At 45.6% G+C, this 72,089-nt stretch overlaps 1 long non-coding RNA gene and 1 pseudogene across 1 annotated transcript; both read right to left on the bottom strand.

Annotated features, from left to right (window-relative positions):
• Positions 1-23: 23 nt before the first annotated feature.
• Positions 24-12,969, bottom strand: LOC146194225 (uncharacterized). The gene is made up of 3 exons (XR_014705841.1): positions 12,899-12,969; positions 9,049-9,182; positions 24-341 (listed from the first exon to the last, which is right to left on the bottom strand). It is a non-coding gene; the product is annotated as an uncharacterized LOC146194225 (long non-coding RNA).
• Positions 12,970-30,008: 17,039 nt separating this feature from the next.
• Positions 30,009-35,315, bottom strand: LOC146194226 (uncharacterized; annotated as a pseudogene).
• Between the last annotated feature and the right edge of the window lie 36,774 nt (positions 35,316-72,089).

Consider the following 72,089-nt stretch of genomic DNA (forward strand, 5'->3'; position numbering starts at 1 on the left):
GCTTTGAGCCTTCATGCTTTTAACCCTGCAAAACTGTTAGCCAGGCAAGAGCTATTGTGTGACCTTTTTTTGTGGGCGTGGGTTTCGCAGACCTCCCTTTGAAAAAGATTGGTCTACAGGCCCTATGGTTAAGAAAGCCACACCTCGGCTTCAAGGTCGGAGACCTCAAAACAAAGGTGCAGGAAGCACAGAAGCAGCAGCGTCAACAGTAAAAAATTTTTTTTTACTTGGCCCTCATTTCTTAACTTTCAACATGTCTGCGAGACAGCGGTTGACAGAGCTGCGCCGCTTCGAATTTGGTGTGCTCTCCAGGAACTTCAGGGTGTGCTGCTCAACTGCATCTGAAAAAAAAAAAAAAAGAAGCTTTTGATTTCAAGTGCAAAGTGTTTTCAGGCAATCAGAGTTCAAATGACATCTTTCAAGCTATGCAGAGCTGAACAGTATTTGCACTACCCTAAGTACTAACGCAGTGAAGCTTGGCTTATTCTATGGTTGTCAAATGTTGCAAAAGATAGCTTAAAAAAGAAATGAGCTTATGCCTCTTCTCATATGCTCAATTTGTGGCAACAATCAACTTTCTGCTCAGCAGTGTGTATAAGGTCTGCTCTGCAGCAATGTCTTTTACGCTGCTATGTGCAAGTCACGAGCGGCTGGTTCTTAACTCTAACATCACAGCCTTACAATATATAGTACCATACCATATCTGTGACCTTAGCCGTCTGGTATGTGGCTCTTGTGTCAGGCCAATTTAAGCACCTGCTCTATTTTCCTTACCTAAAGCTTCACGGCAGCTGGGAAAAAGCTGTTGTGTACCGCTAGATCTAGCCGAAGGCATCAAATTCTCAGATCTCTCTTGTGTCAGCCATCTGCTTTTGCTTAGTTCAAGCATAAAGAATGCTGCGCCATCTGGTTACACTGATGCTCGTCTCAAGTTGTTTCACAAAATGGCCCTTGCCATAAAAGCCATACTGCCCATTGAAAGGGCATACATAGTTATTCCCTTGCACTGCTGGTGAATTCAAATTCCAGTGGCCTACTTGTTATTTCCACGTTAACGCCTGTATTCACCTTTAGACCTCCCTATTGTGCCTCCACATACACACCACCTATATGACAAGACAGCAGTATTTTCGAACTAAGTAGGCTGTACAACACACAGATCCAGCACTAATGTTAACATCTACATACCTGCCAACCTTCTGATATCAAAAATTTGAAGATTTTTTTTTACTTGCACGAGAGGGAGGGGGCATGTTCAATGTTCCGACTTTCAGAGGAGGAGGAAGGGGGGTGGGGTGGAGTGAGGAGCACTTTGACACAGTGTGAATGAGTCCTAGAATAAACATACACACATACAGCGACAGAAAGCATGAAATGAGTCCTAGAGGTGCGTGCCAAGACATCTGCAAGTCGTCGCCAAGTGTTCTAGCTATGCCTCCACAGCCAACGCAAACTAATCGCGTGGCACTACCACCATTTTCCCTCGGCGCCATCGGTTTGCCATCGCAGTCCTTTAATGCAAGATCATTAATAGCCCTTTTACATGCAATTTCTTCTGGCTTTACTTATTCAGAGACCCAAGCCAAAACTTCTATATTTACTGTGGCAGCATGAACTGTGCACAGCCGCTGCCTACAAGAAAAAGACCACCACACCACTATTGCTCGCAATCTGCAAAGAGTTTTCTTTATGCTGATGCGATCGGTTTCGGGGGCCAAGGCTTCTGGGTAGTGTGATCAGCAGACAAGACATCAGACGGGGTGCAGCAGGTAGATTTGGCAAAGAAGAAGTCTTATATACACTATTTACATGTCAAAACAGGAAGAGGAACTCGGACGAGAAGAGCGGAGCTGAACTCCTTAGCTACCGAGCTACTTAGCTACCGTGGATACAGTTCCGCGCATTAATAAAGCGTCTGGAATCCCCAGTTCCCTAGGTGGAGAAATGAAGTTCAATTGGGCCAGTCCAATCAGTGGGCACGTGCGGTCAACAGAGGCCCGGCCCACTGCCAGAGGCATCACTGGAACCTCCTCGCAGCTTTTCAGAGGAGTGGTGAGGGTCAGCACTGCTGGTGGCAATGTCGATGTTGTGCCTGGTTATTGGTGCAAGTTCGGCACCCGCAGAAAACGCCCTCGGCTGAGGTGTCACGCCCCATGCTCTCGGGAATGTCAAAGCTCTTGACCGGTCATTCCGCTACTGGGGCTAAGCAGCGTGCATCTCCCGTTCCAGGAATCGGCTTCGTTCTTTTCTCGGCTCCCTCTATCAAGAAGGTTGGTTGACGCTCGTCAAGCAGATATGAACGCCTCACAAGAGTCATCTTCCTATGGGAGAATAAAGGCATGACGAGGGTCGCTTCACCCGTTCCGGCCCGGCAGGGTAACTGACCGCCCAGCATGTGGGAATGGAATGCCTGTTGTCGTCGCCGTCCTTGATGGCCGCTGCTCACAGGCAACCCCTTTGATTCTGCCTCGATCTGCTGGAAGCGCGCCACATGAACTTCGGCTGAGATCCCAGTCGTAACAGCTTGTCCACCGCCAAGAAGACGCCACGAAGAGGTCGCAGCTGATTGATTCACCACAAATGGGTGTCACAGTTGCAGTCTGGCTCATAGTCAAACCCTGATGACCTGTATAGCTTGCGAGTCCTCAGTGGAGCATTAGCGATCAGGTCCTAGCCCCCACCTCCGCCAAGGCAGTACATGTCCAACCAAAGAACACCACCTGGCTTTTAAGTTGAGCAACAAGAGTGCAATTTTGGGTGTGACATAGCCCTTGCTTATAGCACGAATCTGGAAACCTGCTCAACCGGAACTGGCCGATTTTTTTTTTCAGCAAAAGGTGCTATTCTGAATATTAAGAAAAGACTACTTCTCATTAGAGCAATGAGGCACATCTCAACATAGACACAAAGAAAGAAAATAACTTTTTTCAAGCACTGTGATCATTTCACGCAAGGTTATAAAATGAAGCTGCTGTAGTCAATGCAAGGTCTCAGGTCCTTGCCCGGTACCTGCACTAGCATAAGCAGAGACATGTATTCCTCTCTGAAGGAACAATCATCCCCAGCTCCAGCATTTGGCTTATTTCAGAAGCTAAAAATCCCTTCTGCTGCGGAGAGACTCTATGGGCACCGTGCAGAAGTAACTCGTGGTGCGGCGCGACGCGTGCGCCCCTCGCGGTGGGAATAACAGTTTCGTAGTGACCCGTGCGCTGGCCGTGCAACGGAGATGCGTAGGATCTGCTGTGTGCGAGGCGCATTAGCCGTTCTTTTGATTCGCGGCATTCTATGGTCACAAATGAATTTCTAGGGTGCAGTCCCTGGGTTGCTGCTGCTGCACACATTTATCACAGGCCTGATAAAATATTTTTCACATTCTCGAATAAGCTTTATGAAGCGAAGCTAAGTTTGGATCGCTGCCGTACAATGAGCAGTGAGCTCGCAATCATGCCAGTTTGCCGCGTCCAGATTTTCCGCGAAGCATTTTTCCCGAAAGAGGACACACTACCTGCCCCTGCATTAGCATCCTTTCTCAACCCGTAAAAAAAAAAAAATGTTTAAAGAAATTGGGCGACTCATAGGCATTAGCGCTATCTGCATGGTGCCAATTAGCATGCCCGATAAATGGAATGAACGTCTACTGGGACCGCCGTGCGCGCCCAGCGGCCCGCGCTCGTGGGTGCAGTCGTTCATTGCATAATTTTTATTTAAGCTGTCCTGTGGTCTATATTTCAGTCTACGATAGCTTGCATAAGCACCAGTACAATGCAGAGCAATCAACGGGAATGAAGTGTTTTAATTGCGCATTTACAATGTTTTGAGCTTAGTTTCGTGAATTTGGCTTGGCAAATTTATTTTTTTGCTTGCTTGCTTTCAGTATTTTTTTCTGCCTCTCAGCTCGTTCCTTTTTTTTTTCCTTCCACACCCTTTCCTTTCACGCTTATGCCGCTACTTTCCTTCTCTTGGGCGGTTTCTTTTGTCTATCCCCCAGCCTCACGAAAGGGCTCTAAAGAATGTGAGAATAACGAACTGTTAGGAAAAGAAGTTAAAATAAGCTGAAATGAAACTTAATTTCATGAAGACATGTTACGCAACATACTAAACACGGGAAGCTGCCGAAAGCCTTGACAACCTACATTAGACGATTGGCCGATGTGTGACCCGCTTTAATCATTTACTCAAGTATTCGCTAAAACTTTCAGCTATGTAGATGAACCCCTTGTCTTCCTGGAATGTAATGCAAACCAAACGAAAGTATCTAAAAAAACTTCCCTATCTGACATTGAAGTGAAGTACTAGCTCTCCGCTTCGCCCTCCTCTGTAGATGTGATTCATAAAGCCCCTGTCTGATTCCGTATGCTTTATTCCTTTAGTTGTGTTAATGACATTTCAATCTCTACTGAAATTTTGAACCTCGAATGATGAGCTGTTTATCATGCCATACTGCTCAATCGAGACTATAGTAAAAGGTAAGTAAAAAAAAAAAACAACAACAAACGTTAGTTTTTTTTTTTTACTTATTTGTAGATGCTTTGAGCAATCTTTTATTTATTTATTTATTTATTTGAAAATACTGCAGTCTCAGAAGACCAAGCAGGTGGGAATATACAGAAACAAAGCAGGTCAGCTTTAAAAAAAAAAAAACATACTTGAAATGGGCGCTTGATTTAACAGAAGAAAAAATAAAGGGATCACACAGCAGCAAATCCAGACCAGTAAATGAATGCCGTACAAGAGCACAAAATATAACACTACACAACAATAGGACATGTAAATAAGGGTAAAAACAGCAGAAAAGTAAAAAAAACATCACAACTGTAATGCGTTTGTTACACCATAATCAAAACTTTCCAAAGAAAAAATGGCTGCAGGCAGTTTGTTCCACTCTATTATTGTTCGTGGAAAAATGGAGTATTCAAACAAATTAGTGCGCGCAGTATAAGGGAGCAAATTATGGGCATGCCTGTGTCTTGATGAGCGCTATAAAAATGGCTGAATATAATTTTGTGAGTTGATGTTCAGATACTTTTTGTAAATTGGAAATAAAAATTTAAGTCGTGCAATGTTCCGCCTAGTTTCCAGTGTTGGGATGTTATTATCTGACAGAACCTTTGATATAGAATCAGTAGCTCTATATTTATTAAATATGAAGCGAACTGCACATCTTTGGACCAATTCCAGCTTTTGTTTGTCTTTTACGTAGAAGGGATCCCAAACCACTGAAGCATACTAGAGTTTCGGCAAGATAAATGCTTTGTAGGCTTGAAGTTTTAGGTTGGAAGGTGCCTGTTTTAGCTTGTGTCTTAAAAAGCCGAGTTTACGTGTAGCAGATGCGCAAATGTTTGTTATATGTTTAAACCACGAAAGAGTGTTAGTAGTTGTAATTCCCAGGTATTTGTATTCATCTACTTGCTTTAAAGGGTGACCATCGATAACATAAGAAAATACACAGGGATGCTTTTTATTTGTGACGCAGAGCAGTACTGTTTTTTGGGAGTTCAGTGTCATGCCAGATACCGTACACCATCGCTGATATTCGTTAGACTGTCAAGTAAATTTCTTTGGTCTTGTTCACATGTTATTTGTTTATAGAGAAGGCAATCATCTGCAAAGAGGCGGATGTTAATATCGGGATGAATGTGAGTAATTATGTCGTTAACGTAGATTAGGAAAAGTATAGGCCCTAAAACGCTTCCCTGTGGAAATCCCGATGAAACTGGTAAAGTATTGGAACAATGCCCTCTGATGTCAACAAACTGGGTACGATTTGAGAGGTACGCATTGATCCAATTTATTATGAAGGAAGGAATACCGAAATGTTTAAGTTTAGTCAAAAGTTTTCTATTAGGAACCTGATCAAAAGCCTTGCTAAAGTCAAGAAAAATGAGATCGACTTGGCCAGCTGAGTCAAGAACTTTAGCAATGTGATGGACTGTTGTTACTAGTTGGAAACACGTAGATAATACTTTACGAAATCCATGTTGGAATGGAGGCAGCAAATGGTTACTTTCTAGAAAATTTGTAAGAAAATGAGACACCATATGCTCTAATAATTTACAGCACGTGGAGATTAAGGATATAGGACGGTAGTTTTCCATTAAGAGACGATCACCTTTCTTGTGAACCGCGATAACGCGAGCAATACGCCAGTCATCCGGTAAAATAGCAGTGCGTAACGAGAGGCTAAAAATGGACACTAATATATGCGACACTGGTTCAGCATAGCGGCGAAGGAAGGAATTGGGAATATTATCTAGACCTGAAGCCAATTTTTCTTTCAGGTTTAGTACGAGTGACAAGACTCCTTCAAACGTAATAAAGTCTGGGTCTGAAGTGGATGGCAATAATATGTTACCTGTCTCATCTCTGGGAGAGAACACAGAGTGGAAATAATTGTTCATAATATCAGCAACTTTGCTTGGGTCCATAATGGTTTCAGAATTTTTTAATATTCGACCAATTCCAACACTTTCAGTGCCAAGGTAGCATTCATTATACCCGCCATCCTGCTCCAAGCAAGTTGTCGAGCGGCTGGCTGCCACCTGTTACCTCCCGTCAAAACTTAATTTCAATTTTGTGACAGAGGACTTGAAAGTACTGTTAAAGAGGCAAATAAGGATCGTTAAAAAAAACGAAAGAAAACTAGCATTCAAGTCGGAATTTGAGGCAGGACGTTCTTTCAACGAAAGAGAAAATTAGACTTGCTACAATTCTGACAAGTGGCAGAGTCAGACATGCATGTGTATTAGAAACTCTAGATCGCTTGCTGTGCCGTGCTGTAAGGTAGTTTTCATTCTCATAGCTGTGTCACTGTATCAGCGACAGCGTGCCATCTGTCATCCTTTCCTTTATCGTCGAGAAAAGTGGCAACCGCCTCACCAAAAAACAACTTAAGCTCTTCAAAAGCCATCTGCTTAATATCAGTGCCTGCAGCATTTTCAGGCCCCGGTAATCTCGTTCTCTAGTTTCCAGGCTTGTCGCTTTTTTTGGGGGGTGGGGGGGGGGGGTGGGGGGGGGGCTTTTTTATCTTCTTCGACTCCAGTTTCATTAATTCCTATTCTTCTTCCATACTCGTTCCATCCTTCTCGGCCGCTCAATTCCCCGCAGCTTTCTTTTATTTTTTTCTGCAGCCACACTAGCTTGGGAGGATGTTCGCCACAAATGTTTTTTGTATTTATCTTCATTTCTACCATGTCTTTTACGGCTCGGCTGCTATCATCTATCAACTTTTGCCAGAGCTAACAAGGGTTCCACGCGTGGCTGCACTACAATAGACGCTATCTCCCTTGATTCATCCGGGGACATAGTGCCCGATTCCCTGCCTTCAAAGTCCTCTCTGTCGCTGACCTGAGCCACTCCGCCAGAATCTGACGCTACCTTGCTTTGCCACTGCCTGGCCCATCGCGCGAGAAAGCTCATTCTTCTTTCGGCTTAGTTCAGCTGCAATTTCGCGGGCTTTCAATCAAGTGAGCGCTTGGACGGCTCGGTCACTGAAGCTACGACCTTTCTCCTGCAGCATCTGCTCTGACCTGTTCGAAAAGAGGTACGGAAACTGCTCCGGCCGGTTCCGTGATACTGCTGCCTCTATTTCCAGAATGCTAAATGGGCCTATTCTGGCACGTGCGACCGGCAGACATGCGTTATTCTTTATGGCAACCTGTTTAATACACGCACAATCCCTCATTAAGTCAGCTGCCTTCACGTATGTGGAGTGGATTACGTTCATGGTGGCCGCGGAATCTCTAAGAACCCGACAATGCTTCCCATTAACCTGCATCTCTTTTAGGTATGGTTCTAGCAGGCGCATGTTTTTTTCATCTGAATCCGCCAAAGAGAAAAAAACCTTCAACTTCCTGCATGTGTTGGCAAAGTAGCCGGGCTCGTTGCATCGGAAACAGACCGATTTTTATCTCGGTTTCCTTCCTGTTGTCGGCTGTCACTTTAGGGTAGTTACTCGACTCTGCCCTGTGGCTTTCGTCTTGCTCCAAGGTGCCGCTTGCTAGGTTTGCAGTCTGGGTTCGCGGAACTTTTCGTTTGCTTTAGGGTTTCCCCGAGAACGCGATCACTCTGTTTCGCACCTAGCATGAATTTCTTCGGCCAGCTCTGCTGCACGTTCTAAGCTTTTATTTCTCGGCCTGTCTTGCACCCACACACGCGTTTCTGCTCCTAGACAGCTATAAAATTGTTCCAGGCAGATCACTTCTATTACTTTGTCATCAGTTCCGAAAGCCTGTTCTCCTCTTTTACCATTCTGTCAGGTCTGCCTTCAGATTGTAAGCGAAATGCGGAAACAACTGATTACGTTGTTACCTGGTTTCCCTGAAACGGCGGCAAAACGCATCTGAGGGATAGGCGGTACTTTTTGAGAAGTGCTGCCTTTGCTTTAGTATAGTCGGCCGCTTCTTCTTTTGTCAGCCGAGCAAGCACTTGGGCTGCCTCACATGGGAGGACGGTCAGCAGTTTCTGGGGCCAAAACTCAGACGATAACTCAACATTTTCACATGCCCACTCGAACTTTACGAGAAAAAGCCTTATATCTTCTCCTAGTTTGTATGGTAGCAAGAGGTTTTTTATTTTAACACTTGATGCTTCCTGACTCACAACGAAGTTTGGTGTGTGTCTCCCAGTGTGTTCTGCCTGTGCTAACTGCAGATCGAGCCGTTTTTTTCTTGATCCCCCTTTAATTCTATTCGCCTTCAAGATCCTTTTTGAGCTTCTCCTGTTCCTCAGCCTTCTTTAACTCTTCTTGAATAAGCTCCCAACATTCCGCTATCCCCTCCGCGTCCGCACCGATGTCCTCAATTGCCCTAATCAGTTCTGGTTTTCTGCGGATGGGCCCACAGTCAATGCCCAATTCCCCAAAGATTAAAACCAGCTCCGGTTTGTGCAACTTTTTTCAGTCCATGACTACTGCAGCAATGGCAAGTCCCTGCACTATGTGGTTAGAGAAAACCAATCTGCCTCTAAAACCACCCTTCATTTGCCGAAGTTTACAAATATCTACAAGTTGTAAAACCTGGCAATGTTCCAAGAGAAGGACCGTGTACTTACCGTACCAGCGTCAGGACTGGGGGCGCAGACCATTACACCGCAGCCATCCACTTGATGCGATCAGGTTCGGGGCCAAGGCTTCTGGGTAGCGTGATCAGGCGGACAAGACATCGGACGGGGAGCAGCAGGTAGAGCTGGCAAAGAAGTTTTATATACATTATTTACATGTCAAAACAGGAAGAGAAACTCAGACGAGGAGAGCAGAGCCGAGCTGAACTCCTTAGCTACCGAACTGCTACTTAGCTACCGTGGATAGCTCCACACATTAATAAAGCGTCCGCAATCCAGTTCCCTAGCTGGGGAAATGAAGGTCAATTGGGCCAGTCAGGGGGAGTAAAATTATGCTATATCTAGCTTTTAACACTAAACAGCATGACGTACGGTAAACAGTGATGAATGGTTTTGTAACGTATCGCGTGTAGAAAAAAAAAAAAAGTCACAGCTCAGCGGTGCGCTACTACACTGCGATGCAAGCAATGACTTCCTCTTGCTCCTTTAGAAAATTAATATCTAGCCACACTAGCATTTTTATTTTCCTTTACTACCCTCCCTACCAAGCTTTTACTGAATTGTCTCGATGCGCTCATATATGCATGGATCAGACGAAGTGAGTGTCTGCAGGTTCTTCGCTAAAATCGGACTAGGAAAACCAACTTCGCTCACGAAAAAAAAAAAAAAAAAGAACCAGGACGGAAATTGAGTAGCCCAAAGCCTTCTGCGATTGGCTGCCTAGCGAGCTGCTTCTGGGTGATACGTGAAATTTTCTACAAACCCAGAACCTGAGCGCGACAGCGCCGAGCGGAATGCTTTGGCGGCCCTCGGCCTGTCACGTCCGTCAACGCTCCACTGCACTAAGGGAGCTTTTGTGATAAACGGAAAAGAATTCTCAGGAAAAACTCAACTTTATAATTTTTGAAGGAAGAACTGGGTAATGCTTGCCCGCTTCGCGTTGGCATTCGGCCCGACAAAAGCGTCCTCTAGCTGCTAAACGCATCGCATAAGCCGTTGGTCGCCGCCGCTGCATTCAACTATTTTGCGAACACCACATACACAACAAAAATCAGTCAATGCTTCGTGAATAATGGCGCGACAAAACAGAACCATACAATCACTAAATTGCTCTTGCCGGTATGCACGTGCAGAGGGCAGCTGACTGAACCACGCCCAATAAGATCCATCAGCCCTCGCATGCGATCGGTGCTCACGTGACTGCTCCCAAGGTGAAAAACGACTGCGTCTCCGGGAATTTTGTAATCGCTCAGCACTGCATTCAGCACTTAATATAAGAACAAAGCGCTCGCTTGGAGCCCCTATCACTTTTCGGTAATGACCTTTGCCTTCGATCTTTGTGGTCAAAATTTCGACATATCCGCATTATGCCCGAAAAATGCTTCGAGATAAACGGGAGTTAATACATAGTACCTATGGGAGGTGAAAGCGCGACATAGAAAATTTTCAGCTTAACCGATTTTTCGAGATATGCGAGTTCGTGTTAACGAGAGTTTACTGTATTTTTTTTACTCACATACCTCACAGGCTCCAACTGGAGTATTATGCGAGGTGGGTTACATAAAAACCTGGGGTGCGAAAAGAAGCAAATAGAACACAGTTACTTGAACATTGTTATACAAATAGTTAACAACCAACCAGAAAGTTGAATGCAGTTAGAAAAACTTCAGATCAAGAGCTGAGCACCCCACCAATCAGCCACTCAAATGACACACTAAGCAATGCATTTTTAGCAAATAGAATCACTAGCCGCTATTTACAACAATGAATTAAGAAGTGAAGCTCTCATTTCCTATTTCTGCCGATTCATTTGGCCGTGCAATGCAAAAGAAAATACTCTTGGTAATGATATTTTTACTTCCATGACCACAAGCTATATAAACAGGTAATAAAAGAAAGTGAAGGAAAAGCCCTATGCTTATGTGTAGCAGACTGCGCACAAAATATCATGCAGTGGAATGTTTACTTCATGTGCCTACACTATGTACAAAGATACTGTCCATGTCTACCTTCTGGCTTCTTAAGTGTTATGGACAAAAGGCTGCCATCAAGGACAAAATTTACTGGACCACTCCACAGCAGCATATCATGCACACTCATGGTAACACACCAGGTGACGAGACTGGCTCTAGGACAATGCATGTCGTTCGTTACCAACAAGCATGCTATTTTTCTGTCACTAAGTGCTGCTTATTGATTGCCAGGGGCGTGCTGCAAGGCACTGTTGCAGCAGTGGCATTCTGCTGACTCACCAGCGCGAGCAGGTGCCTCTTGTTCCCTTGCACATCATTGTGATAATGTACATCTTCGGTACTGTGTATTAGCATAAATACACTGCCGCATGCAACGCATTCATTACAAAAAGTTCCAGTCTGCACGTCGCTGCTTCTTTATATTTGCACAGGCAGACAAATGTTGCAAACTTGAGCATGCACTGGGGAGCACCTATACACAATACCAATGAATCAGGGTAATATTGTAGGTAAAAACAAAATATAAAAAACTAGCTGTGTGGGTATTGCTCATACTTGCTCAAGGTATCAATTGCATCTGTCCATGAGTTATCACTTATGCAAACACCTGGTGCCGAATTCTCTAAGGTGCTGTATGTTTGGTAACGACCCCTTAACTGATGCAATAAAAGTACCAACCATTTTCCTTGTTGGTAGATCATTTAATATGTAGCTCTATTGCAAACTCTCTATTGAGCTCTATTTAGAACTGTGGCAGTGTCCATTCATATTGATACGCATGGAGTGTGGTGGCTCATAGAGGCACAACTGCTTTTTGCGACATTTGAATCAAATTAGCAGATAAGGCAGCTTGGGCAAGTTGGTGACAGTATTCTTGGTACCAGTGGCATAGCCAGAAATATTTTTCGGTGGTGTTATACAACAGAATACAACAGACAAAACAGACCAACCGGAAGGGGAGAGCACGGAAAGAAATGTGGGTGCAATGTTCAGAGAATTTCTCTATTTTCCTCAACGTTACACCAACTTATGGTTTCTGCTTGTATATAGATCCCAAGTACTATATCGAGACCACAGTTCTTACCTGGCCCTTCAAATGTAAGGAGACAGTAAATTACCATTTTAGAAATGTGCTGTTTACAGCACTGCATTTGTTGTTTTATTTTCCTAATATGGCCGTTTATTAAAATGCGTTTAAAAGTGCTGAAGGCAAGCATAATCATAATTGCATAAAAGCTCCGGGGTAAGTGCATGAGACGCGCCTGACCATGCCAATTAGTCAGCAGGGTGTCAGTAGTGCAACAAGAACCTAGAAGCACATTCTTGAGGACCAATAAGAAGCAACCCGAAGCATGAAAATTGGCATGCTTAAAGGGAAGGATTGGGCATGCTCCCAACATTGGCCTTGTCACAAGGTGTCTCACTGTTAGAGTATGTGCAGACATCTAATTAATGAGCAGCTAGTCAAGTTTAGGAAAGTAACCAACATCTTCAATTTCTTTTAAACACAGAATATTGCTAAGGACAATGAAGATGAAGCGAGCAGTGGCACAGGCATGAGCACTTGCTCCAGGCCTGCTCCCATTATTAAAAACCATCCCATCCCATCACCATCGGTCATGCTCTTTCTTCACTAGCTTCCCATCCTGTAACAATGTTTTTCTAATCTTTAGAGACAGGTAAAACTCAACACTGGGGCCCCAAAAGCCCTTCAAAAGAGGTATTCCAGCTGCACAATATCATGGCTTAGCCAGCTGCCAAGCAGCTCATCTTTGGGACTGCTGCAGGTACCACTTCTTACGTAACAGCAAAAGAAGAAGGCAATATTCAGAGATAAACACAGGGGTTTCAATCCTCAGTGCACTTACCTCTTGCTTCTCCCTGCCCTTCCGCCATGTGCAAGATGGGTATCCAATTCCATTTCACTATTCTCTGCAAACACATGCAAACAGAAACAAGTCAAGTAGAGTTTGCAACCTCGTTATAGGTAATTAACAAGAATCTGATGTTTGCAAGCTTACTTCATGCACTGCACAAACAGAGTAATGCATGCATCAATGCCAAACACTTTTTACAAGTGACCCACATTTGACAACTCCTTGCGTGCAAGCTACAATGAAAAACAATGTTTACAGCAAAGAGAAAGCCTTAATAGAGCTTCAAAATGCTTGTTAAGCACATTGTTCTGCCTCTTGGTTACGTAGATAGTGACACTATAACTGGTGGTTGTTTTGTGTATTACCAAGCATTTAATGCTTTAAGTTGCTCGCGAAAAATGAGTTCGGGCTACTGCGGGTGCTGGCACACAATGGCCGTTTTCGGCAGCGGATGTGTTATCACTAGAGTGGGGTTCGATGATTGGACGAACAATAAATTCATAGCTAAAAGGGCTCATAAGTAAATATATGTTCTGTCATATGTTTGTGTTTTCTATAGTATCTACAAAACCAGCATGTTTGCTTTCGTCAAAGTACTCCAAGTATTAAAAAAAATAAACATTGCTACAGGCTCTGGCTATTGTTCTGCCTCGGGGAACTTTGCGTCTCTCTACATAAATGGCTTTGGCAAGTATAGCTACCCTCTATGCACATGCAAACTCTTGCCTAAACAGCTGATTTCTCATAGGTGATGTCTCGAATTCTGTGCTGCCACGAGGACGAAAACTAGGCAGCACCATGCTACTCGAGCAGCGAAGGCAGTGGAAGAATTTTTTTTTATATATTTCCCTCTCAGAATGAGCGAAAAAAATATGGATGGAAGCTCTTGGCATTCACAAGCAACTGAAGCGGCGGGTGTGCTCGGCACATTTCACTCGAGCACGCCCTCGAAACTCCTCTGAAGGTTCACCAAAGATTCGGCATTCGCTGGCTACAAGCAACGGCGGCAACGATGCGACACGGTGCTGGCGGTGGCAGGCACTTATGCAAAACATCGATTGAAAAAAGTAACTATCGTGTGCATTGGCTGAGCAGTGAAAGCTCGTTCCGATCAGAGCTATCGATATTCATACATAATAGAGTTTGCAATGTTTTCACTGCTGTTCTTTTCTCAAAGACTCACCATCATGAGTAACGTCCCTGGCAGCAGCTCACTGTGCTCTCGCCTGTCTGCTTAGTTTTCAGTCAGATTAACGCGCGTGAGCACACTTGTTGAGAGCTTACATCCCTTTGGATTATTTATAATATTGCGTTACCATCGGCTGCGTGGATTGTCAGCGCCAGGCTACAGTTGAGCGCAGGAAGGTCAGCGAAATTTACCGCAAGTGCACCATTCCTTTTTTTTTTCTTTGCTTCATTGTCACTAGGAAAAAATACTGACGTATTTACATCTATGGGACACGCATTTCTTTTTTTCTTGCCAAAGCGTCTGTTGACACAACATGGATAAAATGTATTTTCAGCCAATCCTGCTGTTGTTTTTTTTCAATAACTTGAACCCATGCATGCCAAATGGAATTGATCAAAAACTAAAATGGGAATTTATCACCTGCCTGCTGGGTGCTTTTTTTTTTTTTTTTTGGAATGTGAACCTTTTGATTTTCCGTCGCAGGACGCAAATTCGGAACGCATTCACAGGAGTGAACCAGGCTGTATTCCATTTGAAGCAATGAAGTAATATGTCTTTTGAATGCATCTTTGCAATAGTTTGATACCTTGCTTGAATTTGCGCAACTGATTTAAGCGTCATCCTCAGTATTACTGGAAATGTTTCACTGCCCTTTGAGGTGTGCAGGCAATTTAAATATTAAAGCCATGAAAGATGAGTGTACACAGACAAAGCCTCTATTCACTGAAGATGGCCGCATCAAATGCAAAGCTGGTGGCACATCTGATGATGCCGTGGGCTCCTCACTGTAGATTGTTGGAGACTCCATCCTCCCCCCCCCCCCCCCCTTCCTGTTGCCTTAACACAAACCCCGATAGGTATGTACTTACATACAACTGGGCGCCGTGCGCACCGCTCTGAAAAAGTCGCCGCAAGCCACCAGCTGACAGCCACTTGACCCCCAGTGCTACGTAACGTGCGTCCCGATACATACAACTAGGCGCCGTAAACAGCGAGCCACCAGCTGACGGCTACTTGGCTCTTTCACTAGGGGACCCAGTAACTCAGCTTCCGACAATAAAGTTTTGTTTCTCTCTCTAGTGACGCGCAACTGCTGATACTGCTACTGCTAGCCCTACTGCCATTGCAATAAGAAACAGGAATAGGGAAAAGGTTCGCCCGTGTAAACATAGTTACAGCACTTACCTGCCAATTCTTCACCATTCCCATGATAAAATTTCTTCTCTTGCGGTCATCTCCTGGCATGCCAACACCAGTAAGCCTGCCTTTCGCAGCATTCTTTGTAGTCTGTGGCTTGTATGCTTTCACAAGCGATACGTTCACGAAAGCTTTCCCCCGTCGTCGCATACCGCATAGGCTATTGTGGAGCTTCCATGCCACGCGATAAACTGTCTGCAGGCAGCGACTGGCAGATATGAAAAAATGAATACTTGCGTACAACAAGAGCATCGCACACCATGACTATCCATGACCGCGCACAAACACCGCCATTAACGCAGCCTCCCAGACTCTCTTGGCTACAGGAATGCCTAAAACTTTGGATGACTCTGGCTTCGTTCGTTTTGCGACGGGATATCGTCTGCTAGTAAATTATCGTCTTCAGACAGGAAAACCGGTTAGGTCAGAGATTTGTCATGTAGTTTTAACAGATAAGAAGCTCTTGCGGCTATTTAAAGTAAAGAAAATTATCATTTTATTACTGATGTCCACCGTGGTCATATGGCCAAAGGAAACAAATATACACTCTCATAATCAAGGAGGTTAACATGACCGCGCGTTCACATTACCCCATTTTCTATGCGCTTTGGTGGAGGACGTGTTGCTCATTAACGTGTGCATTCATAGCAGCATACATACTACCGCGGTATTATTATATCACGTGATGCAAATTTTGTGCTATTAGAGATTTTTTTTTTTTTTTTGACCACCACATTACTGCGAAAGGCGCGGTCGCGATTCTACTGTATATTATACCATATATAGTGTATATATCTCTATTTTCTTATTTTTGCCTGCCCTGTCCTTTCTCTCTGTCGCTCTTCTTTGATTTCCTCTACCGCTTCCTCACTATCCTTTTATTTTCGCCGCCTCAGCTAGGTGCTGCAGGGATAGCAAACATCTTTTCCTTCCTTATTGATATCTAATGATAAATAACCACATACTACTGTTTAATTTTTGTAGCACAGTACGTCGATCCAAAGTCGATACCAGCGTAATTTTGCAGTAAATCTAAGTGCCCCGGCATATGTCAAGTTCAGTATCCCTGCATTAAATGTACAGTCCAATACCATCACAGCTAAAATCGAAGGGTTGGTCCCCAGCATGGTCTTCAGAATGGCGCAAGCTGTAACGAGGCCTGGAGACGAAGTGTTGCCGCGTTTCACGCCTTTAATATATAGCTTTATTTGCATGCAATGCTGCTATGTTCAAGTCCGACTTGCAGACTGCCACTTGATATATGACTTGATTCATACAGCTGCACAAAAATGAAAGTTTGAAGCCATATCAAGCCCTGTATGCCCGATGATATTAGCACACATTTTTTACCATAGGTTTCCTCTGCAATTATAATGACCATCACCTTAAATGCTCGTACTTCAATTTTGTCTCATTGCATTCAGCATTAACTCAGGAAAACAAAGCATGCAGTTACTATACGTCCTGTTACTATACTTAATCCCTCCCTCATAACATAACGAGAGAGGTGTCCCTTACAAAGATTAGGGCCCTTGCCCCGTCGGTGACGTGCCGACGGGGCTCTGAAGAGGATGCAGTGCAAAGCGCATGCCCTAAGTTTACAAGGCCAACTGCCGAGGTGGATCTTCGCCCCCTTTTATGGACGTGCCCAAGAATGCAGCCGTCAAAAATAAGACAACTACAAGAAGTTGGACAGTCGGCTACAAGGGAGAAACATTTACACTTGTGGACAATGGACAATATTAAGAGCCGGAGCTTGCTCCGGTTTCTTGAAGAAAATAGACTGCATGACTTCCTTTAAGAAGACAGCTTCATTCTATGCCACATGGCAAGCCTTTGAATAATAAGAAAAAAAAAATGAGTGCACTTCTGGGTGACCATCTTCCTACTTGTGAAATGCAGGCCATGATGGGGGGGGGGGGGGGGGGGGCATGGTCAAAAATTGTCAAATTTACAATAATTTATTTCTCAACTTTTGGTGTGAAATTTTCTCTTGCAATATTTTCACATCTGTCTGAAACAAGGCAAGGGAGCAAATAATACAAGTTGAAGTTCATATACATATATGTAAACAACACTGTTTTATACAACTCTGTTATCATTGTAGTATATGCTCTGACACATTATTGACCTGAGATGTACATGCCACTGCCAACCGGTGGTGAGATGTGGCTCCTATTTTACACTGTGCTGTGCTGTTCAGGCATCCTTCCCTAACCGAATTTAAACCATATTTCATGCTGTTTGTTGATGCAGTATTCATACTACTTTTAGAAGAGTTGAGTGAAGAGCAGCTACAGCATACTGGTAAGTTGAAAACTTTTATTCAGCTATGTTGTTTCAATATTTTAATAGTTCACACTTTTCTAGCAATTATGCATGACATAAAAGTAAATAATAAGAAAGATACATACTACATATTTCAAAATGTACAGGGATTGCAGTCGCTGGTTTCAATTAAACTAAGTGAGAGTTGTAAGTATTGTCATTTACACATTCCTCAGACAAAGCAGTTGCTGGATGTCACAACGTAATAGTAACAATATAATAATAGTCACAACATAATATGTCACAACATAATAATAGTAGCTGTTCAAATACTAAGTAACAGCTGGTGGATTTGCCCCTCTGCAAAGGATCATTGGTTAGGGCACTTGATTGCTGTGCCCAAGGGGGCAAGTTCAAACACAGGACATGACTGCTGCTTTTCATTGGAGATGAAAACCAAGGCACCCATGTACTGCATGACGCCAGTGCGCTTTGAAGAACCCCAGGGGGTTGAAATGACCCGGAGCTGTTAACTGGTATACGTCTACTATTGTGGATATTGCGCATTAAATAATGCAGTGCATTTTACAAAGCGTGATGTCAGTTAACAAGGTATCATTTCACTTTAATAGGGATAAAAAATTTGTTAAGCCATGCAGAGTATCAAATTTGATATCTGTTGGACAATTGAACGAACCAGAATCCATGTGTGAGATTGTGCATGAAGATGCCGATGTATGCTTTATAGTCATATTTTAGCATATAGCTAAAATTAATAATATTCCCCAGGAAAATAAAATGGGCACCCAGTCAAATTCAGCAGATCCTATCACAACAGGCTGAACAAACCAAACTTTCCTGCCTTTGCAATTGTTTTGCTTATTGTACAGAATGTTTTGCCAGTGCTAATACATGCTTTTTTTGTTTTTTTCTGTGGTGCAGGTCACTTGCTACAGGAGTTTGTTGGATGAAGACTCTATAACCGACAAATGATGATATTCAATCTGAATCAATTGCTTCACCTCGTAACAGCTATTAGAAACTTTGGATATCTGGGGGACATAGTGTTTTTGTTTTTGAGAATGGGAGTGGCAGGCTCGTTAAAATGATAACTGGTGCAAAATGGGTGCCAAATTAGGTGGTGGAGAAGCTGGTAATGCTGTAGCAGCTGTAGCTCAACACTTCATTCCTTTGAGAGATAAGTGAAAGACCTCATTAATGCCATGCTAGCTAATCCACTGACTGCTACAGCTACACACATATTGATGGAGCATGTCTTCTTGGTCATGCCAACTGCACACCTAGCCTGTCAGCAGAGGCCATCGTTTTGATGGTACTAGTACTATTTTTTTTGTAAGAAACTGGTGTGCATTGATAGTACACACAGGCTGCCAGGACACATTACTGAGTGCTTTTTGTCTCTTGTGACTGCTCCGTCAATATTGAAATTGAATGATATTGCAGCATCATGCCTTCTCATTGAATTTTCAGCGGATGACATAGCATATATGTATGTGATTTGCCAAATCTTATTGAGCGGGATTAAGATTTAATACTTTGCTTGTACTCTCAGTTTGGCTAATAGGGTTTAACATCCCAAAGCGACTTAGTCTATGAGAGATGCTGCCATGATGGGTTATGGCAATGTTCAAACATCGTTGCGCTTAAGAAAAACCGACGTAAAGAACGACACGAAGCACAAGAGCGCAAACTATCAACTGAAATTTTATTGCTATGAATATATAGCATTACACATACCAACATCACAAAAATCGACAAGTCAGCAAAATAGCTATTGTCTCAAGGGTGAACGTGATATCTCCTTCACAAAAAAAAAAAAAATATGAACGCTCTCATGCGGTCGTGCATACGTGGGGCAAACGGGAAGATGCCTTAACGAAAGGCTCAGAGAGCACAGGTACAACTGTAACCAGATTAGTGTATCTGGAAATCTGGTGCCGCACTGCGCTAGATGCAAAGATTGCACACCACTTTTCAATGAGACGGCGGTTCTTTTGAAATCTAAAGACAAGCTAACAAGGGTACTGTGGGAGGCCCACTGTATCGAATCCGGGAATGGGACATGTGTAAGCGACCCTTCGGTCCCCCTATCGAAAGAAGAAAGGGTATAGTTGGGAAAATAAAGAAAAGAAGACAAACGTTTTTTTTTTGTTTTTTTTTTGTGAAGGAGATATCACATTCACCCTTGAGACAATAGCTACTTTGCTGACTTGTCGATTTTTGTGATGTTGTTACGTGTAATGCTATATATGTATGTTCATCGCAATAAAATTTCAGTTGATAGTTTGCACTTCTGTGTTTCGTGTAGTTCTTTACGTCAGTTGTTCTTAAGCGCAACGATGTTTGAACATGTCAGTCCCCAACTAGCCCAACTAGAAACCCTCTTGATGGTTATGGCAATTTCAATCACCTGTGGTTTTTTTTTTAATGTGCAGTGGAATTGTACAGTAGACAGGCACCATGCTTTTCACCTCCATTGAAAAGCAACCACCGTGGCTAGGATTGAATTCTTCTTTGGGTTTATATCAAGCCCCGTAACCACTGAGCCACCATAGTGAGCATGTGTTTTGTACAGTGCACTCTGACTAGATTATGATGAAATGTCACTTAGTATGGCCCACAATTTTTAAGACGCAGTTACTGTTAATAAACATGTGGGAGTGCAGTGATAGCAAAACTTTGCTGCTAGCTGCTAACAGAATATTTTCAGTGTCTTGCTGTTTTGTATTAAGGTGTATTGAACTACTCTAAAGTTCAAGCTGGTTACTGTTTTCTTGAGCATGTTGTAAATCACATTATTGTCATTATACTCTACAGGGTGCAGGGTGTTTCTAACTGTGACTAAATACCAGCTGCTGCTTTCTCTTTAGTTGTACCCAGCAATAAATATGCCATAGATATTTTGAAGAAGTGCCTGCAAAATGAAGCTTATACACTTAGCTAAACAAAACTACACTTAAGCAAGTAAATTAGGTCTACTAGAAGAAATAGAGGACGTGAGGGATTGGCAGGATGCTGGTATACAATGCTATTGCCTTGCGGGAATAGCAAAGATTCACATTGATTTCCTATTTATGAAGTTATTGTCTGATATCAATGCTATAATTCAAAAAGCAGATGCCTCCAGGTCAATAATTAGCTTCCAAAGGAAGTCATGCAGCACCTTAGCATCAACTTGTGCCACAGGTAGGATGTGCACGTCTTTGTTTGAAGAACTCCTGGAGCATGAATATGTGGGCTGCTTTCGCAGGGCTTCACAACTAAATAGCAGCCAAGCCAGCTTTGCGATCAAAATATGCTTCAAGTTGCATTTCATCTATCATTAAAGTTGCTGTTTGTTCATGCTCTGCATGTGTTCAGAACCCCCTTCACTTAAGAAAGTTAGATTCCTGTTTTATGTAGCCGGACTTGGGTTTTGTGATAACATGCAGAGCCATTCTGACTGTATCAGTGTGAGACAACCTGCCTTCAAACGAACTTTTCAAAAACTTGTGAGCGTGAGGTGAAACTGTGAATTGACTTGCAAAAGCTAAAGAACCTGGGGGGCATCAGAGTGTTATTTAAAATGAGATTGACTTTGTTTTTGAAGAATTTTAGCACCTCCAAAATGCAAAATGCTCATCACTCACTTAATCCAGTAAAGTTGCTACCAAATCGTAGCATTGCATGTATTAACTGTCGCACCTTATTAGCACTAAATTCTTCATTTTTCAAGACGCAATATGTGGCACGCCCTGCCAAACACCATCGTATCATGTACTGATTGTAAATCATTCAGGGTAAAACTGAGCGACCAACTTTTGTGAAGGCATTGATGGTGACGTCGGCGGAATTGTGGGCGCGCGGGGGGGGGGGGGGGGGGGGGGGGGGACAGCGCTTACATTGTCTTGCCTTTTTTCGCGTGTTTAATGCTTCATGCATATAACATAGATTTGTACAACAGTTTCGGCATCATTTACATATGGTATGTTGTTATTTTTGTTTTTCATATTGTTCCGTTTAACCCATGCACTATTTCTCTAGTTTCTGTTTTCTTGTTGTTCCAATGTTTTCCCGTTCTTGTTCGCATTGCATATTGAGTTTTCTCCGCCCTTATGTAATGCCCTCGGGGGAAAATAAATGAAATTAAATTGCAGAGGACGAACCCTTCCAGAAGGCTCACATGCATGCCGATATTCTTGTGAATCTCTTAATAAAACACATGTAGCACTATTTTCAAATCCCTTCGGTCACTCAGCTTTTCAGGTACAAGCAACTCATCACAATTGCGCAGCGTCACCAAAAAAACGCTTCTAAGCGAACGGACTGCGGAGAAGAATGAATAGCTAGGACCGTGCTATTTTTTTTCTTCCGAAGTTCGCGATAGTTTTCGGTACATATCCGTGCGTTCAATGAACGCTGATAACATGCAAAGTGATAGCGGCCAAGGCGTGGCGATGGTTCACGCTACCGATCGACTGCATTGCGTCTGCAACTGCTATTACCGCCGCGCGAGCCATTTTTTTGTGCGTCTTAATTATCACCGCGAGCCATATTCTTTACGTGGCATATACATATATGTATGATTCTCTCAATAAATATATAAAAAGTTTGAGCGAAACAGCCTCATTAATTATTTGCAACGACTGCGTTCGGGACGTACGTGGCTCAAGCGACTAGCTGTGGTGAAGTCCGTTTCTTCCGCATTTGCCGGCCTGTACGGCGAGGTTTCCGCATACGCGGAACGGAGTATCCGCATCAACCGTACGCACTCCGTAGTTACCGCATCATGTCAGTGAGGAATCCGTATGCTCCGCACACATCCGTCCGCAATCGCCGTACATGCTCCGTACACTCCATTAGGACATCCGTATCGATTGCATGACGTCTATATGTTTTCCGCACACGACCATCCGCATCCGCAGCATGAATTCCGTAAGTTCCGCAAGGACTTCCGTAACGAACGTATGAAATCCGCTTGTTTTCTGTAAGTGCGATGCGGAAAACGTACGGAATCCGTACATTTTCTGTACTGCTGCATACGGAGTCGTTTAAATAGGGCAGTCTTCAATGTCATCCAGGCCATCGCTACGGAAAGGGGAGACAGTCCTTGGTGTTACAAGCACGTAAACTATCAGTGTCGCAGTCGCATTGTCAAGCTGTTGCAACTGGGAGGCCATGGTGGCGTTAGCCTAAGACATGTTTCGCTCGGTGAGGAGTCCAAATTCTGGCGCTTGGCCTTGCTGACATCGGCTAGCGCGAATCTCAGGTGCAGCTGCGAATTCCAAGAAAATCCAGTAACGTTAGTGACTCAACGCAAAATATGGCAAAGGCCTGCGTAGTGCGGCAGGCAGGTTTTTCACATAAACCTCCTCGATGGGAGGAGAGCCAGAGCAGAACTAGAGAGATGGGAATGCAATGCTCATCACGGTGGCAACTGTTATAACGGCACTTCTGGGAGCCTGGGGGACAGAGAGCCTGTCATGAGCAATCTGGCGGCATCATTATTGCGGGCGATGGCATTGTGAGCATAAGTACTGGTGGCAGTGTCAGCAGCTGGTGATGTGTTGAAAGGCAGTATTGGGTGTCGACCACAGAGCAGATAGCAGTGGTGTCGTGCTATGAGACATGCCAGGTAGTCACCGTCTTGCGTGGGTAGAAAAGGGCACATAGGAATGTAAATGGCATCTTCAGGAGGGAAGTGGGAAAATTTCACTGCGAGAAGGCGAGTTGAGCTGATGAAATGTTCAGAGCAGAGAGCAAGGTCCAAGCGAAGAAGGCCAATAGAGCAGTCAATAAGGGCAGAGTGGGCTCTTAAGAAACAAGACTGTCATTGCCGGCGTGCACTGTGGACGAGGCGGCTGGCGTCACTACTTTCTTGAAGCGGTGATGAACCGAGGAACTGAGAATGGATAGTTGGGCAGTGGTGTCAAAAAGAATACAAACAGGAACACCACCCTTAAGGACATGGGCAGTTTGTCTCGACTGTGAAGTGAGTGTGAGCCCTGAAAAAAAGCCCTAGTGGCTTTTGGCACCTGGAACATTTTGTTCAATGCTACGGCTTAATTGGTGCCCACGTTTTGTCTTCCTGGTGGATGCCGTCACTGGACGCCCAGGTGGAACACGTCTCGAGCCTCTTGGTAAGCCAGGCCGGCGTCTTGCCAGGCTAGTTGGTTGCACTTTAATCACTCTGCCACCCCTCCTATCTACTGCTGCAGAGACCTTCAGCTTCGCAGTAGAGCATGTGCAGCACTGCTTGTATTCACGTGCTTAAGCTGGGCTATGAATGCATCCAGCAGAGCAGCATACACATTACTGTCCTCAGCCAGTTTGTGCACACGTCGCAGCTCCTTTTCTAGTGCGCAGTACTTGGCTTCCATGTCCTGCAATTGATATTTAATGAAAATAATTATGATATTGTGAGCATACCTCTGGATGTATGCTGATTCAGTGAATCATGCACAATATTTTGATATGCTGTGCACATAGTTCTATACAAAGCAAAGCTGATCATTACAGTTTTTGTGCTGTGCACCATATTACGCAAATTATACTTCATCTCACAAGATGTTTTCAGCACTGTGAAAAGCAGCTGTACCCTGACCCTTTCAGGACCATGCGTTCCTATTATTATGGCCCCGGCCAAGAGGAGCACAATTGTCTATTATAGTTTGCATGATCCTGATTGGTCCAGGGCACCGCTGCCTTTCACAGTGCTACACTCATAGCGAGATAAAGTATACTAATGACTTGAATGTTTTTTCCTTTATTGGTCGCATGTGTTTTCTTTTTTCTCACTTCGCGCACCATCAATTTTAGCACTACTGTTTCTTTTGTCATTCCTCATGGAAAAATCAAGCTGGACAGGCATTCCGCCTTGGTTATAATGCCACTTTTTACATTTTAGACCATGGGGAAACATATAAATCACAAGAAATCCTTCAGATCTTCCTGACAAAGAAGCGCAGATATTCTTGTGTGAGTACACCCTCTATAACAATGACAGATAAGAAATTGAATTTTGGATAATTTATGTGTTTATTTTTCTTCCTGACTTTGGCACGTTCATGGCTGTGCCAGTGACTGGTACCCTTGTCTCAAGTACAAATCTAGTTGTTAGTCCACCCATTGCGTTACTCTCAGTTTAGTACATTATTTTTAACATGATGGTTTTAAAAGCCCTGTTCTGCAGAAAAACCTACCATTGCCAGTCTTAAGAATGAAAAATCAGAAGCATAACTCTCCTACAGGTGGTAGTTGGGTGACGTGGTCATTCACTGATAGATTTATGAGCTGCGTGAATTTACTACACAGCATGGCAGAAGCTGCCAACCAGCGGTGAATTAAGAGCGATTAGGGCCCAGTTCAAGAAGAAATTAAGAGGGCCCCTATTACTCCCCCTCCCCCCCTTCTATTACCCTACTCTGCCCCACGCTGCCATGTTTGAATCTTGATGCATTTAATTTCCTACAGAGAACACACCATATTCACTCGTAGGATCTGCAGACTGTTTGTGAACATCGTCTAAGCATGTCGGTTCCTTCAGAGCACACGGACAGACTGACATCTAGACTGAGCTATTCGAGGAAATTACAGGACGCATATGATCTCCCAAAGCTAATAACTCGAAATTGTGAAAAATATTATCATCGGTGGTAATTTTTTTTGCTAATTCGATAGCGCAAGAAGATTTGCTGCGGGACCAGCTGAAACCAGGCAGAACCAGCTAAAATCATTTTGGATTTGTTTTTCTTATATGGACGAGTACAAAGCTTTATACTTTGACTGGCAAAATATGAGGCTGGCGTTAAAATTAACTGTACGATGTAACGAACAGCTTTTGAAGCATTCGACATTGCAATACATAAGCTCTAACTTTAGTCATGGGAAATCAGGAAGATGATTTATTTATTTATTTTATTTTATTTATACAATACTGCAGGCCATAAAAGGCCCTGGCAGGAACGGGGCACAATCGAGCATCGTTATACACACCTATGTACAGTACATTTTTCCGTGGAAAGAAGAGAACAGAAGGAAAGAACAAGAACACATTTTGATATATTACAAAAAATAGACGTTATTGCTTCAAAAATTGTTTAATTGCGGAGAGGACATTTGGACCTTCAAACACATGCGAAGGCAATCCATTCCACTCGGTTAAAGTCCTTGGGAAAAATGAATATTTGAATTGGTTTGTGCGGGCAAATACAGGAGTTAGTTTATGAGGATGATGACGCCTCGTAACTCTGGACGATGAGGGTTGAAAATACAACGAAGGATTCATACGGAGCGTGCGATAATAGATGTTGAAGAGCAATTTTATTCTTGCTAGCCTTCTCCGAGATGCTAATGATTCGATTTCATTTAATCTTATCAACTGTGATGGTGAATCTTGTCTGCGGAAGCGGTTATATATGAAGCGTACTGCTGATCTTTGTACTTGCTCTATCCTGCTTTGTATAAGGATCCCAGACTTCGCAGGCATATTCTAGCTTGGAACGAACTAAACAATTGTATGCTAGACGCTTTACATCGGAGGTGCAGTGCTTGAGCCTATGTCTCAGTTGGCCTAGTTTGCGACGGGCAGATGAACAGATGTTCTGGATATGGGGGGACCAGTTCAAGTGATTGTTAATTGTAACGCCTAAATATTTGAAGCTGTCGGTTTCAGTTATAAGGGTGTCTTTGATAGTGTATCGGTAAGAATGGTACGATCTTTTGTTCGTGATGCGCATGAACACGGTTTTATTGACGTTAAGTTTCATATCCCACTTTTCACACCAGTCAGAAACAGCGTTAATACTTTTATTTAAAACCACTTGATCACTTGTATTATTAATAGCCCTGAAGAGCAGGCAGTCGTCTGCAAATAAACGAATAGTCACACTTTCATGGATAGAGGCAGTCAAGTCATTCACATAAATTAAAAAAAGAAGAGGACCTATCACGCTTCCTTGCGGAACACCGGAGGTTACGGAAAGGCAGTCTGAATAATGGCCTTCAAAATCGACAAACTGCTGGCGCATGTCTAGATATGATGAAATCAAATTAAGCACAGTTTGAGGTATACCCAGCTCGTCAAGTTTATATAATAGACCGGAATGCGTAACCATGTCGAATGCTTTACTAAAATCGAGAAATATTACATCAATTTGGCCAGCATTATCGAGTACCGAAGAAAAGGAATGTATTGTGGAAACCAGTTAAGTAGTTGTCGACAACCTTTTGCGAAAACCATGCTGAAATGGGGAAAGAACGTTATTCTTATCTAGGAAGTCATATGTAGTTCGAAATAATATGTTCCATAAGTTTGCATGCAGTGCTGGTGAGAGATATCGGGCGGTAGTTAGTTAACTGATCGCGGTTGCCTTTCTTGAAAACAGGCACAACACGGGCAAGCCTCCAGTCAGATGGAACATCGCCAGTAGAAAGTGATGAACGAAATATAATAACAAGAAAGTGTGCTAGTGATTCAGCGTAACGTCGCAGGAATACGTTTGGGATGCCATCAGGGCCACAAGACCATTTTGGCTTCAAATTGAGAAGCATTGAAAAAATTCCTTCATATGTTATGAATTCCGGGCTAACGCTGGCCGTGTTATTGTAAGAACTAGGGTGGGGACGGGGATTCGAAAACCCGACTGAAAGAAATGATTGAACTCCTTGGCTATTTGTGACCTGTCGCGAACAACGTTTTCGCCGACCTTGACACGATCGACGGTTCTGCGTCCTTCATGATTAAGGTGGCGCCAAAATTTGGCAGAGTTACTTTTGATGAATTCAGCTAATGTATTGCAATAAAAATATTGTTTGCTGACACGAAGTTTTTCTGCCAATGCACGCCTTAGGTTTCGAAGTACACAATTACTAGCCTTGCGTTTTCTAAGCCGTTTGACTTTGCCAATTAAATGAATTATTTCGCGGGTAATCCACGGAGTTTTTCGGCGAACAGTTTTAGTTTTACTTGGGATGAAGTTATCTATGCAAAAATGGCAATGGGACTTAAATTTGTTCCATAGGTAATTCACATCGCCCTCAGAAAAGTTATCTAGGGCCATTTCGAGGTAATCAAGAACAGATTCATCGTTAGCCCTGGTAAAATCCCTAACGGTCTTCCTGCACCGAACTGGTGGGCAATTAGCTATACGCATGTTGCATGTAAACAGTACTAACTTGTGATCGGAGATGCCATCTGCTACTTCAACACTAACATCACTAAGTGATCGGCTGTGGAAAATCAGATCTAATACTGAGGATGATGTGCCCTGTACTCTCGTTGGAATATTAACAGCTTGTGTGAGATCACAAGCCAACATAATGTCCGAGACAACGCTTTCATGAGGTGAGTTCGATGAAAGGTTGGGCCAAGGGAATTCAGGTAAGTTAAGATCTCCGGCAATTATTATACACTTTCTGCTGTACATCATAAGAAGGTCATGCATTTTAGTTAGAAAATCAATGCTGGCGGAAGGAGGGCGGTACGTCGCAAACAATATAAACGAATCTCCATAGCAGTTAACTCGAAGACACAGACTTTCGTGATCATCTATTTGCTCTAACAATGTACCTTTTGTGCCATTGGATAGTATGACAGCAACCCCACCACCACGAGAAGGTCTGTCTCGTCTAAAAATGGAATATGAATCCGGGACAACGTCTTGGTCGCTTATTTCTTCGTGAAGCCACGTTTCAGTAATTACGGCCACATGAGGGTCATAGCATAAAAGAATACTTTCAAGTTCAGTAGTTTTATTTACTATACTTCGAGCGTTAATGTTTAGAAGGCGCAGATAGTCTGGTGCAGATGAAGGGACTGGTCATGCGTGTTCCAAACCTCGAAATCTGCCATTTTTTCCATCTCTCGGGGGTCCTTGAGAACAGAGAGCCTGGTTCATTTGAACCCTAGATAATCCGGCCCTGCTGCCAACTAGGACTTATCATTCAAGACTGGGAAATGAGATGGCAACTCAGCGAGCACTCCTCCGTGTTCGTACCCTCTCCCCCGTAATCTCGCTCGGGAGGAGGAGGTATCTGTGCACCGGATTCGGGAAAGAGCGGCTCTCGCCTCTTCTGTGCGTCATCGGTGGCGTGACAAACGCTTTCAAGTGACTGAAAAGTGCCCGCACTTTAGTGCTTCACCGAAACTGTGCGATGTGAAGTATCTATTGTGGACCTGCCCAGCTATGGCATCCGTGAGACAGTGCTGCCTACGGAAAGTTGGCCTGCGGTGGGACTTTGATTGTGACTACACGAAGTGGACATTAAACAATCAGTTTATCAGCAACCTATGCGATTATTTAAGGGAGACCTGTTTGCACTCCTTCTAGCTTTCTCCTATTCCCCACACCCTTTTCACTCTTTCTTTTAACTTCCTTCTACATCCCGCTCTCTTTTCACTATGCCTAATGACAAACTTCTCGAATAAAAAAAAGGAAAAGCATTCCAGGATCTCTCGGCGAAAAATAAGGGACGCTACTCTTAGGACACGTGGGCGCATCCATGTGGCTTGGTCAAAGCAGTGATTTACACATATCTATGCAGGTAGTTTTTTACATAATTTAGTAACTTATGACTGTATGCTAATGAATATGTGTGAGATATCAGAGGCATATGTGAAGGGATTGCTAATTAAACAAGTTGCTGCATGTGTGCAGACAACAACCTGCAAGAGAAGCGGCAGAGAGAAGCTGTTAACGCTAAGCTGTCGCATCATACCCTTAAAGGCAGAGGTTAAGTGTCCCCCACTCTGTTTACTTATTTAAATATATGTAAATAAGATAGTTCATCTCGATAAAAATGCCCATTATGTAATGTACGCAGATGACATTAGTTTATCCTTTAAAATAATAACTCTGAGGATTTAACTAATCAAGCTAATGATACATTGTACAAAACAAATTCATGGGCTCAAAGCAATAGTTTAATACTTGGCCTTAGTAAAACCAAAGCTGTCCTATTTCATTCTTGTCACAGGCATATTGAGTTACTAAAACAATGTGATATATGAGATTAAGTGGAAGAAATGGGACGACACACAGCCTTCCTCTGGGCATACAAAACGGTTGTGCTATATCCTTTGTTGTGAGTGGTGGAGACAAACACGTTTCTACAGGCTTTGCCTTTGCGTCCACTGCAGCCTTGCAAGAAATGAGCAGCAGCGAGTCCGGCTTAATCTACTGCACACAGTATATAATGGAACCTGTCCACATCCCCTTTTTTTCTTTTAGGATATTCTTAGTAGCCAGGAAATGAACTCAGGGCCATATTCTCATGGTGACGACATTCTGATGGTCATAAACCTAAAAACAATTGATATACTGCTGCAATTGCTCATTACAGTAGTTGAGAGGATTAATACTGAACTGTACCTGAGGCTTCTCATTTCGCTCTGCAAGTGGTCCTGGCGGAGATTTCGGCAACTGGCACACATCCTCCATTGCCTCATCACTGCATGTGGACATGCAAGCTACTGGAGTCGCATCCACACAGCCTGCTGACATCATGGGAAAAAAAAAGTTCTAGCTGCGGGCAGCGGTCTCCCAACGCCAGGTGTCCAAGCTGTCGGCGATCTTCAGGAGTCAGCTTTGGGCTATTCGGGAAAAAGCCACCGAAGACTTTCTGCACAGCAGCCTGATGCTTGCAAAACGCACCTTGGCTGCCTATCCAGCAGCTGCAGGTGCCAATGTCGGCGTCTACTTCATAGGAGCCTGTGCCGGAAGAACAAGGCACACTATGCAAAGTGCCATCTAGCTGGACTATCGACTTTTCAAAATCACTGGGCAGCTTCTGCAGCAGGTGCTGAAAAGCAACACGGTGAGAGGCATCTCGATTGTGAGCATGCCTTAGCAGCCGTGCCTCAAAGTAGCTCTCCCACGTCGTGATGGTGAACTACACCAGGGCTACTGCATTGTATGCCTTGTCGCGACGCCGGACGCACAGGACCGGAGCCGAGGGTAGCGTTGACCGGCGAAGCGTCGAGGAACCGCGGAGACGTGGAGCTTTCATTAGAGCTGAGTACAAGTAGTTTATTTACATGTTTACACGCTGGACATTTCAGAAGGAAGCCCTCTCGAGATGTCGGACCCCCGGTTTTCTTCTCTTGGGTCTCCCTAGGTCCCTAGGCAGGGAAAAAGTTCATCTTTGGCACGGGCCAATCGCAAAGCGCGAGGTGACAGTTTGCGCACTGCATCACTGAGCCCCGCCCCGCACATTCTTGCACGTGTGCCACTACACTTTAACAAACACATCGCCAGTTCACAAGCGACCCCCCATCGTTCTATTCTCACGGCTGGCCTCTGTTTTTCTCCGTTCGGTCCGGTGCCCTGTGGGTCTCCCCCTCAGCAGCAAACACTTCAGCCAGCAGGCCAGACCTCGCGCGAAGCCGACGATGGCTTCTCCCTCCGCTATTGTCCGACGTCGAGTACCGTAACCCGACACCGCGCGGCTCCGACGACGGTCGCTTGCTCCGCCGCCGCCCCTCTGTAGGTCATTAACAGGCCAGGCTCTTCTTGGGAAGTCAGGCCGTTTCTTCACAAAGCGACCAAATCGGCGCTTCGAAGTGGCCATGGGTGAGGACAGCGGCTGTTGAGGCGTACGTGCAGACCGGGTGGGCATCTGCAGACGAAGCTTGCTGAGATGCCCGTGGAGCGCACGCAGACACACCGACGCCTTCTGAGCAATAAATTAGCTCGGACACAACAGCTCCTCCGCCGACGGGAAGATCTCGGACGGCGAGGAGTTTCCGCTGCTCGACGTTAGAGATCAGCTTCTTCGTACGGTGGTTGGGCCACTCCTAAATCGCAAAGACTGGCGCCACAAACCAAGCAAGCGCTAGCAAAAGCTCTCAAGCTCCCAGGCTATTGCATGATAAACAAAAATCTCTGCCCAGTATCATATTTGCGGACCCTGTCACACAACTGCCATCCGTTTTCTGCCTCACTCCCTCTCTTCTGTTCATAAAAAGAGCTACAAATTCACTCACTTATGAAAACTGCTAAGAAACATTCAGTGCAACAATACCTAACTTAAACACTTAGAACAGTAAAGGTACATTTGTATTTTCCTTTTTGTATCGCACACTGAAGCACGAATCATGGAGCGCAAGGCTCCCTCTCAATAGTCGAGATTTCTCCCCTACATCTGCTAGAGCCGTCACAAAGACGAACGGTGTTCCGTAGAGGTAGCATGCCAATTTTTGGGATGCCCAAACCAGGCAACCACTTTCTTTTTTGCATGCGTTGTAGGCCTCCTCTCTTCTTTAGAGCTGCCCAGCTGAGGAATCTCGGTGGTTAATTCCTCACGGAAGTTCAAATCCATGGTGGCTGCCTGAATCTCGCCCTCATATCGCTTCATGAGGTGGTGGTGATAGATCGTGACATCTAGGCGCCTTCGCTTCCGCTCGATTTCGTAGTTCGTCTCTGAAAGGTTTTTAACCACTCGGAACGGCCCTTCCCATTGATCTTTGAGCTTATTCGCTCGCGATGGGCGCAGGACAAGGACTTGATCGCCTTCTTGATACGACTGCAACTTTGCATTTCGTTCGTAGTAACTTTCCGCCCTAGTCTGTGCCTCCTCCATGTTGGCTGCGCCCCACACATCTTTTAGACTTTCGGCATCTTGCTGCTTCTTAATGAGCGTTTCTCTGTTCACCTTTCCGAGTCCTCGATCGAGCGACACTATCGACGGAAGCACAGACAACCCCTTACAATCGCTTCCCTCACTTTCCGATTGTCCTGTATTGTCTGAATTGTCTCCCGTTTCTCTGTCATCGAAGTGTGATGGGGCATGCTTGTTTTCCATTGCATTGAACTGCCTGTGTGCCACCCCCTCACTGCTCCCGTGTTCATCGCTCTTCTGCGATGTCGAAGACTGTGCACCCGCCACATCTCTCTCCTCCTGCCCTGAGTCAGCCTCATTCCTCTCTAGCTTGGCAGCAAGGAAACGCGCCTCAGCTCTTGTGAGCGCCTGAACGACTCCCTCTGTCAAGCTTCTCCCTTCAGCTCTCAGAAGCTGGTCCGTTCGGTTGGAAAACAAGTAGGGGTACTGCGGTGGCAGCTTGTTTGAAACTGCAGCCTCAGTACGAACTTCACCGAAAGGTCCAGTGATCACGACTTCCGCTACTGGAAGGCAAACACTAGATACCTCCAGAATCGGCTTTATCCACGCACATTTCCCGCTGAACTGCTTTTCTTCCACGTAATCAGGATGTACAAGGTCAATTGTTGCCCCACTGTCCCTGAGCACTCGGCATTTTTTCTCGTTGACAGTCAAATCAAACAAATAAGGATTTAGTAGTTCCTCATTCTTCATCAAATCGCAAGTGTATGCGAACGTAACTTTTGGTTTTCGCCATCCCGCGGCAATGTGCCCAGATTCTTGGCAGTTATAGCAAACTGGCGGTTTGCACGCTTCAAAACTCTTCTGTGACCAATCATTCGTCCCCCTTCCTTGAGGCTCACTTTCTGACTTTTCAACACTAAGCGTTTTCGTAGTGTCCGTTGTCACATTTCCCAGCTTAGATCCTGAACTCCACTGGCGCTTTTTCAGTCCTGACCCTGTCACGCTATTTCCCTTATCAGTCAGCATAGCGGAAGAAAGCTCCTCTCGCACCCCTCGGCGGGAGACGTATTCGTCCGCAAGTTCTGCCGCTGCCTGCACCGAGCTGACAGTCGCCTTGTCCTGAATCCAAATTCTCATCGCCTCTGGAACTTTAGAAAGAAATTGCTCGATAGCAATTATTTCCAAGGCCTTGAGGTACTCATTATTGGCTTTGGCGCCTACCATCCATTCCGTCAGGTTTGCCTTTAACTCATAGGCAAACTCTCCATAGCTAGCACCTTGCCTCTTTGTAATGCTCCGAAATCTCTGTCTGAAAGCCTCTGACGACAGACGAAATCTCTTGAGAAGGCTCTCCTTAACTTTATCGTAGTCGTCAGAGTCCTCTGCAGAGAGTCGAGCAATTACATCCGCTGCCTCGCAGGGCAACAAACTTAACAAACGCCGCGGCCAAGAGCTGCGACCAAACTGTGCCTTTTCGCACGTTCTCTCGAAGTTGACAAGATAGAGGCCTATGTCCTGCCCAACCTTGAATGGTTGCAATAACTTTGACAGATCATAAAGATCTTGTCGGACCGCTACCTCTACTCCTTGAACAACGCTCGTCTTTCTGAGTTCAACTTGCAGGCGGAGTTTCTCTACTTCAAGCTCTAATTGCTTTTTCTTTTCCGCCTGGGCTCTCTGAATCTCCAACCATGTCTCTTCTACTTGCTCACTCTCGGCATCCGAACTTTCTATTGCCACCATGACCTCATTTTTTGTCATTTCAGGGCCAACCTTAATGCCTAGCTCCTCCCCCAGACTCACGAGTTGAGACTTGAGCAGTTTTTTCAAATCCATGACAGCAGTGTGACAATGCCCTGGCCTCCACCCAGAAGTACTTTAATTTACGCTTCTGCGGCTGGCCTCCCCAGAAATAAGATTACACCTCTATCTTATTACCCTGGGAACTCAAAAGCAATGCCAGCACTCACCAGTCCGCAACTGCCAGTCTCCGTGATCTCGGTGTGCTCTTCTCCATCAGTCAGCCAGGTTCGATCCCACCACGCTGCCAATCAGTTGTCGCGACGCCGGACGCACAGGACCGGAGCCGAGGGTAGCGTTGACCGGCGAAGCGTCGAGGAACCGCGGAGACGTGGTGCTTTCATTAGAGCTGAGTATAAGTAGTTTATTTACATGTTTACACGCTGGAGATTTCAGAAGGAAGCCCTCTCCAGATGTCGGACCCCCGGTTTTCTTCTCTTGGGTCTCCCTAGGTCCCTAGGCAGGGAAAAAGTTCATCTTTGGCACGGGCCAATCGCAAAGCGCGAGGTGACAGTTTGCGCACTGCATCACTGAGCCCCGCCCCGCACATTCTTGCACGTGTGCCACTACACTTTAACAAACACATCGCCAGTTCACAAGCGACCCCCCATCGTTCTATTCTCACGGCTGGCCTCTGTTTTTCTCCGTTCGGTCCGGTGCCCTGTGGGTCTCCCCCTCAGCAGCAAACACTTCAGCCAGCAGGCCAGACCTCGCGCGAAGCCGACGATGGCTTCTCCCTCCGCTATTGTCCGACGTCGAGTACCGTAACCCGACACCGCGCGGCTCCGACGACGGTCGCTTGCTCCGCCGCCGCCCCTCTGTAGGTCATTAACAGGCCAGGCTCTTCTTGGGAAGTCAGGCCGTTTCTTCACAAAGCGACCAAATCGGCGCTTCGAAGTGGCCATGGGTGAGGACAGCAGCTGTTGAGGCGTGCGTGCAGACCGGGTGGGCATCTGCAGACGAAGCTTGCTGAGATGCCCGTGGAGCGCACGCAGACACACCGACGCCTTCTGAGCAATAAATTAGCTCGGACACAACAGCCTTTGTGCGGCACAGAACAACATCTTTCAGAATGCGGATGGACGCCTCGGAATAGTTGTTTGTATTGTGCCCCCTAGTCATTCTGCCGGCACGGTAAAGGAGCACCCATTCTTGTTCATTATTAAGAAAGGTATTGACCCTCTTCACAAAAGCTTCATGCTTCAAACTGCGGAGTTCTTCCTTGGCTTTCTGGAGCTGCTCTGCTGTTTTCGCATACAGAATCTGAAACCGGAACACAAAAAGTTTACACAAAAAGTATATGATGAACTCACTTGTGAATAGAAGGTCTTTACCCCAAGCAGGGCTAGACTGATCAGACGAGCAATTTCCTGTTATATGAACAATGGTCATAAAAGGTTTTTGAGGGCTACATCAATTTAAACTGTGAAGAAAACATTTTCTTAAAGATATGATCGATGGCACTACATGTAACAAACTGCGCAAATTTGTCTGGGCAAGAAAAAAGGGAAATAATAGTGCCCATTCTGCACTGCCTAAGCCACAATGGGCTTTGTGACAAACTGTGGGTCGGATACAGCTCAACAATACAGTGGCAAACACCTCTCAAAGGAAGTCGCTAATGGCAATGACCGATTTTACGTCACTGTTAATCTCATTTGATGGGCCCATCTGCCATTCACCTATGATTACAAGCTACATAAGCACCCGCACTCTATGCCATTGGGCAGAGGGCCTCCTTCGAAGGGCATTTTTCGTTGCATTCTTGAGCTGTATCCAACTATAGGTAACTTGCATTCGTGAAGAGTAGTTGGTCTGAAACCGTAAATAAACCAAACATTTTGAAAATGAAGCAATTCATGCTTTGCAAGTCAATGCAATCCACAGAGAGGCGGTGAGAGGCAACACTGCATTTTTTTATAGGAGCATTTTTTTCCCCTACAGGCGCTTCCACACACAATTATTATCTGTTCTCTTAGGTTTGCTGTAATACTAGCTGGGCTTTTTCAGTTTGTCATTATGAAGCTTGCCAGAAGGTGTAATGGGCAGAATGCAAGGACATAGCACGGAACAGAAATGGTGTTGCTTTGAATACTACTGGGAACCTAAAGAGTTATTTTCGTGACTGAATGAAAAATAATTTCTTAAAAGTGCTGTTATGGTCTAGATTTTATAAAACAATGAAACGAAGAAATTTATTCATTGTTTTAGTCATCTGTCTTTCTTCCATTGTATGGGACCGTAAGTCTGTTTTGAGGGCCTTTTCACATATTTAAGTTTGATTGTCAGTAAAAATAAAAAAACATAAAAAGCTACTGTTTGGCGCTGCCTGATCTCCATCCAATTAATTCAGTGGCCACTGAATCAAGTGGCAATTACACTGCCTACAGGAAGTGGCATAGCTTTGCTTTATTAGTCCAAAAGCATTAATTGCCTAGCAAAATTGTCTAATGCTTATATATCCACATGCTGTGTTTCTCACTGAAAAATAAACAAATGGCGAAACATTACAGCGGAGCAGATTCAAACCTGGTAATTTATATTGATAAGTGATTGCGAAGCGCCGTGGCTATCGCCACAGCCGATGGCCCCTCATGCACACCACAATGCACTCTCGCACTATGCATTGCACGTCGTCATCTCCATCAGCTTCAATCTGTGCACAAAAGCTTTTCACGTCCTACTCGTCCTGGTTCTGTCTATGCGCTATTTTTGTTGACATGTATTACCAACAAGCCCAAACTACCACCTTAATAACTCAGTTTCAGTATGTTAAAACCATGTCACTTTTGTTTTTACCACTGGTAAGCTACACAGAATTCCTTTCATGTCATTGTATGTTTTTATTTATTTTTATTTGTTTTATTTGGAACATACTGCAGTCAATATAGACCAAGCAGGAGGGCAATACAGGACAAAAGACAATGCATTTCAGCACCACCATCGGCAAGCAAAAATATAAAACGAACAGGGTACAGTGCAAACATATGATGGAAAAAAAAATTGAATCAGCAAATAGGAAAGCAAAAATCAAAGCAGGGCTTTTCTTACACTTTCTTCAAAAACTGTTACATTATTAGCGGAGAAAACATCTTTTGGAAGTGCATTCCACTGGGAGACAGTGCGCGGAAAAAAAGAGTTCTTGAATCTGTTAGTACGGGCAAAGATGGGTTCCAGGTTGTGGTGATGGGAGTGTCGGGTTGGACGACTCACGCGTGGATGAATGAACAATTGTGCATTGATGTCAAGTTGGTGATTGCAAAGCCGATACAGAAACCGCAATCTGGAAATCATTCTTCTCGTTTCTAATGTCAAAATGTTGTTATCACTCATTAGAGACGATGGGGAATCTAATCTCCCATATGCATTGAATATAAAACGAACTGCTTTTCTCTGAACCTTTTCTACTTTAGTTATGTCTTTTTTCAAGTACGGGTCCCACACCACACAAGCATACTCCAGCTGAGGTCTGATAAGCGTATTGTATGCTAGCAGCTTAACATGGGCAGGGGCTGATCTTAATTTAGAACGAAGAAAACATAGTTTCTTGAAGGCTGATGTACAGGTTTTGTTGATGTGGCTGGTCCAGTTCAAGTTTTTAGTTATCGTGACGCCTAGATATTTACACTCATCCACCTGAACTATTGGATATTCGTTGATTTTATACAAAAACTGAAACGGAGTTTTTTTGTTAGTTACGCGAAGAAGAACGGATTTTTCTCTGTTTAATTCCATAGACCAAAGGCTACACCACTGCTGTACAGCATTAAGGTTATTGTTCAAGGCAATTTGGTCATCTATGCAACGAATAGTTTTGAATAGAACACAGTCATCTGCGAATAACCTGATACTAACAGATGTGATGTCAATTGAGGCAACAATGTCATTAATGTAAATTAGGAATAAAACAGGGCCCAGGACACTGCCCTGAGGTACGCCAGAGCCAACCGGGAGAATTTTAGAGGAGCAGCCATTCACGTGGACGAACTGTTTTCGGGTTACTGAGGTATGCTTGAATCCATTTCACCATTGGTAAAGGAAGACCAATGTTCTGAAGCTTTAGGACTAGTTTGTTATGGGAGACGCGATGAAATGCTTTGCTAAAGTCAAGAAATATCATGTCTGTTTGCTCACCCTTATCAAGAGAGGATGCCACTTCGTGAGTGGTGGTTACCAGTTGGGTAACAGTTGAAAGGCCTTTCCGAAATCCATGTTGGAAACACGACAAAACGTTGTTTTCTTCGAGAAATGCGATTATGAAGTTGGATACGATGTGTTCCATGAGTTTACATGTACTAGAGGTTAATGAAATTGGACGATAATTTCTAACATCAAGACGGTCACCTTTTTTGAAAACTGGAATCACTCGGGCAATTCGCCAATCGTCAGGAAGAACGCAGTCCTGAAATGATAACTGGAACAGATGAGTAAAAATATGGGCTAGGGGTTCTGCATAGCGACGCAGGAATACGTTAGGTACATTATCAGGGCCAACAGAGGTCTTCACTTTAAAGGGACACTAAAGACAGCCAAAGATGGTATGAAAATCTAATAAACTACATTTGGTGACACTGTCGCCGCATATCCGGCAGCAAAAAATCGAATAATTGCTGAGATATTGCGATAAGAAGTTGAGGTTTTTTCTTGTTCCCGCCGGTCGAATTCAAACTGTGGCCTCCAACTACGTAGTTGGAGTTGAGTGACGCACACTATGACGTAAGCGGAGACTCCGTGATAGCTAGCGAGCCGGCGCGGCCCGCGGCATCGCATCCCTCAAGGGCCAACTTGGCAACAACGTACTCGCAATGACGGCCTCAGCCGAAATAAATAAAACGATGAAGAGAGTAATTTACCGAGCGATGGGCCCATAAAGGAAGAAAAGAAAAACATAGAGCGCTTGTAATGCAGAATACTTTACATGTTTACTCTACCCCTCAAATCATTTTTTTTTAATGCAAGTATATTAAAAAAAAATTCTTTGCTACCCAATTCTTGGCCGATCCCCCTCTGTGGGTATGTGCCATAAGTTATTTGGACAACAACAACAACAACAACATGTTTCTCAAGCTTTCGCGCTCCTTCTTGCACTGTGTATAAACAAACCGAGTCCTCGGTCATCGCAACGCTTCCTGACATGTTTACGTACAAATAAGATTTAGTTACTAGCAAAATAGTGTCCTCGCTGCTGCGCTTGTTAGTTTTGAAGCTTCGTCGCACTTTTTTCCTTCAAGGTTTGTGCTATAGCTCCGTGTTCAGCGAAAATTACGTCCACGGTAGTAGAACATGACCGAAGTGCCGGCGCCACTACATTTGCCAGCGCTGTGAAATTCCACATGTTAAAATAGATCCAGTGCACAATATAGTGCGCATAGGCATCCATAACATTAGTTGCAAGACGTGAGAGCAGGCAGCATGCGCCGATGATCAAGAAGGTGTAATTTTTAGACCGGCAGCAGAAACACTTGATTGTAAATGGGGCCATGACATAAAAATTAGAAATATTTCGAAGGTTCTTGTGGCGCGGCGTAGCCGACCGGTTAGCGCCGAACGTTACGGAGCAAGCAGTAGCGAGTTCGAGTCTTACCGCTTTTGGCATTTTTTTTTCTTTTTTTTACAAATCGATTTTTTTTAACCTTTTGTAATGTATTTCTGGTGCTTCGTTATTTTTAGCTTTTACTTTTTACCCGAGGCCCATTTTTTCGCCGGGCGACGAGCGCAATATATGACGCTCTCCTTGGTATGAGCGGCAAGTATGCCCCTTCTGTTTACGACGCCTGCAAATAGCACGTTGAAGGTCTTGTTGACGCAGTATATGTTGGTCAGATGTGCCATGATTTAGTGAACAATTGAATGATAATGCGTTTTTCCTTCGGTACTTAGCATATGTATGCTTTTCGTGGCGTACGTAGCTGCAGTCAAGCGGTCAGGTCGCAGTCGAAGTGGCAACTGCGGCGATATGTTGGCGCAGAAGTGTGAACGAAGGAGTGTGTCGGCGGTAGCGGATTTCGCTCGCTCGTGCCTCCGAATGCTCAAATGGGAACCATCAAGGCGCGTCTGCTGCTCCAAGCTCGTAATTCAGGCGCTGCAGGTTCAAACAAACTATCCGAGTGCGCACGAAATGCCTGAGCCGAAACATAACCAAAACTGAAGTGGGCGCCTGTGGCGCCTCCAAGTATATTTTTGTATTTGCCTTGCAACGTTTACGTTGTCTTTTCGCCATCGTTTACGTATGATAAAAGCCTTTTATCATGTTTAAGAAAAAACGTACTACCGCATTCAAACATACAACGTAATTCGCATTTGTCAGCCTCCGGGATCCGTAGCGCGTCACGTGATTTGTAGTTGCGAGCCTCGGCCGTTTGGCTGTGGTGGCGATACCTGTATTTCTGTTATTCTTCTTTACTACCTTATAACAGCTCTGTTTTCAGTAAGAGTGGTCTTTTTGTAATCAGGAACTGGCATTCTATCGATGCAAACCCATTTCCTTTCTCTCTTTAGTGTCCCTTTAAGGTTGAGTAACATATTAAAAACACCTTCGTAAGTAATGAAATCGGGTGATAGATCCGAAAGGGAATAATCAAACTGGACGTCATCGCGTGTCGTGGTGAAAACAGAGTGAAAGTACTGATTAAAGCAGTTGGCGATAACTGACGGGTCATGAGAAGTGCAATTATTAACAGATAACTGACTCGGTTCTTTTTTAGTTTCACTGAGGTACCGCCAGAACTTCTCAGGACTGTCTTTTAAAAAGCTCGGGAGTGAATGAGTGAAGTATTTTGCTTTTGCATCGGCTAAGCGAGAGGCAAGCGCAGATTTAAGGGCTTGATGAGAGCTATTGAAATGACCGCTACGCTTGGCACGATTTAGCTTGCGATGGATATGAATAATTTCTCGCGTCATCCATGGGTTCTTTTTGTTAGTTTTGGTACGTCTGTCTGGTACATAATTATCGAGGCAGAACTGTACAGTTTCCGTTAATGCCTTCCATAATGATTTAACATCACCACAAAGATTATCAGACAGATGCCATAGTGTGTCCAAAATGGCTTGGTCATTGGCTCGTGAAAAATTTTTCACAATACGAATAGAATGTTCGCTGTGGTGTTGTCGATTTTCTATCGGAAATGACAAGTTTACGACATGGTGATCAGAAATGCCAGCGTCTACTGACACCGTATATTCAGACACACTTTTGTTGAAAAAGATTAAATCAAGAGTAGAACGGGCATTCCCAATTTCACGAGTATAATCCGTTACAGTTTGTACAAGATCGCACGCGAACATAATATCAGCCAAAGGGTTATCAATAACATCAAAGACAGATTTTGGGTTACTCCAATTGATTTCAGGCAGATTAAAATCACCAGCAAGAATGAGACGGTCTTTTTTAAGCAGGCATAAGTGATCGTAAAGCCTAAACAAATAATCAGTAGAGCACGATGGTGCTCTGTAAGCAGCACACACTGTGAATACATGGCCCCAGCAGTTCACGTGGATAAATAGGCTTTCATGATCTGGGATTTTATTTAGGACTACGCCGTTTAGAGGGTTTTTTAATACTACTGCAACGCCATCACCCCGTGTGGGTCGGTCGCGACGAAAGATTTGGTATGAGCTGGGTATGAGGACGGAATCACATACAGCATCATGCAGCCAAGTCTCAGTGATGACTGTTATGTGAGGGTCATGTACCAAAAGAAGGTACTCAAGTTTATCCGTCTTATTGAGGAGACTCTGGGCATTCGGATTTAATACTCTCAGTTCTTTAGTATTAGTGCTTGCTTTCCGTCAATCATTCGCGGAATTTCCTGATGAAGGTATTGAGTGCTCGTCTTTTGTTCCACTTCGTGATGGTAGAGCCACACGTTCTTTTCGTGCATCATCCCATATATACAAGACGCCGTCGACTTTCAACTTATCATGAATAAGGCTCACGCGTTTTTTGGCATCTCGTTCTATCTTTGAACTTTCCCACAACAATTTACGTTTGCGCAGCGTGCATTGGCTGTAGTCGTTTTGGACATAAGTGTTTGACCCCTTGAGTTTTTTCGAATTTTGTAATACAGCTTGTTTTTCCGTGAAATCTTGAAAATATGCGATTACGGGCCTTCGGTTCCCTTGTCGTCCAAGGCGATGTATACGTGCAACAGATTTGCATTTTAAACCAAGCTTTTCTTCAAAGATCCCAGTTATAACTGCATTTCTTAAAGTGCCTTCGGTTTCATTGGAAGGCTTCTCTATACCATATACGATAAGGTTTGAGCGTCGACTTCGATCTTCGAGGTCAACCAGTTTGTTTTTCTGCCATGCCATCATGTCTTGCATGGCAGTGGTTGAATCCACAAGAGATGCCACGTGTGGGGGGTTAGAAGACAATTCTTTCAGAAGTTTGGTCAAAGAGCATAGCTGTGCATTAAAATTGTGTAAAAGTTCTTCAGTGCCCTTGATACGGGTTTTCATTTCTAGAATTTCGCTGCGTATTTCGGCCTGCCCGTTCAAAATAGGGCTGCACAGATCTTCCACTGAAAGACCAGGGTTCTGCTCGACATCACCGCAGAGCAACATTTTACATGCAAGGAAACACTCGTAAGCTAAAGTTAGGCAGGTGTGTGGGCACGGCACAACGACTAGTAGGACATCATCACCAGCCCTTACTTTAGAGAAGGTGCAACTAACCTGTACAGTGAAAAGGAATTTCATGGTCAGCGACGTGGTCCCCATGATTTCGCCGGGCCCACTGAAGAAATAACGCTGCGGGCAGTCTCTTATAGCAAACGGAATCGGTGATGTCACTGTCATCCGCAGGTCATGCAGATGGGGGAGGATCTTGCTTTCCGGGAATGGAGTTGGCGCTTCAGAGCACGCGCCACGGATAGCGTTGATAACTGCAGGTCCATAGCACGTGTCAATGCAGGTTGATGGTCCGGCGATCACTGACAGGGGCACCTGTACAGTGAAAAGGAATTTCATGGTCAGCGACGTGGTCCCCATGATTTCGCCGGGCCCACTCAAGGTGTGTACTATAGATGTCAAGCTTTGAGATGTATTTATACATCTCAAAGTGCCTTGCAAAGTACGGGAAGTGCCTTGCAATCATCTGGGCCACTTCTAAGTTTCGTCCATACCTATACGGCCGACCATTCAAGGTGGTAAGCGACCATCACGCACTCTGCTGGCTGGCTAATTTCAAAGATCCTTCCTGCCGCCTTGCCAGATGGAGCCTACGACTTCAAGAATTTGACATGACTGTAGTCTATAAGTCGGGCCGGAAGCATTCCGACGCAGACTGATTATCTCGAGCTCCCGTCGACGCTCCCCCGAAGAGCGATGACGACGATGCCTTTTTGGGACCGGTAAGCGCCAGCAGTTTCGCAGAATAACAGCGATCAGACCCTGAACTGAAAGCGCTAGCCGATTACTTGGAAGGAAAGACCACTTTGCCTCCTTGTGTGTTCAGGTACATTTATCATTCTTCACTTTAAGCAATGGCCTCCTCGTGAAGAACATCGCACCCAACAAGACCGCTCAGCTCCTCGTAGTGCCTAAAACCCTTCGGCAAGAAATTCTGCAGGCGTTGCACGATGAGCCCACAGCAGGCCACCTCGGATTTGCGCGCACGTTGCGTCGAATCCAAGAGAAGTATTACTGGCCGCGACTGCCTGCCGAAGCTGCCCACTACGTGAAGACGTGTCGTGAGTGCCAACGATGCAAGACGCCGCCGATCAGACCAGCCGGACAACTAAACCCGATTCCGCCCCCAATCCTGCCCTTTCAACAAATTGGGATGGATTTCCTCGGCCCCTTTCCATCTTCGTCTATGGGTAACAAGTGGATCATCGTGGCCACTGACTACCTTACCCGTTACGCCGAAGCAAGAGCACTACCAAATGGTACCGCGGCAGAAGTCGCCAAATTTTTTGTCGAGCAAATTCTCTTGCGACACGGAGCCCCAGAAGTGCTCATCACGGACAGGGGAACGGCGTTCACGGCAGAGTTGACGCAAGCCATCCTGGAATACAGTCACACAAGCCATCGACGAACAACTGCATACCATCCCCAGACCAACGGCCTTACGGAGCGCCTGAACAAAACGATCGCGGATATGATCGCTATGTAAGTCGACGCTGAACACAAGACCTGGGACGCCATCTTGCCGTACGTGATCTTTGCGTATAACACGGCAGTCCAGGAGACGACCAGAGCAACCCCGTTTAAGCTTGTGTACGGCAGGGAGCCCACGACGACCCTCGACGCAATGCTGCCGCACGTAACCAGCGAAGACAACCTTGACGTCGCCGCCTACCTGCAGCGTGCAGAGGAAGCCCGACGACTCGCACGGCTGCGTATTAAAGACCAACAGCGCACCGACAGCCGATGATACAATTTACGGCGATGCCACGCAGAGTACAATCCAGGAGACCAAGTGTGGGTTTGGACACCAATTCGCCGTCGCGGATTAATTGAAAAGTTGTTGCATCGATACTTTGGGCCATACAAAATCCTTCGCCGCGTCGGACCACTGGACTATGAAGTCATTCCCGACGGAAAAGGTCAGCATCACAACGGCGACGCACACGCCCAGATATTGTACATGTACGACTGAAGCCATATTACGCGCGTTAAATAATCTGTGCTGTTTAAACTTTGCAGTGTTTATGTTTAAGTTTCTTTGTTTTGGTACATCGAGGCGATATTTTTTTAAGGGGGGAGTAATGCCGCGAAACCTTCAAAACAGTATTTGTTGTATTTTTAACAGCCGTCGGCATACAGGCTTATCACTCTGATTCTGGACCACGTATCAGTACCGTAATCTTTGTTTGTTAATGCTCGATGTCGCGAGTCACACCTTTATCAGTTTTGTCGTAGCGAAAGGTGCACCGAGATCTGTCTCGAAGGTTCCGGCCACTCGGGTGTCTTTCCACAATGTTCCAGCCCGTGCTGGTAGCTGTTTGCGACGTTATCTAGATTGTTCTGTGCAGCCTTTAAATTGAGCGTTGACGAGTGTGACAAGCACTCTTTGTTCGACGATCGACCAGCACGTTTGTTTCTATCGCCGCCGCCGAGTCGCTTAGTTCTTTTGCAGGCGCAAGTCAGCCCAAATAAAGAGTTCCTTTAGTGCAATCATCGACCCTTCATTTGTGTCGTCGACCTCATCACCACTACGTGACAATATACACATTTCAGACTCTCGAACCCATGGATATATTGAAACTATGGGCAACTTCACCTTTCTCAAAAGCCTACCTAACTAATAGATGAGATAGTTATCTCCAGTTGCCCACTCCTAAGAATTTTCCGCTTTTCACGCTAACTCCACTGTTCGTTGTTTAGCTTCTTGTGCTCCACCCCCCCCCCTCCCGCCCCCCGCCTTCATCAGCCCGGTTCCCTTCACCGCAACAAATGCCTTCACTTGGGGCACGCTCGGGGGAACGACGATAATCAGCAAAGTTGTGTGACAACCTGTTTGTAAATATATATATATATATATATATATATATATATATATATATATATATATATATATATATATATATATTGTAAAGAAGAAGAAGAAACATCGCTGTGGCATCGCCATCACCATCGCTAGTCTCCGGCGCCCATCTCTCTCGCCCTGAAGCTGTGCCCTGCGGCTGGTATTCCTATCCTGTTGTGCCCGAATTACTGCCAGCGCAAAACATTCCAATCAACTATTAAATCCACATTTCACTTGGTGGAGGTCAAGCCGAGGTTCCCTGTACCCATCTCGCCCTGGAACTTTGCAGCAGAACGTTTACTACCCCGGTGATGGAGCCTACTTCATCGCGCCTACCTCCGCCAGTCACCTGCACAGGCAGTCTTCGTCAACGGGACCCCGCTACCTTCAGTGGAAGCGACGATGACGACGTCGACGATTGGCTGTCCCCTTGCGAACGGGTCAGCCGTCACAATAACTGGGACGACAATCGTAAGCTCAATAATGTCATCTTTTACTTGAGCGATGTCGCTGATCTGTTGTTTCGAGACCACGAGTCGAACTTTACCACCAGAGCGAATTTCATTACCAAATTTTCCGATGTCTTTTGCCGCCCCACCGTCCGAAAACTCCGCGCGGAACAGCGTCTTCCATCGCAACTACAGCCGCCCGGTGAAACGTTCGCCAGTTATATTGAGGTCATTGTTGATTTGTGTCGCCGTGTTGACCCGACCATGACCGAGGCCGTTAAGATACGTCATGTCCTCACAGGAATTGATGACGGCGCTTTCAACATGCTCATCGCCGAAAGCCCCACTACGGTAAAGGAAATCTACGGCCTCTGTCAAAGCTACCACGAACTTCGCAAGGAGCGTATTTTGATTCGCCAGCCTCATGCATCACTCGCTTGACTAGCTGCGGAGAGGGAGTCATCTAGCCTCTCTGAAGACATCAGGGCTTTTGTACGTCAGGAGGTCGCGCGACAACTGTCTCTCCAGCCATATATTAAGGAGGCGACACCAACTGGTTGTGTTCCGGATCTTCACCGAACAATCCAGCAGCATGTATCTGAAGTCGTCTCTAATCCTCCTCCTCAATCAGCTCCGGTCGCACCCTCAATTCCGTTACTCACGCCCACAGTTTCATCGTCCGGCGTTGCGCCACTGAGCTACGCTCCAGCATTCGCGCCGGCTCCTCCTCAAGTATTGCGTCGCACGTATGCCGAAGTCACTTCAAGTCCACCTCCTGAGCCAGCATATGCCTATGCTTCGCCCCCTATGCGTTCGGCACCAACAGCTTTTGCTCCCTCCTTGCGTCAGACACCATCTCCATGGCGCACTTCAGACAACAGGCCTATTTGCTACCACTGCGGCATCCCTGAACACACTACACTCTACTGCCGGCGGCGAATAAATATGGCCTTTGCTGCACGGCCTGCGCCACCTTATTCGGCCCCCCAGTTCCCCGTCCCATCGGGTCCTCCAACAGCACCCCCGATCCTCCGGACTTTCTGCCTCGTCGTTAGCCATCACCACGTCGCCGCTCCATTTCGCCAATGCGCCGACGACCCGCTACTCAGCCGGAAAACTAACCGCCGCAGTTCGCGAGGCACGAACTGCGTATTCGATAGAATTTCAAAGTCCTCGTCTTAATCCCGCGAATGTTACTGCTGTCATCGTTGAAGGTGTTTATACTCTTGCGCTCGTCGACACCGGTGCCGCTGTATCTGTTATCAGCCAAAAACTCTGCCGCTCCCTCCGAAAGGTGACTACGCCTCTCGAGGGACTATCGCTTCGTACCGCATCCGCTCACAGTATACAGCCGACAGCTGTCGGCACTGCTCGCGTCGTCATTGCTGCAACCTTGTACAACATCGAATTCGTCGTTCTTCCCACATGTTCTCATGACGTCATTCTCGGCTGGGATCTCCTGTCCCAGCATCATGCTATCATTTACTGCGCCAATCCTGAAGTAGAGCTCATTGAACCAAGTGATGCACTGTCTGCCCTGCTGCACGAGTCGTGTCCTCGTTTTGCGGCCAAACTCCTCGTAGCTCATGACACAACCATCCTACCTGTTACCTGTTCTGGTTCCCCTCACTGCCCCTTTTACCACCGCCGCAACAGTCCTCTTTGTGCCCTCTAACGTTGTCTGCCGCCGCCGCCACTTACCGCTGCCGTTTGCCGTCCTTGACATGAACAACGGCGCTTGCACACTTCTGGTAGCCAATCCTCTTGCGTCTCCCGTTATGTTGATCGAAGGGGAGTGCCTCAGCTGCATCGAGCCCGTGGACCTTCTGTTCGCCTTTGATGATTTGTCATTCCCTGTTTGTCAAGTTGACGCCTTGACTCCAACTCTTGTGGCTTCAGAGCCGCTACAGCGGGATCTTTTTGACCATTCTGTGGACAGCGCTCTAGAGTCGCGCCACCGCGAGCAACTTCGTGACCTTCTACACCAATTCCGCTCCTCCTTCGACATGCCGCAATCTACCTTGGGCCGCTTTTCACCTCATTGACACTGGCGCTCACCCACCTCTCCATCAGCGGCCGTATCGGGTGTCCCCGACTGAGCGCCGTGTTATTGCCCAACAAGTCGATGACATGCTGCAACGCGGAGTAATTAGAGAATCCCGTAGTCCATGGTCGTCTCCTGTGGTCCTAGTTAAGAAAAAGGATGGCTCCATACGATTTTGTGTTGATTATCGCCGCCTCAACAAAATTACTTGTCGTGATATGTGTCCCCTCCCACGAATCGACGATGCTCAAGACTGCTTGCAAGGCGCAGAATTCTTTTCCTCACTCGATTTGCGCTCTGGATATTGGCGGGTGCCCATGACAGAGGAGCATCGCGCTAAGATCGCCTTTATTACTCCAGGCGGAATATACGAGTTTAATGTTATGCCCCAGCCACATTTGAAAGAATGATGGACACTATACTGCATGGCCTGAATGGAACATCTGTTTATGATACCTCGATGATATCGTCGTCTTTTCAACCGACTTACCGACCCACCTGACTCGACTTCGCCAGGTCTTCACCTGCCTAACCCGCGCCGGTCTTCAACTGAACCTCAAAAAGTGCCGCTTTGGTGCCCGCCAGCTCACAATACTCGGACATGTGTGCAAAGATAGAGTTCTGCCTGATCCTGAGAAGCTCCGCGCCGTCGCTGACTTTCCGAAACCGACCACTTTGAAACAACTGCGAAGTTTCGTGGGCCTCCGTTCGTACTTTCGTTGTTTTGTTCGCCATTTCGCGACCATCATAGCCCCCCTTACACAGCTCTTGAAAGGCGCCCCTAACCTCCCCTCTTGGTCGCCAGCCTGCGATGATGGATTCGCGACGCTGCGGAATGTTCTGACGTCATCGCCAATCCTTCGCCATTACAACCCTACTGCACCTACAGAACTTCACACCGATGCCAGTGGTGTCAGCCTCGGCTCCGTCCTCGCCCAGCGCAAGCCTGGCTTCTCCGAATACGTTGTCGCCTACGGAAGCCGTGCTCTTACCAAAGCCGAGACCAACTACTCCGTTACCGAAAAGGAGTGCTTAGCAATATCGTGTGGGCTATAACGAAGTTCCGCCCTTACTTATAAGGCCACTCCTGCGATGTAGTTACAGATCATCACGCTCTGTGCTGGCTCGCGTCTCTCAAGGATCCGTCTGGCCGTCTCGGGAGCTGGGCTCTCAGGCTTCAGGAATACGACATCCGTGTAGTGTACCACTCTGGCCGCAAGCACTCTGACGCCGGTGCTCTTTCTCGGTCCCCGGTGCATTCGCCTAACTCATCATCCCCTCCTCAAGCCTCCTTGTCAGCACTCACCATTGAGGATACGCCTTTCGAGCAACGACAAGATCCTTGGGTTTCTAACCTGCTGGATGTGCTTGGCACTACTTACGCGGCTATGCATCCTCGGGCACTCCGCCGACAGGCCTCCCATTTTACCATTCAGGACGGCCTGCTCTACCAAAAGAACTACAACTTAGACGGCAGAAAATGGCTTCTTGTCATTCCGCGCCCCCTCCGCTCCGAGGTTTGTGCCCACCATCACACTGACCCGCAAAGCGCTCGGGCCGGCGTCCTGAAAACCTATGATCGAATTCGTCAGAGGTATTACTGGCGGGGAATGTACAATTTCGTACGTCGTTACATTCGCTTTTGTACCGCCTGTCAACAATGCAAGATTTCTCGCCACCCCGCTGGCCCTCTCCAGCCTTTACCGTGTCCAGTTCGCCCATTTGATCGCGTGGGAATCGACCTCTATGGTCCGCTACCATACAGTGCCGCCGGTAATCGATGGGTCATTGCCGCCGTCGACCACCTGACCCGTTATGCGGAGACTGCTGCACTTCCCGCGGCGACAAGCCCGAGAGGTAGCCCATTTTCTTCTGCACCACTTCATTCTCCGACACGGCGCCCCTCGCGAGCTGCTCAGTCATAGAGGTGGTGTCTTTCTTTCCGAAGTAGTCCAAGAGCTCCTGTCGTCTTGCAAATCGATACATCGTGCTACAACCCCGTACCATCCGCAAACCAACGGCTGGGGACATGCTCGCAATGTATGTTACATCTGAATCTGGGAGCTCCAACTGGGACCAGGTACTGCCATTCGTAAGATTCGCGTACAACACTGCCACCCAAGCAACAACTGGTTTTTCGCCCTTCTTTCTCTTATACGGCCGTGAACGATCTTGTACTCTGGATACAATTTTGCCATATCATCCAGATGCCTCTGAGTACAGTGCTTTGGCCGATATTGTACAGAAGGCTGAGGAATGCCGTCAGCTAGCTCGTACGTTTACCTCCGACACTCAAGGCTATCGCAAAGATCAGCATGATAGCGATACCCCTGCTCCGACGTTCCTGGCCGACAGCTTTGTTTGGCTATGCGTTCCTGCCACCAGCAAACTAGAACCGAAATACCACAGACCTTATGGCGTCTTGGAACGCACATCCCCTGTTAACTACATCATCGAGCCAGTCACCCCTTCTTCCAACCACCGCCGCCGCGGCCGTGAAGTTGTCCATGTTAGCCGCCTCAAGCCGCATTACAACCCTCTGGTTGTCTGTTCTCCGTGAGTCGCCAGGATGGCGACTTCTTCACGCGGGGGGGGGGATGTAAAGAAGACGAAGAAGAAACATCGCTCTGGCATCGCCATCACCATCGCTGGTCTCCGGCGCCCATCTCTCTCGCGCTGAAGCTGTGCCCTGCGGCTGGTATTCCGATCCTGCTGTGCCCGAATTACTGCCAGCGCTAGACATTCCAATCAACTATTAAATCCACATTTCAATATATATATTGCCACCTTGTGTTCCCGAGATTTTGAGGTGGCGCCTGGGAGAAAAAGACGCTTAATTCTGCTCGCGCACTCTGTGCGGAACTTTGGCTGCTGGTACAGCAGGCACGTCTAGCACAGTAATGTTCTCTTCTACGTTTGAGTGTCCGCACGTGGATGGGAGCGGCTTCCAGGGAGGCACTCAGCAGACGGTGTGGATTAACGTAAAACAAAAGGCGTGTATTTGGTTGCCTTGGACATAATACAACACACACCCAAAACACTAACTGTTACGCAGTACGCCGCAACGTATACTAGTACCGCGCACGGTACACTCACAGCTCGCAAGCCGTTAAAAATCGGGCCAGACGCGCGCGACTGCCCGTAAATACGCGGGGCCCTCGGGCGACCGCGGGAGTTTCAAACCACGCGACTGCTCACAGTCGCGGCTCCGTTCAAATTCGAGTTCCCTCCCCGCCGGCCCACCGACGCGCAGCGCGCCCTCTCTCTGTTTTACGAGCCGTGTCACTCGTGTACGTCTTTCACACGGCAGATAGCCGGGATCATCGCTTCCTCCCGCGGGGGCATAGCTCGCCGTTAGCAATGTTTAGTCTGGCGGTTTCTTCCGAGAAGTTCCGCTCTTTGCAGACCCATGGGAAACCGGAGAGCGATGCATTCCTACCGTCCCGGTGCTCTGTCTCCGGAGAAACACGGCTGTTGTATGTGGGCTTCGAGTGCGCGCATCGGGGCACGCCCGGCAGGAGAGAATCTCCCATTGCCGATGCGCCGACATCACTACAAGCCCTATTGTCCGTGACATAATTTGGTGTTGGCGCTGCATATCAATCCCAGTACATGTCCCGCACACCTTCGCGCTTCCTGGATTCAACTTCTGTGCCAGTCGACACCCCTGGGTAGCATGCTAGCCGGAGGAATCAAGGTGTGCCCCCTGAGCTCGAGCCGTTGTTGTTCAGCACCACAACCGCCCCTCGATTTGCCATGCAAGTTCCATTTTAATACACTCTGCAGAGCCCACGAGAGCCTCAGCCCTTCCATGGCAGTCAAACCGAAGACGTTAAAAACTGGCTCGTCGAGTTTGAACGGGTGGCCTCATTCAATCAATGGGACGACGTCGTCAAACTTAGAAACGTCTTCTTCAGCCTGGAAGATGGCGCTCGTAAGTGGAACGAGAACCGAGAAGCCACCCTAACATCATGGCGCGAGTTCTGCCGACGCATCCTTGAGACCTATACCAGCGTGGATCGCCGAGAACGTGTATAAAGGGCCTTACAGTCACGTATGCAGATACCGAATGAGACTGTAAGCAGATATGTGGAGGACATGACCCGGCGCTTCCGACGATCAGACCCGCGGCCATGCTGAAGACAAAAAGGTGCGCTACCTCATGCATGGCGTCAAAGAACAACTATTTGCTGGTCTCGTGCGTAATCCACCGAGCACGGTTGCTGGGTTTCTTGCAGAAGCGGTCACAATCGAGCGGATGCTCCAGCAGCGGTGTACCACCTACGACAGGCCGGTACTCGCCGCTTCTGTAGCGGAACCACTTTCGGCATTCGGGGCCACCCAGAATCTTCGAGACATCATCAGCTCGGTTTTGCGCGATCTCCGGGCGCTTTTCGGGGCTCTATAGCGGGCATTGTCAGCGAAGAGCTTCAAGCATTGAGGCCTTCGGTGCCATCTGCTGATCCGCCACCTCTTTCCCGCGGCGTACCACGTGCAACGTATGCAGATATGTTGCGACGTCCTGCGCCTACTACGACAGCATTACAGCCGCCCGATCAAGGCTCACTCTATTCTGCACAATCTGAGTCGTACATCGGCAACCGCCCACCACCCCAGCGAACTCGGAGCCCCAAATCGCCAGCGCCTGTGCTTCCATAGCGGGGAACCAGGTCATCTGTATCGCCGGTGCCCCTATCGAGACCGGGGACTGCACGGATTTTCCATGAACATGCGTCACCCTCCACTCAGCCAACGACCTCGTGAGATTGAGAACTACGTATCTCAGCAGCGCATGGCGCCAACTTCCCGGCGATAGTCACGCTCTCCCTCTCCACGTCGACCATCGTCGCAGCCCAGCTCCTCCTGGATGATGCAGCGATGGTCACCTAGTCCGCGTCGGATGGATGGATGGATGGAATATAGGAGCGTCCCCTTTGAAACGGGGTGGTAGCAGTAGCTATCATGCTCATTTTTCTCCATACTTCTTAATTATTGATTTAGAATGGTTAACTAAACCATCATTCTATTTATAAAATTTTGCTCCTACATTACTAACATTATGTCACTTCTCTGCTTCCACCAATCTTCCAGCCGTTTTTTGCTAGTTTCCGCCGCCGGTTTATTCACCCGGCCATTGTTATCTCTAAACCCCAGAGCTTCAGGAACAGTGATTGCGCCTGCATCAACTTCTGGATGGATACCACTGCATTCGAGTGAATATGGTCAATTGTTTCACTGGAGGTTCCACATACAGCACATGCGTCATCTCAATTGTTAAATTTCTTTATGTAGCTGCGTGTTCTAAGGCACTCTGATCTAGCTTCAAAAAGTAGGGCACTGCCTCTTGAGTTATCAAACAAATCTTCCTTGTGTTCTGCATTTTCCACTTTCGGTATAATTCCACACTCTTTTTTTTTTCATCGAATTTATCCAATTTTTACCTTCTGTGTTTTTCACCTGTTGCTTAATGCACTTTATATCTCCGTCCTTGTTACTAGCATACTTACTAGTTAACTTCCTAGTTCTTTTCCTCCATTGTGAGTGAACGCTTTTGAAGTACAGGTATTTAAATACTTTAGCTGCCCATCTGTTACTGTCCAATTTCCTCAGGCGTTCCTCATATAATATTTTACTCTGAGCTTCCCGTACTTCGAAAGATGCCCAGCCCATATCTCCCTGTACCGCCTCATTTGTAGTTTTGCCGTGGGCACCTAGTGCTAATCGTCCAACGGATCTCTGATTTGTTTCTAATGTCGACTGTACCTGTGATTTTAGGCACAAAACCGCATTTCCGAAAGTAAGTCGGGAAAACTAAAGACAGCGACCTCTGGGAGCGAGGCCGCTTGCAATCCACGCGAAGACGACCCCCGAAAACCCGACCTGTGAACGACGGCGTCTTGATGGCCCCGACGACAGTTCGTACACATGAAAACAGATTCTCACTGGATATACCTGTGGTCCTCGATGGCTATAAGGTTAGCGCAGTAGTACACACTGGCGCTTATGTTTCGATTTTTAGTGGGAAGCTAGCAGCGCATCTTCAAAAAGTAATGACGCCATGGTCTGGCACGCACATTCGCACCGCTGGCGGACATGTCGTGACTCCGAGCGGTCAGTGCACGGTGAGAGTCCAAATTCGCAACTCCACGTTTGTTGTCAGCTGCCTCGTGATACTCGACTGCTTCCGCCACTGTATGCTTGGTGTGGACTTTCTCCAGGAGTATGGAGCCATTATCGATCTCCGGAAGTATACCGTGACATTTTCGATCGAGAAAGCTGCTGATACTGACGCCGAGAATCGCCAGAACCTCCGCGCCGCCCTTCGAACTGCCGCTGAGAGCATTTCTATTCCCCCACGTTCCAGTGTTTTTGTGACTGTTACCTGCGACGAACTACGTGAAGGGACGGCGGTCGCTGAGGGCAATCCGTCCCTTTTGCTCACCCACGGTATCACCTCGGAGGGGAGTCTCATCCACCTCTGTAACGGCCGATCTGAGCTCCTGTTGACTAACTTCACGAACGAACCCCGTCATCTTTTCCGCGCTACTGCAATCGCATTCGCCGACTGCTTAGCGGACATCTATGAATGTTTTACGTTCGGTGCCGTTGAAAATGTGTGCCCGTCCCTTGACCATCTTGATATTTGTACAGACCTCCCGGAAACACTGCAACGCGAACTCCGTTCTCTCCTCCTAGAATACAGCGCTTGTTTCGCAACCTCATCAAAATTCGGCACACGCCTCTTGTGAAGAACCGCATTATTACGCCCGATGATGCCCGGACTATACGCCAGCAGCCGTACCGATCTCAACGACGGAACCTGAAGCGATTCAGGAGATGCTTTGTGATTGTGTCATTCAACCCATAGTCGTCCCCTGTCGTGCAGGTAAAAAAAACGGAAGGCACCCTCCGCTTATGTGTTGGTGATAGAAACTTGTACGAAATCAGTAAAAAAGAGGTTTACCCGCTGCCTCGTATCGACGACTCGCTCGACAGACTGCGTTTCGCCCAGTACTTCTCCTCAATCGACCTGAAGAGCGGGTACTGGCAGACTGAGGTCTTTGAGCGGGACCGCGAAAAATGGCTTTTGTCCCCCCAGATGGTCTGTACGACTTTAAAGTGCTGCCCTTCGGTCTATGTTAGGACACTTAGCGGGGCAGGTTGGTGCATCGCTGTCAGAAATTTAGGCGCGACAGAGACAACAGACAGACAAGATAGGACAGGACTTGGGCTACTTGCAACACCTTATTTGCGTGAACGAACTGCAGTATATATAGCACTGGGAGGGCAGAAGGTATGAATAATATGTGGCTGCTCATGCGCGAGATCTCGGTAGTAACATAAAGAGGTACACAGGTGATTCGGCTGAAACTAAAGCATGTCAAAAAACTTATTCTTTTTGGAACATCATGATCGAAGGGATGCAAACACATGCACTCCCATTCTTATTTATATGGTGGGCTTCAATCAGTTTACGAGTGACAGTGTCATTACTTATACAGACTCTTGTGGTGTCCTGAAGCCTTGCCTTACAAGCCTTCTTTTCTGTCCCGCAATCCTTGCAAAGGAACGGCAGATTCGAATCTGTACCATTCTTCAGTGACAATTTGTGCTCTCAACCGATCATTTATGCACCGCCCCGTTTGTCCGATATAAACGTTTCCACGCGTCAGTGACCCGCCGGGGTGGCGCAGTGGTTACGGCGCTCGGCTACTGTTCCCAAGGACGCGGGATCGAATCCCGGCCTCGGCGGCAGCTTTTCGATGGAGGCGAAAAGCAAGGCGCCCGTGTGCTGTGCGATGTCAGCGCACGTTAAAGAACCCCAGGTGGTCGAAATTTCCGGAGTCCTCCACTACGGCGTCTCTCATAGCCTGAGTTGCTTTGGGACGTTAAACCCCACAAACCAACCAACCAACCACGCGTCAGTGGGATGCTATACACCACCCCAACCGCACAATTGACAAACGGGTTAACATGCTTTGTTTTACATACTTTTTTACCCCATTTGCAGGATCATTCATTCGGCACAATGAAGCTAGTGTCCTAGGGGCAGAAACAACAACGGGAACTTTGTACTTGGCAGCAACATGCTTCGGATTATGTGCAACTTTATGAGAATACTGAAGTACCAATGGTCCAGTTCTGTTTCTTGGAGTTGCATCTTCGTCTCTTGTTCTGTTTCGTTCTTTTTTCACCTCCTTCAATAGTGCTTCCCTCACAGAACTCGAAACCGACGAAGGAAAGCCTGCCTGTGTTATCTTGCGGATCTGATCGTCAAAGCTTTCCTGGGCTTGTGTCTGCACGACTTTTTAGAGATGAATCCAAGCGCATCGTGGCGATGTCTCGTTTTACTGTCTTGGAATACGAGCAAACAGCAACAATTCGTTGCGGGCACGCGGGCAATACTTCCAGCAGGCGCCTTTGTCAGTAATGATGATGTTAATGTCTAAAAACTGCAGGTTGTTTCCCTTTGGGAGCTCAAAAGTAAAATCTAAACAACTCGCGTAATTTTTAAAATCAGCTAAAATATCCTCCACAATCTATGGGTAGGCCAAATTTGACTGTTTGCTGAAAACAATTAAAAATTATCTACGTAGCTAAAACTCTTCAGAACTGTGTTCTCGTCAAATAAACGTGATAAGGCTTTGTCAATATCCGCTAGAAAAATGTTGCACAGTATCGGTGCTACGCAAGACCCAATACATATTCCGTTCTTCTGTAAATAAGCGTGCTTCCGGAACGAAACAGTCGTGGAACACAGATCAAGTTCTAACAGAGAAAGGAAGTTCTCAACCGATATCCCCGCGAAATTCTTAAAGGCGACTGGGCTGTTTACTTCAATGCAGGTAGAGACGGATGACAGCAACTGTTGTTGCTGTCATCCGTCATATCATCCGTTGTTGCTGTCATATGTATATATATATATAATGCCGCGAAACCTTCAAAACAGTCATCATCATCATCATCATCAGCCTGATTATACCCACTGCAGGGCGAAGGCCTCTCCCATATCTCTCCACTTAACCCGGTTCTGTGCTAGCTGCATCCACTTGACCCCTGCGAACTTCTTAATCTCATCCGCCCACCTAACTTTCTGCCGCCCCCTGCTACGCTTTCCTTCCCTTGGAATCCAATTTGTTACCCTCAGCGACCATCGGTTATCCTCTCTTCGCACTACATGTCCTGCCCATGTCCATTTCTTCTTCTTAACTTCCACTAGAATGTCGTTAACTTGAGTTATTTCTCTGACCCACTCTGCACGCTTTCTATCTCTTAATGTTACCCCTACCATTTTTCGTTCCATAGCCCTCTGGGTTGTCCTCAACTTAAGTAGAACTCTCTTGGTTAGCCTCCACGTTTCAGCCCCATAGGTGAGTACAGGCAAGATGCAACTGTTGTATACTTTCCTCTTGAGCGATACCGGTAAGCTGCTAGTCATAATCTGCGAGTGCTTGCCAAACGCGCTCCATCCCAATCTTATTCTTCTTGTTATTTCCTTTTCATGATCCAGATCTGCGGTTACTACCTGTCCTAAGTAGATATATTCGCCTACTACTTCCAGTATTTCGCTACCTAATGTAAACTCCTGTTCCTTCCCGAGGCTGTTGAACATTACCTTAGTCTTCTGCATATTGATTTTCAAGCCTACCCTTCTACTTTTCCTGTCTAGGTCATCAATCATTATTTGCAGTTCATCCCCCGAGTTGCTTAGCAAGGCAATGTCATCAGCAAATCGCAGATTACTGAGGTATTCTCCATCTACCCTTATCCCTAACTGCTCCCATTCCAAGTCTCTGAATACTTCCTCTAAACATGCTGTGAATAGTACTGGGGAGATTGTGTCTCCTTGCCTAACACCTTTCTTTATGGGAATTTTGTTGCTTTCTTTATGTAGAACTATGGTTGCTGTGCAGCCACTATATATATCTTCCAGCACTTTCACGTACGGCTCGTCTACCCCCTGATTTCGCAATGCCTGCATCACCGCCGAGGTTTCAACTGAGTCAAATGCTTTTTCGTAATCAATGAATGCTATGTATAAGGGCTGGTTATATTCCGAGCATTTTTCTATCACCTGATTGATGGTATGGATATGATCGATAGTACTTGATGATCAAAACAGTATTTGTTGCTTTTTAACAGCCGCCGGCATACAGGCTTATCACTGTGATTCTGGACCGCGCACAGTTCCGTAATCTTTGTTTGTTAATGCTCGATGTCGCGAGTCACACCTTTATCAGTTTTGTTGTAGCTCAAGATGCACCGAGATCTGTCTCGAAGGTTCCGGCCACTCGGGTGTCTTTTGCACAATATTCCAGCCCGTACTGGTAGCTGTTTGCGACGTTATCTAGATTGTTCTGTGCAGCCTTTAAATTGAGCGTTGACGAGTGTGACGGCCATTCTTTGTTCGACGATCGACCAACACGTTTGCTGATATCGCCGCCGCCGAGTTGCTTAGTTCTTTTGCGGGCGCAAGTCAGCCCCAATAAAGAGTTATTTCCGTGCCATAAAGGCTGTGTCTTCATTTGTGTCATCGACCTTGGTCACCACCACGTGACAATATATATATATATAATATATATATATATATATATATATATATATATATATATATATATATATATATATATATATATATATATATATATATATATATATCTTTGCGCGATGACAAGCGGTGTTAAATCGATATCGTGTCTACTCTTAGGTTGGAATTTTGAAGATCGGCCTGATAAATATTTCCGGCGCAATGATTTTCAGTGCAATGCCATTTTTTTAAACAAAGCTTGCGCTGCCTTTGAGAAAGGTAACCTGGCTGCGTGGTATGCTTTACCTAGTACAGCTCGTTTTACACACTGTAAATAAGACAAGAAATTAAGAGGACGCTTCGGCTTCAGTGCAGACATGATCGTGCCTGCAAAGCTACCTTTCATTACATGAAGGTTCTTCATTTAGAGGCAGAGATTCAACGACCTTTCATAGCGGCAAAAAGGAAGTGCGCCGCTTTAAAGAGGCTATAGAAACTGGCGTCATCGAAGCATTGCGTAACTATATAGGTGTGTGCGCATGCTGTTATTGCTGTATTTATGAATATTGCGACAGTTTACAACACCCTGGCTGGGTAGGCACACAATATAGAAGTACATGGATGCTAGAAAGAACAAAAGGGGCATCTTAAATGCAAAGAAATGGGGAAGACATGTAGCGCGAATAAACGATAACTGATGGTCGTTTAAGGTAACAAACTGGATTCCAAGGGAAGGAAAGCGTAGCAGGGGGCGGCAGAGAGTTAGGTGGGCGGATGAGGTTAAGAAGTTCGCAGGGGTCAAGTGGATGCAGCTACACAGAATCGGGTTAATTGGAGGAATATGGGAGAGGCTTTCGCCCTGTAGTGGGTATAGACAGGCTGGGGATGATGATGATGATGATGATGATGATGATGATGATCGACAAACGCGAATGTAAAAACTAAGCACAGGAATGCGGTGGTAGACAATGCAAGCAAACTAAGAGAGTTTTTAAGCATCTTCAGTCGCCATTTTTTGTAACATCATTGGTAAGATTATTCCAGTCTTTAGTCGTTTTGTGGAACATGGAAATCTTATTTCTTAATTCATGCCGTCGTTCCTTGATTCGGGCCACTGTTGTCATCACTTGTAGGGTAGCCACCTTGTCAAGCTGCCGCGAACGGTTGCTTTTTGTGGCTACTCTTATCTTGATTTATGAATTTGAATTTGTTTTGTGGGGTACCAGAGGAGAATGACGTAATATTTATTGTGCACTTATTTTTCTGACAGTTGAATAATTGAAAGAAGAAAGCAAGCGAGTTTGATTAAGAAGAGCAGTGATAGTTGTGCGGTTATATAACCAAACGGCTTCGTTTTGAACTCTCTCTTAACAATGTTAGATTTACTGAAAGGATCTCGGCATGTTCAGACATGCAGTGAACAACTGTGCTAAATGAAAATGACTGCGCTTGGGTGTATCCCAATGAGTAAAAATTGAGTGGTTCACACCACCTCACAAATTACCTTTTACAGTCATTATGTTATGTAGTGCCAGTGTTACTAAATAAGTGGAATTTATCCAGTTTGACTAAAACTGTCATGACACGCCAATTTTTGCGTTCAGTGTTCACAGAGTGCCCTGTGTTTGCGGTTTCTGGTGTAAAATGAAACAACGTGTAATAGGTTTTGTTATAGCCTAATATCGTTTCCATAAAAACGCTAGTCTTTGTATAACATATTGATATCTGTCCATAATTTGACTTCATTTTTTATTTTTGCAAATTTATGGCGAGGTGTGACATCTTTTCTTGGAATAGCAGTAGATATCCTATGCTTTTTTGTTTGTTCTTTTTAACTGCTGTCACTGCTGCCTGTCACCGGATCCTTGACCTCGTCTAGCTGTGCCTAAATGTTTTGCCTCGGAGACCATCAGCATTGTCAAATCTTGAAAATAAAGGTGATTTGATTCGATTAATTACTCCTTATTACAAACCTACTCCACCTTGGGAAATTCCCCTAAATATTACCACGCAGGGGCCACCTGTTAAAGCAGGTGTTTGTGTGTACTGTGCGACATCTCGGATCCCTAGCACCCACCTTTAGCCGTGCGGGGCATCGCTGTGTCTGGGGAAAAGGGGATCCTGGTGGTTGAGCCGAGAGTTTGGACCTTAAAAGGCCTCTCGGCAGAGGCAACACATCACTTTGGCCCACGCTTCCCATAGCCGGCACCTCCGGGCTGACCCACCCGGGGGAAATCGGCAGTCGCCGCTTCCTATCCTCCTCTTAATATTTCGCTTTCCTATCTCCTTTCTTACAACTGTCCTGTCTTCTCTCTCTTTACTGTTTTCCTTTTTTCCTGGCGGTGAGGGTTAACCTTGTGTGCAGTAGGTAATCTGAGTTGCCCCATATTAGGTTGTAGTTATGGTGCACAGTTGGCGTGGGCAGGGCTTGCTTCAAGCTCCTGTCCTGTCGCCTAGTTGGGCTCCATGGTCGGTGGCTGGCATGGTGGCCGAAAAAAATCAATTTTTGTGGCGTCCTCGTCGCAACTGAAAGCTCGCCTTCGTAAAAAGAGGCGCACCGAAGCAGCTTCTCAGTTCTTCCCGAAAACACGAGAAAGGTTCCACAAATACCATGTTATGATGATGAATTGATTTTTTGGCGCAAGGGCATCTTAGCCCAAAGACCGCCAAACACAAGGTGAGATGTCGACTGAAGTTAATAAAATGTCCGAGGTGTGATGTTTAAGGATGTACTCAAAAACGGTGGTCTATAGGGCCTAAAAGTTCTTTCGGAGTGTATAGTCTAAACACAGTGCTGTATTGGGCCTAAAACATTGTGTATAGTGGTCTGTGTAAACAGAAAAACAAAGCTATCTAAGTAAAAGAAACGGGCTTACGCCCATGTTGATGAATAATTCCGTATAAAAAGCCTACTTTTAATAAATATTTAAAAACTCTATCCAAAGGGAATATTGGATCATCACCAAGAAAGATGGACGGATGTGTGGGTATATGTTGCTTGTGTAATTAGGGAAAATTATGTCTCCTTTGCTGTTGGTCTAGGACATTCACTTAAAACATGGATCACTGTTAGTCGGTCACCGCATCTCGAACAATGTGGTGCAGGAGAGTTTGTTGAAAGGTATGAATGTGTTGTATATGTGTGAACTATTCTCAGAGAGCTACTCTGTTTCGTTTTTATGCAGTGCGCCTGCCTATCCTTGGTTTTATTATGTGTAGTTTATCCTCAGTTGCTGTGTCCCGCTTCTGTTGCCATTGTTGTCGAATCACGTTTTTGATGTGTAGATTTAGGCCGTGATATGAAATTTTGTCAATATCTGTAGTGTTTCGAAGGATAGCTGATGCAGCAAGCCAAGTGGCATAATAAAAACCCAGTCCTTAATACTCTTTTAACACCCTTATGTTTGCCCATAAGCTAGAAATTAAATTTACACTGTGTTGGGTGCCAGGCCACCACCGCATAGCTGATAACGAGACAGCTTAGCTGTCTCGTTATCTGGTAAAGTCAAGTGACGTCGAGCGTGACAAGCAGAGAATCATGAGGAATGATAAGATCAATTATGTCTGACAAGAAGTTAGTAGCGTCCTTTATGTAAGACGAAAATGTGGGCGGAAAATGAGCGCGTCGACGTAACGAGACAGATTCTCCGTAACCGTGCCGATACCCGAAACAATGGGTCGACCTGGAATGTTTTCTTTGTGGATTTTTGGTAACAAATAGAATCTACCGGCCACCGGGCTGAGTGGAACAATTGAGCGAAAGACGCTTTCTGTTATCTTGTTATCCTTGTGAAGCTCCTGTAATCCATTCTTCAGAATATCTCTAACTGATCAGTGGGGTCGCAGTCTACAAGCCGATAAAAGTTATCGTCTGCCAGCTGCCTGTATGCCTCAACGAAGTAATCACTTTTATTCATTACGACCACAGCACCACCTTTGTCTGCCGGCTTAATGATTATTTCTTTTCTGCAGGATAACTCTTCCATTGCTTTTGCCTCGCGGACTGAGAGGTTTCGGTGGAAAGGAACCTGTTTTTTGTACCATTCTAAGACATGTTTTTATACAGCACTAATGTAGAGCTCTAGACAGTTGTTCCTTTGTGTTGTAGGAACCCAGTGTTTGTAAGACGGCAGCGTGTTGCGCGTGGTGTTTGAACTGGGCTTATGAAAAAATCCTGGAAGGCGCAGGCTGCTGGCGAAATTGTCCAAATCTTTCAGCAGCTGGAACTCGCCGTAGCCGCCCGTAGCAGGGCAAAAGCTAAGGCCACGGGACAGTACTTTATTTTTTTCAGGGCTTAGATCATGATTCGAAATATTTATTACGTTTGCAAAACTAGGTGGACTACGTTTTTTGTTAACAAGTACATCCGAGACCGAAGAGCGGCATTCCGTAGATTTAGAATCAATGAGAGATTCATAGCTGAGAGCCTCTTTGTTAGGAAAAGAACGACGTACGTTGTCTGGGAGTAGCTTTCTTGTTTTGACCCAATAAAGTTCATCTCGCTTCTTGATTTTATATTTTTCTAGAGCGGATGCTTCCATAGAACCCAGTTTATAACGAGAGTGCAGTTGTTTCTCGGTGTTAAGCAGCATTTTAACGGAAGATGTATAGTGCTCTAAGACAACACGGGTCAGTTCCAGCGAAGCACGCTTTAGTATCCTATCCCACCTTGTTATATCGGTGTCGGACATTTCAGATGTCGCGGGTTTTAAAGTAATCCGCAGGCCTTTCGGGGGGATCGAAGGTGACAAGTAAGTCCTCAGGGTGGTAACATGCAATTTGTGGCGAAGAAGTTTTTCGGACCATTTTCTATGCTTCAGAAATTCAACACAGTGGTAGGAAGGGGCATCATTACCGTGAAATGACGTGGCTAGTGACTGCTGCTGTTCAGACAGGGTGGCCTTGGAGTTGGTACTGCGAAGCTTGTAATGATGACCTTGAGAGGCAGCAACGGGATTTTTTTTTTTATTTTCATTTAGAACATGCTGCAGGCCTACAGTAGGCCCAAGCAGGAGGGGCGAATACATAATATATGCAAAAAGAACAGGATTAGCAAAATTCAAAAATGTTAAATACAAGTTGTAACAGAAAATACAACAATAAATACAAGGATCAGATGCAAAATACAAAAAGTAAAGAAATAAATGGCTCTCAAATTAAATGCTGTGAAGAAAACATTGAGTCAAAAGAATCAGCTCTGGTTAAAAGATCTGGCGGACACCTGTTGCACTCCTCAATGGTGCGTGTAAAAAATGAGTACTTAAAGGCGGTAATACTAGCCCTGTAAGGGGTTAATGATTGTGAATGATGATTTGTGTTTGGCGCGTAGTGTTAGGTTTAAGGTGGGTCTGCATTCATAGACAGTTTATGGTTTTTTAGTAAGAAAAGTAGTTTAATGTTTCAATACCGTGAGTTCTCATGAGGGTCGTTGGTGAGTCAGTTACACGATACTTTGAAAAAATAAAACGGACGGCTTTGCGTTGAATCATTTCAAGGGCTTCGATGTTACGTTTAGTGTAGGGATCCCCGACGGTGCACGCATATTCTAGTGATGGCCTTATTATTCAAAAGTAGGTTAAGTTTTTAAGTTCAGGTGGGGCAAGTTTTAGTTTATGTCTGAGAAAGCAGAGTTTACGAAAGGCCGAGGAGCATACGTTTGATACATGTTTATTCCAGCTAAGCTTTTTCGTTATTGTAACTCCTAGATACTTGTACTCGCTGACTTCGGTCAGAAGGTGAGATGGAATATTGTAAGGAAATGAGAAGGAAGCCTTTTTGTTAGTTATCTTCATGTACACTGTTTTCTCTAAATTTAGCTTCATGTCCCATTTATTACACCATGCATGTATGTTCTGAAGATTGGAGTTTAGTAAAACTTGATCATCTTGGCAAGTAATTTGGTGAAATAAAACACTGTCATCTGCAAATAATCTAATTTGAACAGGGGTGGTTATAACGTTAGTAATGTCATTGATATATATATATATATATATATATATATATATATATATATATATATATATATATATATATATATATATATATATATATATATATATATATATATATATATATCAAAAAGAGGAGAGGTCCGAGGACGCTTCCCTGTGGGACGCCTGAAGGGACCGGCAGGTGGTTTGAAATGCAATCATCAATACAAACAAATTGTGTGCGGTGAGAAAGGTATGAGGAAATCCAACGAATTATGAAATTAGGGAGACCAATAAGTTCAAGTTTGTAAATTAGTTTGGCTTGAGAAATAACATCAAAGGCTTTGCTGAAGTCTAAAAAATAACATCCATTTGACCAACGCTATTTAGTACACTTGCAAAAGTATGAATGACAGAAGTTAGCTGAGTGACAGTGGAAAAGCCTTTTCGAAACCCGTGCTGATGGGGGGCAAGCTCCTTGTTATCGTTTAGAAATGTAGTTATGTAGTTAGCTATGATATGCTCAGCAAGTCTGCAACATGTGGAAGTTATTGATATGGGACGATGCTTAGCAATCAAGGCAGGATCACCCTTTTTCAGCACGGGCACAATCCGCGCTTTCCTCCAGTCGGAAGGAATGGTTCCTGTTTCAAATGATTTGCGGAAAATAACAACCAGGAACTCTGTGATGGCTTCTGCATAACGGCGAAAAAAATATTTGGTGTCCCGTCAGGTCCAGCGGATGCTTTAGTTTTGAGGTTGAGTAGCATGGGGAATACGCCAGATGAAGAAACAATGTCGCGGGTCGAGTTGGGAGACATGGTAAGGGTTGAACAAATAAACCATGATGGGAATAGACGCTCTGAAAATACTTATTGAATGCCTCAGAGATTTGCGATTTATCAGCAAGCTGCACACCTTGACATGAAATGCGCGTAATTATTTTTTCTTTTTCGATAAAAATTTCCAGAACTTACGTGGTGAGTTACGAAGGAAATTTGGCATGCTATACTGAAAGTAATTTTGCTTAGCCTGCCGCAAAGCGCTTGTGAAGTTAGCCTGATGTATTTTAACTATGTTTCGACAGGCACCCCCAAGCTCCAGTCGTTTGATTTTTCTTTTTAAATGTATTATTTCTCGCGTGATCCAAGGAGTTTTTTTACACGTTTTCTTTGTTCTAATTGGGGTGTAGTTATCAATGCAGTACGTACAGATTTCTTTAAATTAATTCCAGAGTTCATCAGCATTAGTTCCTCGAAACATGTCAAGGCGTAAGCTGAAGAACTCTTTCATCATTAGCTCTGGAGAAGTTTTTCAGGGAAATAATTTTTGCTGTAGAAGAACGGAGGTTTGGGCTAGTTGGTGATCATCCATGTTTAAGCAGCAGCACAGAGAGAGTGGAAGGAGTCGTTGTGTACCTCCTTCTGTCCTTTTGTGCGCTGCTGCTTAAACATGGATAATTTTTGCTGGTTCATTATCGACATTTTGTTGAATGGGACAAGTAAAAGCCACCATGCGGTGATCAGATAACCCAGTTTCAACTGAAACAGTAAAACGTTCTGTTTCTTGGCTGAGAAAGACGAGGTCGAGAATAGATGCAGCTTCACCGTGTATGCGCGTTGGATGCTTAACTCCCTGTTGCAAATTATGAATCAGCATAATATCACACATGTATGAAGCACTTATGTCATTGTTTGTACTAGGGAAGGGACTATTCCAGTCAATATTTGGGAGATTAAAATCACCGACAAGGTATATTTTATCACGGCGAAATTTAGACATGTGATCGGCCAGATAACATAAATATTGAGGTGGGGAATCAGGTGGTCTGTATACAGCAAAAAGCACAAACGATCTACCCCCGTACGACAGTTTTAAAGTCACACTTTCATGGTTAGCTGTGTTTTGATTCACCAGGACCGCAACTCCCACTCCACGTGTTGCTCTATCACGGCGAAACACTTGATATGAGCGGGGGAAAACAGTTTCATCATCAATATCATCTCGCAGCCAAGTCTCGTTTATAAGTACGGCGTGTGGATTGTGAATCAACAAGATAGCCTCCGATTTATTTACAACACTACGTGCATAATATTAGTAAGCGAAATTCCTTAACACGAGGTTGTGAAAGTCAGTCTTTGCTTTGATAACTGTTTTTATCACCGAGTTGAACTCTGCTGTTATCGCTGTCATACCAGGTGTAAAGCGTTTTTTCGATTCGCAGCTTGTCATTTATCAAGGTAACTTTTTTCCCTTCATCCCTTTCTGTTTTTGCGCTGTCCCACAGTAATTTACGCTTCCTAAGTGTGTTTCGTGAATAATCGTTCTGTATTGAAATATTACTGCCTTTTAGTTTATTGCAGTTTTTAAAGAGTTCTTGCTTTTCGTTATAGTCCTGGAAGAACACAATTACAGGGCGGTTTGTTGCCTTTTTGCTCAGCCTGTGTATTCTGCCTACAAAACTGCAAGATACTTTAGGTTTTTTTGCAAAAACTTCAATTAGAACCTTCTTTTTCAAGTCAGCCTTAGATTCCCCGGGTTTCTCTTTTACTCCAAAAACAATAAGGTTTGAGCGGCGGCTCCTGTCTTCTAAATTAGTTATTTTCGCCTGGAGTTCATATATTGTTTGTTCCAGAATGTCAATCCTGCTTGTCTGCTTCTCCAAGGCTGTAAACCTTAGTCTCATATCATTCATGAGTTTTTCCATATTGCTCTGTTGCTCTCTCAAAGCAGTCACTTCAGTGGCTAGGCCTTTTTGCCCTTCAAGTAATTCAGCATTTCATTAGTATCCGGACCGGGATTAGTTTCAATGTCTACACATAGGAGCAGTTTGCACATACACAAAGCATTGTAGGCAATTTCAACGAACTGCTGTGGGCACGGCAGCACCAGAAGACAGCGGCAATCACTTTTAACAGAACAGTAATCGGTACTAACCTGCACAAGGCAGAAGAGAAGCTTATGAGACCACATGCCTACGCTGGTTCCGCCGCGCCCACTGAAGACAAATTCCTGTTGACGTTCATTTAAAGGCAATTCGGACAAGGTCACGTGGTGGCTAGGTGGCGTTCCAGGCTTGATGTCACCCGGGAATGGACAATCAAAAAGATGAGGCTCCAAAGGGGACGGTGCAGCCAGGAAACACGTGTCGATTGCTGATCCATTTACTGCAGTCGTTGATGCGGCAGAACTAGGTAAAAAAACCTGCGCAAGGCAGAAGAGATGCTTGTGAGACCACATGCCTACGCTGGTTCCGTCGCGCCCACTGAAGACAAATTCCTGTTGACGTTCTTTTAAAGGCGATTCGGACAAGGTCACGTGGTGGCTAGGTGGCGTTCCAGGCTTGATGCCACCCGGGAATGGACAATCAAAAAGAAGAGGCTCCAAAGGTGACGGTGCAGCCAGAAAACACGTGTCGATTGCTGATCCATTTACTGCAGTCGTTGATGCGGCAGAACTGGGTAAAAAAAACCTGCACAAGGCAGAAGAGATGCTTGTGAGACCACATGCCTATGCTGGTTCCGCCGCGCCCACTGAAGACAAATTCCTGTTAACGTTCTTTTAAAGGCGATTCGGACAAGGTCACGTGGTGGCTAGGTGGCGTTCCAGGCTTGATGTCACCCGGGAATGGACAATCAAAAAGAAGAGGCTCCAAAGGGGACGGTGCAGCCAGAAAACACGTGTCGATTGCTGATCCATTTACTGCAGTCATTGATGCGGCAGAACGAGGTAAAAAAAACCTGCACAAGGCAGAAGAGATGCTTGTGAGACCACATGCCTACGCTGGTTCTGCCGCGCCCACTGAAGACAAATTCCTGTTGACGTTCTTTTAAAGGCGATTCGGACAAGGTCACGTGGTGGCTAGGTGGCGTTCCAGGCTTGATGTCACCCGGGAATGGACAATTAAAAAGAAGAGGCTCCAAAGGTGACGGTGCAGCCAGAAAACACGTGTCGATTGCTGATTTATTTACTGCAGTCGTTGATGCGGCAAAACTGGGTAAAAAAACCTGCACAAGGCAGAAGAGAAGCTTGTGAGACCACATGCCTGTGAGACCACATGACTGCGAGGATGAGTCCTGCGGGCAGTCAAGGAACTTGCAGGTACTGAAGTAGGTTGCAGGTAATCACAGGACAGCTGAGAAGCTGGTGCATCCGTTGACAGTGGTGTACTAAACGATTGGCTCCTTGAACCTTGGTTGCTTTGCGCTGAACTAGCTGCTTCGATTTCACCGGGCGATTGAAGTGGTTGCTGATTCGAAGACCGTCGACTACTAGTAGACCGATGGTTGCTGTTGGAGGCAGCTGCGGAAGTGCTAGTTGTACTTTTCAATAATAAGGCCATCACTAGAATATGCGTGCACCGTCTGGGATCCCTACACTAAACGTAACATCGAAGCCCTTAAAATGATTCAACGCAAAGCCATCCGTTTTATTTTTTCAAAGTATCGTGTATCTGACTCACCAACGACCCTCATGAGAACTCACGGTATTGAAACATTACAGCTGCGCCGGATAATTCAAGGACTGAAACTACTTTTCTTACTAAAGCGCCATAAATTGTCTATGAATGCAGACCCCTTCCTTAAACCTAACACTACGCGCCAAACACGAAATCATCATGCACAATCATTAACCCCTTACACTGCTAGGATTAACGCCTTTAAATACTCATTTTTCCGCGCACCATTCAGGAGTGGAAAGCGAAGCGTGGCCTTGTGGTAGAGCATCCGCGTCGTGTTCGGGAGGTGCCAGGTTCGATCCCTGGTGCCGCCGGGTACCCACCGGCTGTTCAATCGGTACCAGCTTTCCCCCGGTCTGGTGCTCGGCTCTTTGGGGTGAAATGTTTGGGAAAGGGGTCATAGGTCCCAAATAGTTGCTCCGATGTGGCAGTGATCAGTTCCGCCATCGGACAACAATAAGTCCGCCTTGTGCGGCAAAAGCCCATTATGTGGTCCTTTTTTTTTCTTCTTGAACCAACATTTTTGGTTCATGGCCCCTTTTCCCAAGCATTTCACCCCCGAAGAGCCGAGCACCAGGCCGGGTGAAATCTTGTACCCATTGGAAACCGGTGGGTACCCGGCGGCACTGGAGATCGAACCCCATATCTGCCGCCAGATCTTTTAACCAGAGCTGATTCTTTTGACTCAATGTTTTCTTCACAGCATTTGATTTGAGAGCCATTTATTTTTACGTTTACTTTTTGTATTTTGCATCTGAGCCTTGTGTTTATTGTTGTATTTTGTGTTACAACTTGTATTTAACATTTTTCAATTTTGCTAATCCTCTTCTTTTTGCATATATTATGTATTCGCCCCTCCTGCTTGGGCCTATTGTAGGCCTGCAGTATGTTCTAAATGAAAATAAAAAAAAATCCCGTTGCTGCCTCTCAAGGCCATCATCACAAGCTTCGCAGTACCAACTCCAAGGCCACCCTGTCTGAACAGCAGCAGTCACTAGGCACGTCATTTCCCGGTAATGATACCCCTTCCTACTACTGTGTTGGATTTCTCAAGCATAGAAAATTGTCCGAAAAACTTCTTCGCCACGAATTGCATGTTACCACCCTGAGCACTTACTTGTCAGCTTCGATCCCCCCGAAAGGCCTCCGGATTACTTTAAAACCCGCGACATCTGAAATGTCCGACACCGATATAACAAGGTGGGATAGGATACTAAAGCGTGCTTCGCTGGAACTGACCCGTGTTGTCTTAGAGCACTATACATCTTCCGTTAAAATGCTGCTTAACACTGAGAAACAACTGCACTCTCGTCATAAACTGGGTTCTATGGAAGCATCCGCTCTAGAAAAATATAAAATCAAGAAGCGAGATGAACTTTATTGGGTCAAAACAAGAAAGCTACTCCCAGACAACGTACGTCGTTCTTTTCCTAACAAAGCGGCTCTCAGCTATGAATCTCTCATTGATTCTAAATCTACGGAATGCCGCTCTTCGGTCTCGGATGTACTTGTTAACAAAAAACGTAGCCCACCTAGTTTTTCAAACGTAATAAATATTTCGAATCATGATCTAAGCCCTGAAAAATATAAGGTACTGTCCCGTGGCCTTAGCTTTTGCCCTGCTACGGGCGGCTACGGCGAGTTCTAGCTGCTGAAAGATTTGGACAATTTCGCCAGCAGCCTGCGCCTTCCAGGATTTTTTCATAAGCCCAGTTCAAACACCACGCGCAACACGCTGCCGTCTTACAAACACTGGGTTCCTACAACACAAAGGAATAACTGTCTAGAGCTCTACATTAGTGCTGTATAAAAACATGTCTTAGAATGGTACAAAAAACAGGTTCCATTCCACCGAAACCTCTCAGTCCGCGAGGCAAAATCAATGGAAGAGTTATCCTGCAGAAAAGAAATAATCATTAGGCCGGCAGACAAAGGTGGTGCTGTGGTCGTAATGAATAAAAGTGATTACTTCGTTGAGGCATACAGGCAGCTGGCAGACGATAACTTTTATCGGCTTGTAGACTGCGACCCCACTGATCAGTTAGAGATATTCTGAAGAATGCATTACAGGAGCTTCACAAGGATAACAAGATTACAGAAAGCGTCTTTCGCTCAATTGTTCCACTCAGCACGGTGGCCGGTAGATTCTATGTGTTACCAAAAATCCACTAAGAAAACATTCCAGGTCGACCCATTGTTTCGGGTATCGGCACGGTTACGGAGAATCTGTCTCGTTACGTCGACGCGCTCATTTTCCGCCCACATTTTCGTCTTACATAAAGGACGCTACTAACTTCTTGTCAGACATCATTGATCTTACCATTCCTCATGATTCTCTGGTTGTCACGCTCGACGTCACTTCACTTTACACAAACATCCCGCATGCAGATGGTATACGCGCCGTTGTGACTGCCTATAATAAAGCTTGCATTGAAAGGATAATCGACAGTAACACATTGGCCACCCTACTCAAACTCATATTAGAGCTTAATAATTTCGAGTTTGAAGGAAAGCATTATGTCCAGATTAGTGGTACCTCAAAGGGTACAAGAAGAGGACCTAATTACGCAAAAATATTGTTACGGTACGCAGTGAAAGAGACGATGACGAAGTGCTGGGCTAGTAGAGAAAGACGACGCTGAAGCTACGTCTGGTTCTCCTGTAAGTGTGTCCCTGACGGTGAACTGTTGCGGCTACGACGTACCTTCGCCTCCTAACATCTCAACGTGCGTCGTAATATCTTTGTGGAGCTGCTGGGTAAGACACCAATACCACAAGCTGGATCTCCGTAGTGGCCGCCAACTTGGTGCTAGCACTATGCAGTCCGACGCAGCTACCTCTACAGCGGCACAACCAGCGCCCACTGTCGTCGTTGCGCGGCCTCGTGATCCGGGAACCTTTTGCGGCGCCGATGACATCGACGTCGAAGACTGGCTCGCTATGTACGAGCCAGTCAGTAAGCACTACCGATGGGACGCAACGTTGATGCTTGCAAATGTCATTTTCTACCTGGCTGGTACGGCGCGCGTCTGGTTCGAGACGCACGAAGAAGATTTAACATCCTGGGACATGTGCAAAGAGAAGCTTCGGGATCTCTTTGGCAAGCCGATCGGACGCAAGCTCGGCGCTAAAAAGGACCTGGCATCGCGAGCACAGTCGCCGACCGAATCATATCTGTCGTACATACAAGACGTACTAGCTCTATGCCGCAAAATGAACAGCGCCATGTCCCAGTGTGACAAGGTGGGCCACATCTTAAAGGGCATTGCTGGCGAAGCTTTTA

This window comes from Amblyomma maculatum, chromosome 3 (assembly GCF_055883805.1).
Source record: "Amblyomma maculatum isolate TAMU_Amacu chromosome 3, ASM5588380v1, whole genome shotgun sequence".
Classification (NCBI taxonomy): Eukaryota; Metazoa; Arthropoda; class Arachnida; order Ixodida; family Ixodidae; genus Amblyomma; species Amblyomma maculatum.